The 72,089-nt window shown below is 34.3% G+C and overlaps 2 protein-coding genes and 1 long non-coding RNA gene across 3 annotated transcripts; 2 read left to right on the top strand and 1 right to left on the bottom strand.

The window, feature by feature from the left end:
- The first annotated feature begins 42,504 nt into the window (after nucleotides 1-42,504).
- LOC139860404 (uncharacterized) lies at nucleotides 42,505-43,439 on the top strand. Its single transcript, XR_011763205.1, has 3 exons — nucleotides 42,505-42,749; nucleotides 42,944-42,984; nucleotides 43,089-43,439. It is a non-coding gene; the product is annotated as an uncharacterized lncRNA (long non-coding RNA).
- A 2,681-nt stretch (nucleotides 43,440-46,120) lies between these two features.
- Nucleotides 46,121-52,806, top strand: LOC139860396 (squamosa promoter-binding-like protein 7). The gene is made up of 10 exons (XM_071849161.1): nucleotides 46,121-46,874; nucleotides 47,641-47,795; nucleotides 48,585-48,802; nucleotides 48,906-48,980; nucleotides 49,412-49,519; nucleotides 50,105-50,222; nucleotides 50,680-50,815; nucleotides 51,125-51,281; nucleotides 51,764-52,288; nucleotides 52,443-52,806. The coding sequence occupies exons 1-10, from the start codon at nucleotides 46,324-46,326 to the stop codon at nucleotides 52,704-52,706; spliced, it is 2,307 nt and encodes a 768-aa protein (XP_071705262.1). The 5' UTR covers nucleotides 46,121-46,323; the 3' UTR covers nucleotides 52,707-52,806.
- Nucleotides 52,807-53,828: 1,022 nt separating this feature from the next.
- On the bottom strand, nucleotides 53,829-55,130 carry LOC139873623 (F-box only protein 8-like). The gene has a single exon (XM_071861597.1). It carries the CDS (start codon nucleotides 55,128-55,130, stop codon nucleotides 53,829-53,831), a length of 1,302 nt encoding a protein of 433 aa, XP_071717698.1.
- Nucleotides 55,131-72,089: the final 16,959 nt, after the last annotated feature.

Below are 72,089 nucleotides of genomic sequence, written 5' to 3'. Positions count from 1 at the left end.
GTCCACCCTATAGAAATAAGTATGTCGGTGTATATCGATCCATTTGACCAAGAACCAGAAAAGAGACATATCCATTTACTAAAAGCTACACTTAAAAAAGAATTAAATAGTGACGATCGGGTGGTTCTAAACTTTAAACCCAATGATATATTATACACCACCCGAGATGTAAATAACTGGCTCACTATTCTAATTCGTGGAACTTATTCTACCGATTTTACATGTCGTCAGCTAAGTGTGGGGAAGTCTAACCCCACTTAACGTTAAATTAGGGGTTTGGGTTAGTGCATAACTCGTTAATAAAAATGCATGATTAGGGTAAAAGACGCTTTTTCAAATATTAGTAAACAGTTCAGAAAAGCAGCCGTTTTTGAAAAAAAAGCATGTACGATAAAACAAGAAGGAATGAACGATGAGGCGCGACATCTATCATTCGACGAGCTTTGTAATTACAAACTGGGTATTTTCAATCACTTCTCTACGCTAATCACCCTCATGAATTTATAATTAGAGTCTGATTTCATGCAAATGAGGGCATTGCATGATCTCAAGTGTGGGGAAGAGTTATAAATTCTCTCGGGTTTATACTTGGTTTATTTGCCAAATTTTATGAAAATTTGAAAAAATTTCAACTAAATGAATTTAAAATCATGTTTATATATATTTATGAACGGTGAAAACTAGGTGTTAATACCGAAATTATCGTTACCTCGGAAAGGACATAAATTGAGAAACACCCTAAAATGTTTGAATTCATTTAAAATGGAATAAAGGAGAATAAAAAGGCAAAGAAAGAAACTAAATGTGGGGAGAATGTACCTAGTTATTCAATTAAAAACTATCTAGCACATGTTTCTGTAAAGTTTATTGCAGATGCTTTTGTTTTGGACTAAATTAACTATTTTACCCGATGAAAGAAAAGAAAAGATGGATCTACACGATGAATCAATTCCATCATTAAAAGGAAGTAAAGTCTTCCGAAAAAGACACGCGCTTCTTGATTTAGGTCAAGAAGTTGTCGTCCAGACCAGCTGTAGGTTGACGAAAAATCTAGAAAAGTCATCACTAAAATCAGCAGGAAATCCACGGACCTCAGCATCAAACAGGGTCGCCAAGTGGTCAGATTTATCCTAACCATGAGAAGGATTTATCTCGTACAATGGGGGGGACACCGTGCAAATTAGCTTGATAAGACTAATGAATCAGATCCCCATAAAGGATAATCTCCTTAAAAGATCAAAAATCAGCTTTTAAGACTGATATTACTCAATCCTTGAGATTGACCTTAAAGATTGAGAATTCAAACTCATGGAATTCAATGATATCTAAACTCGAGCTTGAACGAGAAAATATTTTGATCAAAAGTTACAAACCGATTTGTTTTCTGAAAACCTATTTTTAATGCGTTCATTACCATTGAACGTAAAATCCTAGGAATTCACCTGGAATTCATTAGGTCACCTGAACCAAATCGGGTGTCAACCGTAAGAACGGTGGTTGCATAGCATGGTCGAAGACAGGACCTTGTGCCAGACCAAAAAATTATAAGGGTGAGCTTTACTATTTCTCCTACAAAGGATAGTAATTGCGTCTGACACGTTATAGACCATAATTAAAAGCATGTCAGGGGACATTGCCTTAACAGTTGCTTGTTCAACGCTTTCCTTTACAACCGAACAGTAGTTTACCGAAAGGTAATATACGGAGCAAGTATACTGGACGTGTTGCTTTCCTAATACAAGGTTAGCAAGTGGGTGACACAAAACCATAAGTTTTGAGCCAAAATTTTCAAATCTGAAACCCACAAAACCCACAAAAATATTTTGCAACACCGGTGAAGGGTTATTCCGGAAAACTTATCCAGGGTAAAAGCTAGATTGAATTTTCAAAGATCAAATGTTTTCATAAAGATCCAATTTCCTTAAGGATCTACATTTTCATAGTCATGTGGGACTGTAAACCGCCTTTCAAATGTGCACTTTGCTTTGGAAACCGAAAGTAAATCGGCTATTTGATTACAAGTGTCGTTGACCTAAACCCGAGGCAACTGTGGATGACACACCCACCTTTAACCATGGTTCTATCGTTACTATCATTGTTTATACCACCATATCAAAATCACTGATGTACAAAGTGTGATGAATAAAAAAGTGATTCATGTATGTTTTTATTTCAAGTTCTGTATTGCTTGAGGACAAGCAACGCTCAAGTGTGGGGATATTTGATAAGGCTAAAAAGGAACATATATTTCATAGCAATATCCCTCCTAAATAATAGGTTTTCATATGTAATTGTATTATATTTTAATTGTAATTGTTTAAATAAATGAGTGCGAAGACAAAAGGCGAAAACGACGATTTGAAGACACAAACGTCCAAAAAGCTCAAATGTACAAGATACAATTCAAAAGGTTCAATTTATTGATGAAAAACGTCTAAAAATGACAAGAGTACAAGTTACAAAACGCAAAGTACAAGATATTAAATTGTACGCAAGGACGTTCGAAAATCCGGAACCGGGACATGAGTCAACTATCAACGCCCGACGCAACGGACCAAAAATTACAAGTCAACTATGCACAAGAATATAATATAATATATAAATAATTATATTAATTATTTATATTTTATATTTATATATTTATTATGTCGACAAGCTAGAAGCCAAAAGTTTGTGAGCTGGATTTTCAAACTCCACGACTCGCGGAGTTTGAAGGCCAAAAACTCCACGACTCGCGGAGCTGCCAAATTCCAAAATGCCTATAAAAGGTCACGAATTCTGCGAGTAAAAAAAATATAATTAATAATAATAATACTCTGTAATAAATAAATAAATATATATATAATATATATAGTATAGGGTAGTTTTATATTAGATTAGTTCGGGTTATGTAAAGGTTATTTTACGGGTTTTTGAAGTCGAAATTCTGTCCGTGTAACACTACGCGATAAATACTCAATGTAAGTTATGTTCTCCTTTTTAAATTAATGTCTCGTACTTAAGTTATTATTATGCTTATTTGAGCCAAAGTAATCATGATGTTGGACTAAATATTAAAGATAGGGGTAATTGGGCTTTGTACCTTAATTGGGGTTTGGACAAAAGAACGACACTTGTGGAAATTAGACTATGGGCTATTAATGGGCTTTATATTTGTTTAACTAAATGATAGTTTGTTAATTTTAATATAAAGATTTACAATTGGACGTCCCTATAAATAACCATATACACTCGATCGGACACGGTGGGCGGGATATTTATATGTACGAATAATCGTTCATTTAACCAGACACGGGAATGGATTAATAGTCTATGGAATTATTAAAACAGGGGTGAAATTATGTACAAGGACACTTGGCATAATTGATAACAAAGTATTAAAACCTTGGGTTACACGCAGTCGATATCCTGGTGTAATTATTAAACAAAGTATTAAAACCTTGTTACAGTTTAAGTCCTCAATTAGTTGGAATATTTGACTTCGGGTATAAGGATAATTTGACGAGGACACTCGCACTTTAAATTTATGACCGATGGACTGTTATGGACAAAAACCAGATGGACATATTAAATAATCCAGGACAAAGGACAATTAACCCATGGGCATAAAATTAAAATCAACACGTCAACCATCATGGTTACGGAAGTTTAAATAAGAATAATATATTTTATTTCATATTTCATCGTACTTTTATTTACTCGCTATTTTATTTAACGTCATTTATTTATTGTCATTTATTTTTCGCTACTTTAATTATCGTCATTTATATTTTGCATTAGGTTTTAATTGTAACTTAAAATATAAAATCGACAAATCAGTCATTAAACGGTAAACCCCCTTTTATATATTATCAATATAATATATTTTGTACAAATATAATTGTTTAAAAATATAGTGTGCAATAAGCCCGTTCCCTGTGGAATGAACCGGACTTACTAAAAACTATACTACTCTACGATTAGGTACACTGCCTATAGTGTTGTAGCAAGGTTTAGGTATATCCATTTTGTAAATAAATAATTAAAACTTGTGTAATATTTCGTCGTATTTCGTATTTAAATTAATACTATTTCGTACACCCCGCTGCACACATCAATCTGTATGTATATATTATAACTTGAAAACGTTAACAAAGTATTAGGTGTATAATACTTTACATGAACGTATTTGTTTCAATATATGTTTAACGTATTTATCGAAGGAATTAAAAGATAATATCAAATGATTGAATTATCAGATACATTATGATTAATCTTTACGGGTCTCTGTTATGAGGTCCACGTTGATTTAAGAAATCATTTCTTTTTAACTGTATTCGGAATAATTAGTAAAGTAATCTACCATTGAGAACAAAGTGTCAAATAACGAGAATTAGACAAAAGTTAGTGGAAGACTAAATTTCATAATAATTGATTGATTTAGTTTCAAATGAACGGAAACGTTTTTCGATATAACAGAACTTGATTATTTAAAATGTATTTGTTTAAATAACGTGAGTTGGATATATAAATAACTTGCAACGTATATTTAAAACGTGTTTAGACATATTAAATATACATGATTTCAAATTAATTAAGTAAACAATAGTAACACTCACTTAATTCGATTAATATTTAGATATGTTAATTAGTACGTTTAAGAAGTTAAAATAAATGTTAGTACATAAATGAATTATATCTAGTTAAGTTTTAAATGGAAAACGTTATATGATATAATGATTTTTCTATTATGTAAACGATCTAAATTATACTTTGAAATATAGTTAGCATTTGAAAAACTAAATATTATATTATTAAATAAATATTTCTAATATATATAAATTAATAATTCTAAATGAATATGTATATATATATATATATATATATATATATATATATTTACAAAATGATAAAATATAATATTAACCTTAATATATAATCGTTTTGATTTAAAAATACTATTTTATATATGTGTATATATATCGAAACAACGATTTAAAGAAGCAAATGACCAAAACACTCAATGAATAAGTTACACTTTGAGTGGGATTATTTTTCATTGATTTGAGTCTTGTTATGTATAAATGTACATTACGCGAAACATAAAGTACTTGTTTTCTAAGCGTACAAAAATTCATCCGAGAAATCGAAACCAGGACATAAGTCGAGTGAAAACGTACGAGTCATCAGAACAAAAATTATAAGATAGCTATGCATGTAAATATATTATAATATATAATTAATTATATAAATTAAATATATTATATATATAATAATATAAAAACTGTCGGCAGCCCACGCTTTTAATCATGGGTGAACTGGGACAGGAACCTCCGCGATTGTAGAGGTGTATGCTTGAAAAGTACCACGATCGCGGAGCTCCACAGACCAAAAATTCCTTTAAATATCGAACGCGTTTTGGATTCAATTCATATATCGATCAATCTCTCTGATCTTTATATTACTCCATATTTATTTTATTATATATATTAATTATTATTATTAATCTAAATATTATTATTAATAGTATTAATATTATTATTAGTATTATACATAAAATATTACGACGAGGTCATGAGCGAGTTATTTCAAAATGGGTTTTTCGAGCGGGATAGAGCTAAGGAAATTATGGGTTATAGCTATGGAGGTTATGGGTAATATTCATGGGTATGCTCGTGAGGTCAAACTAGTGTTTATCATCTCCGTTACGTCTATGTACTTTTCCTGCAATATTGAATCACAATATTGATACGTGAGCACTCATAACTTAACTTTTATATATTAATAGTGTATCCCTGACTAGTGCTCGAGTATATAGGATTATGCATGCTTGTATGCTTAATATTGTCGTTAGATAGTTTATGATGAATCACAAATTTGATACATATGATACTGAGATAAGGTATATGATATGCATGTCGTTGGAAAGCTGACGAAAAATTAATAACTTTTCATTTAGAAAGCGTATGATTTCGATTAACGGATTAAAAGATATCGTCAATTGAATTATCTATAATTTTAAGTATTATTGTTAAAATGATTATCGTTATCGTTATCGTTATCATTATCGTTATCGTTATTGTCGTTATTATTGTCATTATTATTATTATTATTATTATTATTATTATTATTATTATTATTATTATTATTATTATTATTATTATTATTATTATTATTATTACTATTATTATAATTATTAACATTGATATTATAACTGAAATTTTCGTTATTATTAAAAATTAACATTTTTATAAAAACTATCATTTTATTATTTTTATCATTATTATTATTAAAAGTATCATTGGTATTAAAATTAGCAATAGAAATATCATTTTTATTATAAAATATTATCATTATTATCATATTAGGATTATATTTATTAAAAATTATCATTTTTGATAGAATTATTTTTATAACATATTATTATTATTATGATAATTATTATATATAGTAAATATTATTATTAAGATAAATTATATTTTTACTAATATTAAAGTATCGATACTATCAATTATCATTTTAAATTTATCATTTTTATTAAAACTATCATTCTATTAAAAATTACTATTATTATTAAAAAATATCGTTTTTATTAGAATATATTATCATTAAAAAGTATAGAATTTAAAACTATCATTTTATTTAAAATTATCGTTACTATCAATTTTATTAGTATTATTAATATCATCATTATTATTACCATTACTATTTATATTAAAATACTTTTAATAACATTATCGTTATTATTATTATTATCATTATTATAATTATAAAATAATATAACTTTTACTCATTATTATTATTATCAATATTATCAAATAAATATGTGATAAAAAGATATTTTTACCACACGTAACATAATTACATTAATAATACATACTACTATATTTTATGATATTAAGTGAACTTTATTACTCGAGATATATAAAAGTATATTTTTATCATATATAAATTTTAATATAAATTTTATTTATTAATAAATAACTTGTATTATTTACTCTAATAAAATCTGATAAATATATTTAAATATATAAAACGACTATATTTAAGTTATATAATAAACATGTATAGATTTTGTAAATCATTTTGGGTCAAATCGACTTTGTTGATTTTTACATGATAATCTCGAGCATTAGGATTGTGATACACTACGACTTGACCTAAATTGTTAAACAGATATTGACCAACATATAAATATATACACTTAATATAGGTTCGTGAATCCGAGGCCAACCCTGCACTTGTTCAGTGCCGTCATATGCATTATTGCCACGAAATACAGTATTGTGAGTTTCATTTGCTCCCTTTTTAAATACTTTTGCAATATATATTTTTGGGCTGAGAATACATGCGCTGCTTTTATAAATGTTTTACGAAATAGACACAAGTACTTGAAACTATATTCTATGGTTGAATTATTATACCGGATATCACCCTTTTTAGCTTGGCAGCCTAAGAATTTGGGAACAGACCTCCAAATTGACGCGAATCCTAAAGATAGATCTATCGGGCCTAACAAACCCCATCCAGGTTATAGATGCTTTAGTACTTCGATTTTATATACAGATGAGTGTACCTGTATATTTGGGGATATTGTAGATGCATTTGTTAATGTCGGTTACCAGGTGTTCACCATATGAATGAATTTTAATTCGCAGGTTATGCGTACTATTTTGTACTCGGGTTACGTGTACAATTATATGTCTGAAATCTTGTGGTCTATTAAAATGATGGAAATGAAAGTTTATGATAAACTAATGAACTCACCAACCTTTTGGTTGACACTTGAAAGCATGTTTATTCTCACGTTTGAAAGAAATCTTCCGCTGTTTATTTGCTCATTTAGAGATATTACTCGGAGTCATTCATGCCATATTTCAAAAGACATTGCATTCAAGTCATTGAGTTCAATAAAGATTATTATTAAGAAGATAACAGATTAAGTCATTTATAGATTGGATATATTATGAAAGGGTATGCATGCCTGTCAACTTTCAATGAAATGAAAGTTTGTCTTTTAAAAACGAATGCAATGTTTGTAAAATGTAACATATAGAGGTCAAGTTGTCACATCCCCCAAATAGGGCCTGGGGTATTTGTGACTAATTATATCAAATCATAGTTGTATAAACGAGAACGACTCTATATGATACGTTTTACTGAGTTTTGCAGCGGAAGATAAATAGATTACATTGTATTTAATAAACAACGCATTAAATGTTTTTAATTGATATGATATGTAATGAAGACTCCAAGCATAGCAAGCAATCATCATCAAATTAGCAAATGCAAGTCCTTCAAATTATCCATGAATGACTCGTTGAAATGTTGCTTTCAATTAGCAAATACACAGCGGAAGCATTATGTAAAACCTGAGAATAAACATGCTAAATAGTGTCAACCAAAAGGTTGGTGAGTTCATAGGTTTATCATAAATAATGATTTCAATAATAGTGTTAGACCACAAGATTTAATAAAGTTGATATAGAAATATCAATATAAAGTGTTGATTGATATAGAAATACCAATCTAAAAGTAATGCTGAGTTTGTAATATCGCGACTAAACAAAAGTTACCCCGTGACTCTTGTTATTCGTGTCGTTGAATCATTATTATGTAGTCAAAGACCAACGGTCAACTGACTAGAGACGTCACTCTCAGTAGCGCTACTCACAATAACTAAGCTTGCATCTTATACCTCAGCAATTAACGATATTACGGCAGGGATTTAGCATGACAAAGCATGTATATAGCATAAAAGTTTGAGTACTTGTGTCTAAACGTAAAACAGTTATAAAAGTTGCGCATGTATTCTCAGCCCAAAAATATAGATAAAAAGGGAGCTATGAAAACTCACGATACTGTATTTCGTATTTCGTAGTAATTATGCATATGATGGCACTGAACAAGTGCAGAGTTGTCCTCGGTTTCACGAACCTATATCAAGTATATATATTAACACATATACTTGTAATCGAATAAGTTTATATATATTATTTCAATTGTTATATATTTCTGTATATATATACTTATATATATATATATATTCCATATATAAGTATTTGTTAGATGAAATAGTATTAATAATGATAATAAATAATGAGTTGTATTATTTTGTAATAACAATAATAATACTAGTAGTAAAATGATAATAATCATAATAAGGTGTAAAAATAATAATTATATTATAATTATAATAATAGTAAAAGTGAAAGTTCTTATAATAATTAAAATGTTATATGTTTACAGTAGTAATGATATTAATAATTTTGTAATATCTACAATAATAATCATAGTAATAGTAATAATAAGAATGATATTAGTAATAAAAATAATAATTTTTGTAAAAATGATAGTAATGATAATACTTTTTAATAATAACAATAGTAATAATCATAGTGATAATATTAATAATAGTATTTATGATAAAAATAATCTTAATATTTAGGAAATGATACCAATACTAATATTTATGAAAATATTAGTAAGTTGTTTTGTTTTTATAATAATAATAATAATGACAATAATAATAATAATAATAATAATAATAATAATAATAATAATAATAAAGTGGTAACTAATAATTTTATTAGTATTAATACTAGTAATAACTATAATATAATAACAAAATTTAATTGTAACAATAACAATAATAATAATAATAATAATAATAATAATAATAATAATAATAATAATAATAATAATAATAATAATAATAGTAGCTACCTTCAAAAGAAAAGGCTTTTTAAAAAAATGCTATCGCCAGGACTCGAACCCGTGACCTCTCGCTAACCCGAACACCCCTTAACCATTCTGCTATCTTGTATTATCTGATTAGTTACCCATTTTAATTTGTTTTAACCCTTTAAACTTTTGGTTCATCTTCTTCTTCTTCTTCCACATACTAATCGACCAAACCAGGGATCAACCATCACCACTAATTCAAGATTTGAATAATTACAAAATTGAAACATCACCAATTGATTATGAGTGTTTGTAAAATAAAAATAAAAATAAAAATAAAAAAATATGAAGACAGCTGTTGCTGCTGTACCGTCGCTATATTAAAAAAAAATTGATTTTTACTTTTTAGATTGTTATAGGCAATTGTTATAAAACGAATTGTGTTTCAAATCATTACTAGAAACTTTCCCAATTGTTAATTTAACTTAAATCGTAACGGATAACATGAATTTGATGATGAACAAAAAGTTGACTTTTAAAAACTAAAACTTTGACTTCGAAATTTGAATTCGTTAGAAAGAATTGGGACTTGAAACTTTGCAGTTAGTTTGAGTAATTTATTCCTAACAAAACTACAATTAAGGATTTTGTAATGGATTTCGAAATCAAAGCTAAAAAAAAATGATGCAAATACAGAGGTATCGAAAGAAGAAAGGAAAAGAAGAAAAAATAAATAAATATGAATTTCTGTTATGGATTCGTTTTGTATACTTAATGATAATGAACACCAACTGATTTTATAACAGGAAAATAAAAGGCTCGATCACTACAGACCAAAAGCAAAACCAGTAGGAATAAATAAGAATATAATCAGATGAATAAATAAAAAATAAAGCTGGATCTCTATGGATAAAAAATAAAAAGCAGATCACAATAATTAAAAAAAATAAAGCAGATCGTGAATATATATAAAAAATCACGATTTAATAAAATATATATAAAAAGCAGATTTAATATATAAGATTGGCACATTTCTTTTGACTTTTTAATTTATGTTTAATTGATATTATTATTATTATTAAATATATTAATAATAATAATACTAATAATTATATTAATAATAATACTTTTAGTATTATTAAGAGTAATAAAAATACTAATATATACATAATAATAATATAAATGACAATATTAATAATAAAATGATAATTTTAATTATAATTAGTAATAATGATAATAATCATTATAAAATGTTAATAATACTATTAATAATAATAATAATAATATTTTTAAATGATAAGTTGTATTAATAATAATGATATTTATTTTAATCTTATCACTTTTTAGTAAAAGTGATAACACTAATAATATTAATGATAATAATATTAGTAATATTGAGAATAATAATACTTGTAAATGATGATAAATAATAATAATATTAATATAACAAATTAATATTTATACATAATTATTTACAAATAATAGTTCGTGAGTCATCGGAATTGGTCAAAGTTTAATGAATTCATTAAAATATTTTTGTTTAAATTTTGTCGGAAATTTTCGGGTTGTTATACAAGTACCTCGCGATGTAACCATATGTTATTGTATTCGTCCTTATGGATTAGGACGGGTCGTTATAATCAGCGTCAGGAGCGCCGCTTTTGGCTCAGGAGCGGCGCTTTTGGCTATCTTCAGTAACGTCTCTTTTGCGATTAGGAGTGGCGCTTTTGCTGGCTAGGAGCGGCGCTTTTGGCAATGAGGAACGGCGCTTCTGGATACAGGTGGAAAATGGTGCAAAAACGTGTACAAGAATGTCGCTTTTAGATGAGGTGCGTTTAACACCCCATCCTAATCCATCCGGGCGAAGTCCATATCGATTATAAACGATTCATAATAGTTGATTACATCGCGAGGTACTTGACCTCTAAATGATACATTTTACAAACATTGCATTCGTTTTTAAAAGACAACCTTTCATTACGTCGAAAGTTCACAGGTATGCATACCATTTCATAATATCCAAACTATAAATGACATAGTCTGTCATTTACTTAATAATAATCTCTAATGAACTTCAACGACTCGAATGCAACGTCTTTTGAAATATGTCATGAATGACTCCAATTAATATCCTTAAAATGAGCTAATGCATAGCGGAAGATTTCTTTCAAACCTGAGAATAAACATGCTTTCAAGTGTCAACCAAAAGGTTGGTGAGTTCATTAGTTTATAGTAATCATTTCATTTTTATCATTTTAATAGACCACAAGATTTTAAATATTATAAAACGTGCAGAAGTCCCATTCCAACTGCACAAAAAAAATATCTTTCATATGAAGAACATCTGGTGAGGATTCAAAATATAATAGTAACCATCTGTGCCGGTCTTTCACCCTACGGCTGAATACACGTGCCTTCAAAATATAGAACCTCTGTGCCGGTCTTTACACCCCACAGCTGAACACATGTTTATAAAATATAGGACAACCGGTGCCAAAATGTCATAAATAATAAACCATCCACCCGGCTCGGGAGCTCATACGCTCTAACGGAAACCGGGGGCTAATGCGTGTCATAATAATCAACCCCAATTCCAGATAATTCTTTCATAGAATACAGTTAAGGTACTTGTGTCTATTGCGTCAAACATTTATAAAAGCGCATGTATTCTCAGTCCCAAAAATGTAAAGAGTAAAAAGGGAATCAAATGAAACTCACGTTAATGTATTTTGTAGTAAAAAATACATATAACATCATTGAACAAGTGTAAGGTTGGCCTCGGATTCACGAACCTATATCAATTGCATATATATTAACACACATCCTATTTAATCAATTAAGTTTATTTATATTTTATAATTTATTAAATTTAGTATCTTTAAATATAATTATACTTATAATACATATATGATTTATAATTTAATTAAAGTTTTATCAATATAAATGGCAATATATTAGTTAAAACATATTAGTATGTAATATTAGTTGACTTGTAATATATTTTTATATGGATAACATTTGTTTGTTAAAAATAATAATTATAATAATAAAAATGATAATACTTTTAATAATAATAATAATAATAAGTTTAGTAGTAGTAGTAGTAGTAGTAATAATAATAATAATAATAATAATAATAATAATAATAATAATAATAATAACAATAATAATAATAATAATAATAATAATAATAATAATAATAAAATTATAAAAGGAGACTACCTCAAAGTAAAGTTCCAAAAAAATAAGTGCCCCTGCCCGAGCTCGAACCCAAGACCTCTTACTAAACACTAACACCCCTAAACCGTTACTCCATGTGTGTCTTACTAATCAATACCAAACCTTCATATATTTAACCCGTTATTCGGCCCAACAGAAAAATAAGGATCTCGGCCCAACTCAAGAAATTGGATTCGGCCCAACTAACAAACATATACTATCTCGGCCCAACTAGTATTTTAACACGGCCCAATAGAAGAAACTACTTATTGGTGGCCCATTTATACAACCAAAAACATGGTAGCCTGTAACAATCGATTTCTCTAATTTTTCTTTATCATCATCGTTATAGTAACATCACAATATTATTAACTTAATCATCATCCTTAAATCTTAATATCATCATCTTATTTACTAACCTCCTAATCCTTAATCATCAAAATCTCACGATCATAATAATCTAGTATCATTTTCCTACATCTTTATCAATCATCACTATCGTCTTCGTGATTATCATAATCATACTATCCTAATTATCATGTGTATCACCTTTTATCGCTATATATCACCACTCATCATCATCTAATAACGTTATCATCAATCATCAACTTCCTAATTAAATAAAAGATGAGGCCCGAATTAGAAACCGTCACCTAGTAGCCCAACCCCACTAGAGTACAGCCGAATAATAGTTTCATAATGTTTCGGTATTTCTTTTGCACATGAATAGATATGAAGTGGTATTTGATTGTCCCCACAAAGTTTCCACCGAACCCTCAATTCACCTCAATTATTACTGCAACTTGGTGCATCAAAAATCTTGAGTAAACAAAACAATTACATGCTAATCATAATAATAACTTTCGGTGGATATTAAGTGGACATAGGTCCCTCAATGAATAATGGCACCACTAATGATAAAGTCCATCACTTTGTAATATTATAATTTATGTGGCTGCGTTCCCTTTTTTTTATTGTTCCAATATGTAGGCCTTTTACATAAAGAAGCAAGTTAGTAAACTAGTGGATGTTTGAATGGGTTTGGGCCCTACTACAACTTAATATAACGTAATCCTAACAAAAACAATCAACCATTTAGCAAAAGGGTTTGTGTGTGTGGCGAGTTTTAAAAAAAAATACATGGGCAGCAGTAGCAATCGGAAGGGTGGAATGATGGTGGTGTTTTGGTTGTTTTGATCCGGTCTGAACAGAAAACAGTGACAGGAATGAATTTACAGCACTAGTCGATACAAGTGGTGGTTCGTGACCTTCAAAACAGAAACAGATTACAGCTACAGCAGTAGCAGTGACTTTGTGGTGGTGGTGGTTGATGGTTTACAAAGAAGAAGAAGAAAGAAGAGAGAGAGAGGAGAGAGAGAGAGGAAGAAGAAGGTGGCGAAGATGGTTCCCGTGTTCAAACAGAAAATATAGTTGCAACGTTTGTTCGTGTTTGTTTGTGTCTGTTCAAAATGATTCTCGTATTCGGGTTGCAAAAATGGAAATACCATGTGATGGTAGTTGTGGGTGGTTGTAAAGATGGTGGTTAAAGGTGGTGACTTTGGTGATGGTTTAAGTGTTGGAGATGTAAAGATGATAGAGGTGATTAATAATTTGTAATTGCTTTTTCATTTATGTATGTGTATAAGTCTAAACTCTATATATGAGCTAAAAAGAAAAGGAATCATAATAAGAGAGTGGTACGTTTCGCTGTATCAAAATTGGATTGTTTGTTGTATGGATTGGTTGCAGTCGACAAGGAGAATCAATCAACTTTAATCACTTCAGACAATTTGACGTACAGAGAAGAAAAATATAAAAGATTTTGGAAGCATACAAGAATTCTTTATAGAATTTGTTTGATAGTTGATATGGGATTCGATACGCTTGTACTCAGAATCAGAAGAAAAATTAAAGAATTAAAAAGATGTACGATCCTACTAACTGAATTTGTTATCTTGTGATTGTTTGGAATAATTATGTATTGGTTTAGACAGAAATCAACATAAGCTATAGCATGAAAATGATTGCAATCGAATTCCATTTCATTCTGTATTTGTATACGTATATATCTGTGTATATATTGTATATCGGATTACATACCAGTATATATATATATATATATATATATATATATATATATATATATATATATATATATGTGTGTGTGTGTGTGTGTATATAATATGTATTTGTAAAGATTTCTATCATGTATCTGTCTATGTAAATCATCAGTATATTTATTTATATAACTGTTTTCATATATCTGTGTAAAATTTATAATTTTTGGAAATTAATAATTATAACTATATTATTACTAATAATAATATTACTTAATATTATTAATATTCGTGATAAATGAAATAGTAATAATAAAGGATGAATAATAATATTAATAATTCTAATAATTATATTAATAATAATAGTAATTAATAATAATGCTAATAATTATTAAATTGATTATTTGAATAAGTTTAATGATAATAATCTTAATACAATGATAACAATAATATTAATAATGCTAATAATAACATTACTTATAATAATATCAATATTATTGTTGCTATTACTAATATTAATAATAATAATACTTTTGCATATTAAATTTTCCATTTCATTTTTAAAAATGATAATACATATATTGATATTATCATTATTAATATATATATATATATATATATATATATATATATATATATATATATATATATATATATATATATATACACATATTTATTAACAACAATTGGTTCGTGAATCGTCGGGAGTAGTCAAAGGGTAATTGATTACATGAATATAGTTTCAAACTTTTCGAGACTCAATATTACAGATTTTGCTTATCGTGTCGGAAATATATAAAGATTAAAGTTTAAAATTGGTCGGAAATATCCGGGTCACTACAGTGCGGTGCTTTTGTCCATAAGGAGTGGCGCTTTTGTTGTAGGAGTGGCGCTTCTAGAGCTGATGATATCGGCCAAAAAGTCACATTTTTACCCCCAATATTAAGCCATAGAACAATATAGATTCAAACTTTGTCCGCAAAATTATCACTTTTTCGGTTGATTTTGTAGATTAAGTAATTACGAAGGCGATGCAAAAAGAATCAAGTAAAATGGAGCTAAAACGAAGATTCTAGATCGAAAACGGTGAAAGACAAGAAATCAAGTTACGATCCAGTGAAAACCAGCTGACTAGGTAGACCAAACGGCCTGCCTGGCTCATAAACGGCCTGCCAAATGGCCAGATCAAACGGGAACCTTAAATGGGCAAACCTGACAAACGGCCCCTGCAAACGGCCTGCCAAACTGCCTGCCAGCCGTTTGCAGGCAAATTTCAAGTCTATTTAAAGGGCCTTCTCCATCAATTTCAACACACACTCAATTTGTAATTCAATTTATATTTTCAAGCTTTTAGTTAGTTTTTAGTAGTAGTTAGCTTAGCTTTTATTTTCTGGAGGATATCCCGGCGAGTCCCTGCGATCTCGGGCAGATTTCTTTGGCCTTTTCAGATTTTTATCCGAAATGCTTGTCTTTTGTATTAAACATGTGTTCTTACTTTTTATGTTTAATAATGCGTTTTGATATTACTATGATAGCTTAATTAATCTGTATGGGTTAGCTTAATTATGTTAATTTAGTACGATTACTGTCGTAATACTGAACTAGGAAGTCTGATAGATTTGTATGCTAACATCTTAAGGATTGACCAACCTAGGTTGTGATCAGGACTTGTCCACCTATATGAAATTAGCTACTTCATAGGATTAAGACCCCTGGTTATACTGTATCTGAAGATTCTATGAACTCGGTATGGCCGGAGTTCCCGAGAGGCATTTAATGCGCTTTTAGGACACGGAACATAGGAATTGAGACATAAATGACCTAGTATGCCTATTGACTGTTCCGAAGAGACTTCTTAGGAGCTGTTAAGATCTGGTTAGTACCTTCACTGTGTGACCCAAGCCTATTGCATGTTCTTGTTTTATTGCTGCCTCAGGACTAAGTCCTATCAACTGTTTAGGTATTTATTAGGTTTTACTTTCAGTATATTAACTGTAATACTGTATAATGCTTGAATTGATATGATCTCACTAGTATGATGGAATGGTTGTTAGTTTTCACTTAAGGTTTTGCCAACTTAAACCGACGGACTCCTTCCGTTTGTGATCAGTGTTCAATTAACACGGCACGTTGTTATTCAGTTAACTAAACTGATAACGAGGGTTAGGATTAGAGCTCAACTCACTAATAAACCTAGTACTTTACCGAGGATAACCTCCGAGGTATAGCTACCTTTCAATTATACAACCAAGTGACATACTTCTCACTGCTCAAAGAGAACTCCGAGAGTTCAGAGGCAAGTAGGTCTGTGTAATTGGCTCATCCAACCAGATCTACATCATTCCAAGCATAGTCTTAACATAAGCATAATTACCTTTCCCTAACCCAACACTGATATCTTGGTCAACATTTCCCTGATCTGCATACTCCGGATATCCTTTCACTTATTTACTTTTTCGCACTTAGGACTACTAGCTTAAACCAATTACTATCTTTTATCTAGGTAATTTAACTAAAAGACAATTATCAACTTGATCTTCAATTCGTTAATCCATTAAAAATACGACACTAGGTTAACTTACACCTTCTACACCTTAGGAAGTAAAAAGTAAATTTAGGCCCCCACATAATATAAATAAACAAAATCACTGTGTGCTACCTTGATCAACTGAATCAGACGTCATGCAGTCTAACGACACCGCACGAATAAAACCGTCCGTTTCAACCGTACATTTGTAGTCACATCAGCTGAATCCTGCATTTTTCATTTTTTTTGCCACTTTTGATCAAGACTTGGTCAATTTAACACCAAATCAAGCTTTTAACCCCCAAATTGCCATTTAGCTCATAAGCATATCAGATAGGCTCCATAATCATCAAAAACCGAGTGAAGTGAGGAAGATATTGCGAGATAAACATGTATAATTAGAGCAATATCAGTGAAAGATTACTATCAAAACTATACAAACATTTTTTGGTTACTTCCGTTTACAGAATCATCCCAGCCTGATGGGAATCATTCAAAATGTTTCTACCATCATTCAACCTGTTAGATGATCGAACGACCAGCCATCCTGATTTTTTATCTGGTTGTGCCATCTATGAAACAATATATTTCATTAGCTAACAACAGTAAGAACACATCAAAATGTCAAATAAACACACACAATAAGGGGATCGGTATAGTCGGTATACATGAGAATTAAAAACAGATAAACGGTATATAGATAGAAGCCAATAACTTAAAACATATATATAGAATCAGACTATTTAAACACGGATAGATACTAACCTTAAGAAATTAAAACAATATAAAAACGGATAGATACTAACCTAAACTGATCGATGGAGGATGAAATTAAGCAACACTATAAATGCTGCAAAACTTCTTTGAAGATGACATTTTTTGTTAAATTTCCAAGTTGATCAACTATTATCAACAAAATGGGCCAGATGGGTCAATATTATCAATTAAAGAACATACCTCTGTGAAAGTTTGTTGAACTGCATCAATGGAGGAACAACTTAACTGCATCATTTTGAGAACAATAGATATAAGTATTATGCTGCATTTATGTAAGTAAAATTATTATCAAATCAATTTTACTTAGAGACCTAAATAAATTGGGACTATATAAAGTCTTGTGCAACAAAGACTTACAGCCATATCATGAAATTTTCGACGCGATCAACTTGTAGAAAACCTTTTCTGCAGCGGCAATCAAGATTACTTGCAAAACTCTTCACTCAGGATTACATTATGATCTGATATGAAATAAAAGGCACAAAAATACCATGAGAAGAAAAGTACATTGTGTCATAGAGTTAAATTATTAGATTTGGCAAATTTAAACCAAATTTAAACATTACAAATAATTTGGCATGAAGATAAAATTGAGTCATCAGGGGGTGAAGATAACACTGTCTATTCCTGTGAGTAATTTAATTGAGTACTATTGGTTATATTGACCTTACTGATTTGTACCCGTTTACTCATTTGAGCCTGTTTTACCCATTTAAACAACTTCCTTTTAACCCATTTCAATACCTACCTGTCAGCATTAATTATATACGCTCGTTATATAAGTTGTTAATCATTGCTTCGAGCATTCAACTGCATAAAATGCAACCAACTATAATAAGATTTTACCTCTTAAAGTGATTAATAATTACGCTACAGTCCTTCAAAATTGCCTCCGTCTTATTGATTGTTTTTACTCATGGGTAAACTTTTGCAAGCTTCCCTAGAGAACCCTTCACCATTTTAAATGTAACTATATTAGAAACTCTTATAACTTGCATAATCTTAATTTTCAAGAAAAATAATTAGAAGGATACATAATAAGAGGCAGTTAGTAGGAATTAAAAGGTATGAATCAATATATTCATTGATTGCTAACCTGTTAGTAAAGTCAATTGCTATGTATAAAGAGATAGCTAGATAGTAGCAATTAAGAACAAAAAAATTATTGGTTCACATGCAAAAATGATAACATACAATTTATGATCAAGCCAATGTACCATTCTTACTGCCATTGGTAAAATAGTGACATAAATACAATGAATAAATTAGTTAAAGGGTTTAATAACTAAAAGTAACCGGTTTAATTCAACCCAATACTTCCTCCCTTGGGTTCGTTCCTAAAAAATGTAATTCACACCCTTTACACTAAATTTATAACGAAATTGAATGATGAATATTTTACAATTCGAGAATCACGAAAACAATTTATTCAACTAGCCATAATTGATAGAAATCTGCATATCATAAATTAAATATCATAAAATCATAACTCCTTAAAATGAAGATGTAAGCCGATGAAAGTTCAAATAATCTATCATAAATTATTTTTAATCAATTAACTTTCCAATTAAAACAATTTTAGTCTTCTTAAAACTTGCACCAAGTCGTTCATATTCAGGAGCTTGCTTCTTGCAGTGCTCACACCTGATCCAGTTGACAAATAGATTTAGGATTACATCTTTATCCACATGATAGATAAGTAATCAAAATGAATGTATAAAATCGCATAAAGCATTCTGCTTTTGAACCCTAATATCAAATCAAATAAATGTATAATAATCCTAACATCGTATCAGTACATGTGTGATAAAAGATGTACTTACTTTGAGTGATGAGCTAAAGAACCAAAATTTCCTTTTCGAGTTGTCTATCAAGTTATCCATATCACAATATATAGATAAATGAATTGATACTTCCCCTTATTGAAATTTTCAATCCCATAATGTTTCGTCATCAAAACTTGACACAATTGACTTTGAAATTTCAAAATCATTATAAGTAAACCATAAGACAAACCATAATTATCAATACAAATTGAAATTGAAGAGTAATTAGAAACAAACCTAAAGTTGGTTGGAGAGAAACCACATACAGTGACTACAAATAGGCATGAAGCACCAACTTTTAAACGCAATACACACCATAAAAGAAACAACCACAGCCAATAATATAGAAAAAAAATTGAATTAATCACACACAATTAGAAATCGTACCTGGAAAACGGATAGATTGCAATTGAAGAACACAACGAACACTACAATAACATCCAAACAATCAGGAGAATAATAGCAAAAAACTTGCAACAAAAATTGAAAAATTAAGCCTAAAATAAACTTTTACATGTGAAGAACAAATCACCAGAGCAAAATATGAGCAGAGCTTGTTTGGGTTAAAAAAAAAAAAAAAAAAGAGAATAGAGAGAAGATAAGGAGATGGCTGGGATGAGCGAAGTCAAGATTACGGGACATGCAGGACATCCTTGTATGTCTGTTTCCCTGATTTCCTCCTGCTCTAGGTACGATGGATATGGCTTGTTTTTTCATTGTCGGACGATTCCAATTCCTACGCGCTCAAATTGATTTTTTAATTGTATCATTTGCCCTTCGTATCCAACAAAAATAGTTTTGGCCAGATGGGTTTCAAAAGTAGTGAAAATAAGCCCAAATAAAAAAATGTGAAACCCATCACAAATCAGTAAAAAAAAAAAAAATTCAAGGGGACAAAAAACGTGAATAGTTAGTTTTGGACCAATGGGACACAAGCATATAGGCTCACAATTAGAAGATGTATAATAATAACAAAAGGGATATTCGATATCCGCGGAAAAACCTTTATCTGAAGAGTTAGCAAGTAAATGGGATTCCCGTTTACTCAAGGGAAACCCCGATAACCCAGTGGGTGGTTAGTAAATGGGGACCCGACGGGTATGAGTTCGAGTTTGATATATAATTTTTCAATCGGGTTCGAGTTCAAAATTATCTAGACCCGACCCAAACCGACACGATGTTATCCCTACTTGTAGTTAATTTTTGAGTTTTGAGAGGTGTTTGAGATTTTGAGGAACTTATTTTATTAGTGGTTTTTTTTTACATATGTATATTGTAATATTGTAATTTAATAACAAGGATGTCGTGAACGCGTATCACTGTGCACGGAAAGTTTTTTTTATATATGTTGGAAGCTTCGACGAGCCCAACACACCACTATAGAGGATCTAGACTATACTAGACTCACTACACCAACACTTTGACGTTGGTTAGCCTTTAATTTTATAAATCCTTAGTGCACAATGTACTTAGGCGACAGTGTCGACCATATATCTTTAGGCGGTATAACCGACCATGTATTACTTAGGCGGCAGAGCCGACCATATAATAAGAACAACAAAAGTGCACTAAGAACTTAAACACAAACTAAGGCTTGATCGGGAAACTTAACAAAAACACTTATATTAAATTACAATTACAATATTACTTACAAGCTTTCTCTTCTCTACTTTCGCTAACTCACACTCTTCTTCTCTTCTTCACAACTCACTTCTTATTTCACTCTCACAACTTCACACAACACAAATGAAATCTCCTCCCATATTTATACTACTCCATGGAACATTCTAGAACCTAGATATTTCCATGGATATATAAATATCTAGATATTTCTACAACCTACAAATATCTAGATTTTTCTTTTACATTTCAATTTCTAGATTTTTCTCTCATATTCTAATATCTAGATATTTTCTTATACATATTAATATCTAGATATTTTACCCATATACATTTACTAATTCCATATTATTCTAAATTTGCATTGTATTTTAACACTCCCCCTCAATGCAAATTTTCTTCCAACGATGTCTTGCAGACCATTCCAAGTGCTTCTCTGAATTTTGTAAACTTCGGTTTACTTAGGCTCTTGGTGAATATATCTGCTACCTGTTCATCTGTCTTTGTTGGCACCATCTTGATCTCCCCTTCAAGGACCTTCTCGCGAACATAGTGATAGTGTACTTCTATATGTTTTGTTCTTGCGTGAAAGACTGGATTCTCTGCTAGACGTATAGCTGATAGGTTATCGCAGAAAAGCTCTACTTGATAGTCTGTTGATTGATGAAGATCTTCCATTAGTTGTTTCAACCATGTAATTTCTTGTGTTGCTGACGATGCCGATCGATATTCTGCTTCAGTGCTTGACAAGGATACCTGTAACATCCCGTTTTTCTTCATACATGTCTGAGGTACTTGATTGATCTTTAGAATGTTCATACTTGGTTGTATAATAGTATAAAGATGATTGTACGATGAGTGCATGAAGTGTACCAAGCGTACACGTGTTGCTTGTTCGAATGTCGAAGAAAACTGGACGTTGTTTGAGTTACATGATGTGTACGTACCTTTTCGATCCCAAATAAAGTTTGAGTTGACATTTCAAAACCTTACCATTAGAAAGGAAATCTTATTACGTTTCCAACGATATTTGATTCATCGAAAACGGAGTTACGGTCAAAAAGTTATGGCCAAAACAAGTTTGCTGAAGTTCGGATGAAACAGGCAATTGTCACGGCGCGACAAATTGCTCCGCGGCGCGACAAATGCCTATGTTGAAGGTCAGAAAGCTTGAAAAACATGTTCTAAAATCACCCTTTGGGCCACGGCGCGACAAATTGCTCCGCGGCGCGACAATAGGCACGATCTGGTGCTGTTCAGCCTTTTAATGAGTTAAATGAAGGGCAAAGTTGGTATTTCACATATGGACGGGTTTTTGGCCATAAAACTGATCCCAATCTTATCCAAACCTCATTCTCTTCATTCTCCTTCCCTCCCACTCACACACCAAACCCTAGAGAGAGAGTAAAGGGTTTAGAGAGAGAAAGCTCAAATCGGGGAAGAAGAAGAGTGTTTTGGGTCGGGTCACAAGAGTTAAAGTTGTTCTCCTCATTCACGGCTACGTTGTGGTAGTAATGGTATGTTCTAATTCCGAAATTCATCTTTATGATTTAATATTCAAGTTAGGGTTTTTAGATTTTTAGTTGTAAAACCCATTTAGATGATGAAGTGGGTTTATGGAAACTAGTTATTTTTGATACATGGCGGGTTTTGAGTTGATTGACGTTTTGACCATGATTAGGCTTTGGTTTTGGGTGTAATCACTTAGTTTAGTGATTTTGGAAGCATTGGAACCCTTTTGGGTGTATTCGAGTTGACTAATTTTGAAATGGGTCAAAATTAGGGTTTATGTGTCAAAGTGGGTTTCGAGTGATGAAATTATGAGTTTGGGTCTTGCGTATGCTGGTTAAACCTTAGAACACTTGTATTGACTTGATTTTTGGGTGTAAACCCTAATCTAGGTCAAAATGGGTCGAATGGGTATTTTGGGTCAAGTGAGCTTGATTCGGTGTCAAACTAAGTTATGGGTCAAGATTTGATGAACCAAGTATATAAATATTTGATTCAAGTGTTAAATGGTATTTTTGAAAGTTAGTCACTAGCCGTTAGTGATTAAAGATGTTTTTAGGACTTATGTCAAAATGGGTTGACTTAGATGGGTCAAATTTGGTAATGACTTTAATTTTGGATTAATTGGATGATAAGCAATTTTGGTTAAATTGTATTTGTTGGATGGGTCGGAATTACCACCCGTAGTGGTAATTGGTGAAGTCCACTTTATGTGTCTAAATGGGCGGTTTGTGGTGATAGGTGTAAACCCTTGGTTAAGGGTGTTGAAGTCGAATTCTCTCATAGAGAATGTATGTTGATTGTTTGTATATCTATATGCGTATTATAGGTAAAAGGTTTGCTCGGTTGCTTTTGGAGGCGATTTACGTTTATGACTTGTGCGGGCAATTCGAGGTGAGTGGAATAATTATGCGTGTACGTATATAATGTATTTATTTGTGTGATATGAATGTGGAATTGTCACGGTGTTCAAGACACCACATTCTAAGTAACGAGTAGCATTGTCGCGGTGCTCAAGACACTACTCATTGTTTGATTGACATGTGGTATTGTCGCGGTGTTCAAGACATCACATTGTCATGGGAGTGGAATTGTCGCGGTGTTCAAGACACCACTCATTGTTTTGATTGACATGTGGAATCGTCGCGGTGTTCAAGACGCCACATTGTCATGGGGGTGAGTTAGTCGCGGTGTTCAAGACATCACCCGGGGGATTAGTGATTACGCGGTGTTTAAGTAACACTAATGGATGTTATGAACTCCGATGGTCTTTCAAGTACCGTTCCCTTGTACGATTGGTTAACCATGGTTGAGTGAATTTGTATTTAGCATATTAAATTGTGAACTATATGCTATTTTTGTTGCTAGCTTCTTGTGAATTGTGGATAGTAGTTTATGCATGATGTTTGCATGGCTGTCGAATTGCTAGCTTGTATGCGGTATTGTGTAAGTGTTTGCAAGTAAGTAGATTATATATGTATATGTATAATTATTGCATTCACTAAGTGTTAGCTTACCCCTCTCGTTGTTTACCTTTTTACAGGTATTGTGATTGTGAAGCTAGCTAGTTGATAGACTAGTTGCGTAGTAGCGCTTGGGCTCTATGGGGTAGCTTTCGGATATGGATGTGGATTGGGGATTTTGTAGATCCTCGGGATTATGCTCTTGGTATCGGGTTGGGCTATTGTGTCTTAACCGTGGTGTTGTATAAATGTTTCGAGGTCGCATCGTTTGGTTGTGTCGAGTCAAACCTTGTATGTGAAATACATTCTCGTAAGGATGTATGGTGTCATTGTAAACCAAGAGTCGAGATAAAACGTTTAACGTGTTATTATGATAAATTGTATATGGATAACTATTTCGAAATGGTTTGTATACTTGGGTGATATTGGGACCTAACAAAAAAAAAAAAAAAAGTACTCCGTTTTTGGTTAAACGGTTTGGGGTTGTTTCAATACCGTTGGTTGTCTCTTGCTGCACCATGATATTACTCCTGATCCAAGACTAAACATGTATCCAGTTGTTGACCGTCGTGTATCATAGTCTTCAGCGTAATCGGCGTCACAATATCCAGTCACGTGACATTCTTTTGTTTTGTTGTACAAAATACCAAAGTTGATAGTGCCTTTAACATACCTTAAGATGCGTCGTACAACATCAAGGTGAGGCTTCTTCGGATTGCTCATGTATCGACTAACCACTCCAACTGCATAAGATATGTCTGGCCGGCTTAGTGTGAGATAAATAAGACTTCCGACCATCTTTCGATACATGGTAACATCTTGAAGACTTTTTCCTTCATCTGCTCGTAGTTTTGTATTCGGATCCATCGGAGTTGAGATAGGTTTGCAATTAAGCATTCCGTACTTTTGTAAAAGATCTCGCGCATATTTCTGTTGTCCCAGAAATAATCCTTCACTTTTCTGCTCTATTTCGAGTCCAAGAAAATGTTTGAGTTCTCCAAGCTCCTTCATATGAAATCTGATAGACAGATTCTCTCTTGTTCTTTGGATCTCCTCATAGTGATCTCCAGTGATAATTAATTCATCCACATATACTAGCACTATGGCTAGTTTTTCATGATTTTGTTTCACAAATAAACTATAATCTGAAGGAGCAACTGTAAAACCACTTTGTACCAAGAACTCACTAATTTTCCCATATCAATCTCTTGGAGCCTGCTTCAAGCCATATAGTGCCTTCTTTAACTTGCAGACATGCTCAGGATGGATCTTGTTCTCAAAGCCTCTTGGTTGCTCCATATAGATGTTTTTGTCAAGTTCTCCATGTAAGAAAGCGTTCTTGACATCCATCTGCCACAGCTTCCAAGATATGCTGGCGGCTAAAGCTAGTAGAGCTCGAATTGTTGTGATCTTCGCCACTGGACTAAATGTTTCTTCATAATCCAGCCCATATTGTTGAGAAAAACCTCTAGCAACAAGTCGAGCTTTATACCTTTCAATGGAGCCATCTGATCGAGTCTTCACCTTGTAAACCCATTACAAGATATTGGTTTTACATCTTTTGGCTTTGGAACTAAACTCCATGTCTGGTTTTCTTTTAGTGCATTAATTTCTTCTTCCATCGCTTTCTGTCATTCTTGACTTTGTGCTGCTTCTTCATAAGTGGAAGGCTCAATAGGTATTGATTCATCCACATGAGCAGCATTGGCATACCTCGGATTAGGTTGCCTCGGCCTTGTTGATCTCCGTAATTCTTGCACATGCTCCTCGGCATCCATTTGGCTTGGACGAACCTCTTCGGATGTAGATTGATGTACCCCAGTTTTCCATGGACTCGTTTCCTTAGAGTACGATCCATCTCCTTCTTTAATTGGATCCGTTATGTGCTCTTTATGTTCTTCTTTCTCTTTTGGAACTTCTTCTAATCCATGAGATTCTGGAAGCTCTATCTTTTGAGGTGACCACCATGAAGAAGCTTCATCAAATACCACATTTCTTGAAGTATGACACTTTCCAGTATTTGGATCACAACATCTCCATCCTTTTCTTGATTCATCATAACCGACAAAAATGCATCGAATTGCCTTCTTATCAAATTTGCTTCGTAGATGATCTGGTACGAAGACGTAGCATACACATCCAAAAACCTTGAGATGGTTGACGGTTGGCTTGATCTTCCATAATCTTTCATATGGTGAAATATATCCTAACTTTGTTTGTGGGAGTCTGTTAATCACGTATGAAGCCGTCCTCATACTTTCGGCCCAAAATCTTCCTGGTACATTCTTACCATGAAGCATACTTCGACAGGTTTCAGCAAGATGACGATTCTTACGTTCTGCCACTCCATTCTATTGTGGAGTATTAGGGCAAGTTAATTGCCTTTTGATCTTGTGCTTCTCAAGATAGATATTGAACTCGGTTGATAAATATTCTCCTCCATTATTTGTGCGTAAGCATCGAATCTTAGTATTGAGCTCACTTTCTACCTTGTTCTTGAACTCTTTAAACTTCAGAAAAGTCTCCGACTTCTCCTTCATGAAGTAAACCCACACATATCTTGAGAAGTCATCAATGAATGTCACCATATATTTCATACCTCCAAGTGATGTTTGTTTCACTGGGCTAAAGACGTCTGAGTGTATGAGCTCTAGTGGTGTCTTGGACTGATGTTGTGACTCCTTGAATGGCAATTGGTGAGCTTTTCCAAATTGACATCCATCACATATTGTATCTGTTCGGATATCAATTTGAGGAAGCCCATTTACTATGTGTTTTACCATCATCTCCTTTAACTTGTTGTAGCCCACATGCCCAAGACGTTCATGCCAAAGATCAGCCGTCTCATTCTTTCGAGTCTTATCCACATATGCTGTTTCAGCAGATAGTACATAGACCGACTCTATTCTTCTTCCTTGCATAATTGGATTGCCAACCACCTTCACTTTCTTGAATACGGACACATCTTCTGGTCCAAAGAGCACATAATTCCCTTCTGCTGTCAGTTGTGGTACTGGCAGTAAATTCTTCTTTACGCCAGGGATAAGATACACCTTCTCGAGTTGGAGCTTTTGAGAGTCACCTTCATTTGGAATTATTGTCTTTCCAATGTGAGAAATAGACAACCTTGAATTTTTGGCTGTCAACACGACTCTCTTTCCTTTGTAATCTTCCATTTCTTGCAGCTTTGTCCCATCGTTGGTCATATGATTTGAGCACCCAGAATCGATGATCCAATCATCTTTGTAGTTTATTTTTGACTTTAAAGTTGTTGTAAGAGCTTGATCATCTATGTCAGCTTCAACAGAGAGTCCAGCTTCTGCATCCCATGTTTCTTCATTAATGGTTGCTTCGGATGTGACCTCTTTCTTCTCATCTCTTGCGGTAGTCACATTTCCTTCGAAAGTTCGCCTTCTAGAGAATCTACATTCTCGAGCAAAATGACCCTTCTTGCCACAACTGAAGCATTCACCATTCTTTCTCTTATCATTCTCTCCATATTGTTGGCGATGATCTCTTCTTCCTTGTTGAGCTCCCCCTGAAGCGTTGCCTTTTGATTTTGGGTGACCCTTCCACCCATATGTCTTACTTTCTTTCATCGCCTCTTGTCTTCGAGATGTTGCTTTCTTTTTATTGGTGAAGAGTGCATCTTCTCCGTCTTTTACGGTTACTTCATTCATCTGCTTGGCTAATGCCTCTTGATTTGCCAATAGATTCTCCAGCTCTATTAATGATGGTTGAGTAGGCTATCCTCTCACAGCGGCTATAAATCCATTATACTCGGATCTTAAGCCATGGATGATAATTCTCTTCATCCTTGCATCACTCACTTTCTCTTCAGGAGCAAGTTGAGATATCTCACGGCAAATTGATTTCACCTTGGTGAAATACTGAGAAATAGACAGACTTCCTTGTGAGATACCCGCGAGCTCATTTTCCAAGAGCTGGAGGCGTGCTTCATTCTTCTTTGAAAATAATTTTTCAAAAGTTTCCCAAGCTACCTTTGGTGTTTTCTCGTCACGGATGTGCTCCAATAGATCCTCCTCGATTGTAGTCTTCAATATAAATAAAGCCTTCCCGGCCTTGATGTTCCATTTTCTCAAGGCTTCAGCATTTTCTTTCGGTGGAGGCGTTGTGTCACTGCCAGCAACTATTTCCCATAAATCCTGTCCTTGTAGGTAGGATTCTATGCAAGTCCGCCAATAACCATAGTTGTGGTTATTGAGACTCTTGATTCCACTGCTCGTACTTGCAAGATCTGCCATCATGACGTCCAACGTCCAATAAGCTTGGTCCCTGACCGATGAGCTTTCACAGTTCCTAACTGTGCTCCGACAGAATCTTCCTTAGAGCCTTGGTGAAAACAAGCCGATGTAAACGTCCAACGTTTACCGATTTCCTCCACTAGAAATGGTCCCGAACGACCCGCTCTGATACCATTTGTAAGATCGCATAGTCCAAACACAATGTCCTGCAATATAAGCCCAAGAGTCCATCCTTTTCTAAAACCAATTGGTATTAGAGGGACTTCCCTTTAAACTTATATACATACATTTGTTTTTATCTTCCTCCTATGTGGGATAGGTTTGCACCCCAACAATCCTCCCCTCAAACCGAAGACCACATCACCGAGCCTCCCCTTCAACGATACTCCCGCCATCTTATATCACCGGTCTCCTTTCTTTCACTTTTCTTTCACTACCGAGACACGCCTCTTATACCGCCGATCTCTTTCTTTCACTTTTTCTTTCACCATCGGGACACGCCGCACTTCCACGCCTTAGGATGGAAGACTTTCGATATAAGGCACCATGGCTCCATTATCGTTGGCAAACTGAGGGGTGTGCCATGTCGCACCGTGCACTTAGGGGTGCGCCACCACTGCGTCGTTCACCACATCGGGCTATAGCCTAGCTCTGATACCATTTGTAAGATCGCATAGCCCAAACACAATGTCTTGCAATATAAGCCCAAGAGTCCATCCTTTTCTAAAACCAATTGGTATTAGAGGAACTTTCCCTTAAACTTATATACATACATTTGTTTTTATCTTCCTCCTATGTGGGATAGGTTTGCACCCCAACAATATAACCATATGTTTCAATTTCAAGTAATTTAACACTGATGAGCCTAACGTAATGCAAAAGACAAAAGATCGATTTAATACACCAAACAAACCTAATATAATGTTCAACATTTGAAATAAATTAAAACCCACATAATTAGAATATCTTAATTAATTAATAGTAAATTATAGGGAAACACTACGTTGTAGCGGACACTTGAAAAATTTAGCATGTGTTTTTTTATATATATATATCTATATCTATATCTATCTATCTATATCTATATACTATATAAAAGAGAGATTTAATTAGCTTACATGTCATTAGCTCTTTAAATATTGCATATTAAGCCAAGTGTAATTTTCACATGTCACAATTATTTCATATACCCCCTTATCAACCTTTAAAATCACATATTTACCCAAGTAAATAACATAATACTCATATATACCCAATTTAAATACTAAATCTAACATATGTATCCATTTAATTTAAAAAATTCACTAAAGCCAATTTTACACAATTTAATTCATATTTCATTTCTACTCCTATATACTACTACGATCATCAGAAAAACTATAGATATTTGTTCATACACACATATCTTATTATTATAGTATATTCATCAAGGTTGTAAAAGTCGCGAGTCGGGGACGCATCGGTCGAGACCTAAAAAGGACGCGTCGGCCGAGTCGGGGGATGCGTCGGGGACGCATCGGTCGTTGACCAACGTTGACTTTATTAATAATTTCTTAAATATATATTTATATATGTATAACATAGTTGATTTTATACCATAAATTTCTTAAATAAGAACTTGAATTTAAATACAATCAAACTTCAAACTCAATTAATGTTACCGAGTACATAATTAGTAAGGACACAGAGAAAAGAGCGGCCCTAAAAATGAAAACAAACCCTAATTTTAAAACATATCACATCTTGGCAAAAATTTGATTGCTTTTGACCGTTTTTGACCAAATTTGACCGTCTTTGACCGAACTTTTAGCTTTGACTGTCTTTTGAGTCGTTTTCAGAAAAAACGAGACGGAGAACCCAAAAAAACGACGCATCGGCCGACGTGTCGGCCAAGTCGGCCGACTTTTACAACACTGATATTCATACACACATTTGTTCATATAAAATCATAAGAAAAACTACCAAACAATTTTTAATACTAATTTTGAGGGAATGGTAACGTATTACTCTTATTAGTAAAATTATGTCATCACATGATTAGATTCAACCGATTTCTTAAATCTGATAGAACTCGAACAATTTTCTGTTGTTGCAACTACACGCAATATGAAACATATATGCATTTTATAGTCCCGTTTTACCAACGACACATACTAACATACTAGAAATACGTCATTTTTTAACAACTATGACTTATTGAAAATAGAGTACGGGCTCAAATTAACCACATTTAAGCTATTAGGTCGACATGTCCCCCTTAAATGCAACCACAAATAGTGCTTGAAAATGTAGATCAAACGTCATAAAATTAAAATAAGTGACTTATTTAAAATGGATTTTGAGTAGTCGTGCAACGCACGGGCTCAAAACCTAGTATATATATATATATATATATATATATATATATATATATATATATATATATATATATATATATATATATATATATATAAATATAAACTGATTTGTAGGCAGGGCCGTTTTATGAATTTTGGAAGTTTTATGTTTTATGATATGATGAAAACTGAGTTTTAATTATGTAAGTTTTCAAGAAAATCATGTAATCTCGAAATGGAAATTTGACATTTATAAGGAGGGGTGAAATAGGCAGGGCCGGTCCCGAGAATTTATGTGCCCTGAGCGAGGTGAAAAAATGGGGCCCTAACGAATAATATGAACTATTAAAAAAATGACAACTAACGTCATATCAATAAACATCAGTTTTTTATATTTTCGAGTTTTTTTCGGTGAAAATGAATGGAGTGGAAAGAAAATGAGAATACAAGGATGGAAAGGGAAGTAACATAAAATATTTTATTGTATTCTCGAGTTTAAAGGGAACTAAAGAAAAGGATATGAAAATAATTACTGTTACCATTACCACTACCACCAGTGGCGGAAGCAGAACTTGGAGGTTTTTTGGAGATTTTTGATCAAAATTTGGATGTTTTTAGCAAAACTTGGAGGTTTTTTGGCAAAATTTAGAGGTTTTGGAGTAAAATATGGAGGCTTTTGGGGTAAATTCTGGAGAGTTATGGGCATAATAAAAAATCCACCGGGGCCAAAATTGAAAAATTCAAAATTTTAACACTAAAAATTGCAAATCCACTGGGGGCGGCTGCCCCCCTCTGCCCCTTAATATTACCCCCATGACTACCACTACCATATACATAAATAAAATGAAAAACTGACACAAATATACGTTTTGCAATACGAAATTAAAGTGGCATAGCAATTGAATTTAATGTTTTATTCAATATAATGAAAACTAACGAAAACGCTAAATTAAAATTCAAGTTAACCAGTTTATTATTCATAGTGTTTTGAAGATGGGTGAATGAATAAGAGGTTTTTTACTTTGTACTTGTGACCTGCAAATTTTGAAGGAGAAGTCCACTTTTGCTTTTGACAAAAAATAATAAAATATAATAATAGGAGGTCACGAAATATAATAATATGAACAAGATATCCCACATCGATGTGTTAATAAAAAAAGGATATTGTATAAAGACAAAGGCCACGAAGTATAAAACAACATGATCATAGCCTGTTTTCTTGAACGTTTTTTAGCCATTTTGATTTAATGTAGGGCTTTTAGTATTGTTTGGTCGACAATTAAGGGTTTCAAACGAATTCAAGTTTGCTAGTTGGTTGGTTGTTCGATTACATATAAATTACTACTTTTATTATGGTTCACCAGATTATCTACAAGTGTGTGTTCGTGCCAAATATCACATGTTTATTTGTTTTCATCATTTGTACAATCGTTATTAGCAGGCCCGGCCCAAACGGGGTGCGAACAAGTGCACATGGTCCAATAAAAAAAGATATCATGTGCAATAAAAAAAGATATTGTATAAAGACAAAGGCCACGAAATATAAAACAACATGATCTAAAAGATGGGCCCGTTTTCTTGAACGTTTTTTAGCCATTTTGATTTTAATGTAGGGCTTTTAGTATTGTTTAGTATCATTTGTACAATCGTTATTAGCAGACCCGGCCCAAACGGGGTGCGAACAAGTGCGTAGGGCCCAATATTAACGTTTGTTATCCATTTTGATTTTAATGTAGGGCTTTTAGTATTGTTTAGTATCATTTGTACAATTGTTATTAGCAGGCCCGGCCCAAACGGGGTGCAAACAAGTTCGTAGGGCCCAATATTTTAAGGGGCTCAATATTATTATTCACGTAATCTGCTAGGCCCAATTTTCTATATTCACGAAATCTGATACCCAACAGGCCCAGCTTTATTTGATTTTGCATAATCATTCACGACTTCTGAATTTATAGAATACATTTTCTTGTTCACAAAACGATGTGGGAGAAACACTAGCTTAGATTCCAATAAAGGAGTATTTATTACGTAAATTTCTTTCTTAAGTCTCATATTTTTTTAATTTTCATCATACAAAAAATGGTTGTAATTAGTTTAATATATTCTTCGAGATGTTTTGTGAGTTTATTCTTGCACAAGTTCCTATTATCGAAACTCCAGAGTAAACTCGTTTATAAAATGTCAACACTTTTGTGTATGTATGTACATATTTTGACCTAATATTTTTGTATAAACAGAGAATGTCCATTGTTGCAAGCATAATTTTTGTAGCGCCCAGATGCTTATATTTGCTCGATTTATTAACTGTTAGAAACTAATTTGCTACAAAATATGGGAAGGAGTTTATTGTTGCTGCGTCTGCGTTTTGACCCGATACAAGTGTCAACCGTACAAGAGTATAATTGCGCATGAGTATAATGTCTTAAGGGATTCTTCTAAAACCGAAGCAGAATTCAACATATTGCCAGAGGATCTTTTGGTAATTTTACGAAGAGTTATCTCTATCTCTACCCTTTACAAACCATGTGGCTTAGTGCCACATGGCTAACACCCATTGATTTACCAACACATCAAACATTTGTCACCCTCCTATTGGTCAATCAATTACACATCACCACCCCTACTAACATGCCACGTGGCAATTACCCAACCCCAAATCACCCCCACACTTCCTCATTCGTTAGTTTCTTCACAAAAAAAAAAAAATCCTCGGCGATTATCACCACCGTCCGCCGCCATCCGTCTCCTGCGATTCCACTGTTCATTCAGTCAACCACCTTCATTCAGTCAACCACCTAACCACCAGCCCGCTCATACCACGATTTACCCGTCATTATAGCCGTCGGTTCGATTTAGGGTTTGAAATCATTTTTTTATATCCGTTTTTAATCTATTTCTTCAATCGCAATCGTAATCGACTTCTTCAATCGATACATGATTCGAGTTCTTCAAACGATTTCTTAGTTTATAGATTCAGTCGAGTTGTTATTCCATCCTTCTCATCTGCATCAATTCATCGCGTAGATAATAATTAGGTAAATTCATTATCATTTCAATTTAACAATTTTTCTGCATCGTCAATTTATAAGGTATAATTAGGTTTTTCTATTTTATTTTACATGATTATGTTGACTTTTTAGTTTAGAATTGTAATTTTGTTGTAATTGAAAACTATATTGTTAATCGACTTCTTCTATGTATCACTTTAATCCTTTAATTCTTCCTGCCATGGATCCGGTTACATTCTCACAATGGTTGATCCTTGATTATAAAGGTACATCATTATATTGGATGTGATTGATTAATAATTTTTCATATTTCATGAATATAAACCCTAGCATTCTTCAAAATCAATTGTGAAGATATACGTTTTGTGGTGATCTTACAGAATCGAGGTATTGTGTTCAATTTAATCTCTGATTATGGCTAATAATAGAGATAGATTAATTTTTAAAATATAATAATACTTAATTATTATTTTCTATTACATCCAGTTATACAATATCAGTAACTACATATTGATAACTCCCTACATTAACTGCAATCAGTTAATTATGTACGTTTTGTTCATCAATATAAGTCCTTTGATTGATCACGAGTTTGGTTGTAGGGTGTTTCTATTGGCCCATTTTGAACCGAATTGGGATATGAATGCACATTGATGAATCTATTTCATATCGACCGAAGGAGTTGATTTAAAAAAATGAGACTTGACAATTGGGTTGATTGGGTAACAGACAAAATGAGTAGCTTATATTGTTTCAGTAATATTTCGAGTAATGTAGTCTAGGACAATTTATGCACTTAAATACATCATGTTACTTTCAGTTTTGTTGTCAGCTAGGTAGTGAATGCTTTCTTGAAGTTGGTGATAACAATGACTCCAGAGAGCACGTTTCTGTAGATCTCCAAAGCTTTTTGAAAGAACAGTATGTTAATATCACCACTTGCCTGAAGTGACCGTTGGCCCATTTTGACCCTTTTAGATATTATTTACACTTAGCCCACTTGCCTGAACAGTGTTTCTGCCAAAGCATATGATCTTGGTGAGTCCCATTTTAGGTTTATGTCACAAATTGGTGGGTCAAGTAGTGCTGGCCTTAATGAGTAATATTTGCAACAGTCGGAAGGGCTCAAGTTTAGGTTCGAATTTGGTTTCTACATATTACAAGAATCAGTGTAATTAAGATAATCCAATAAACATAATGATTCGAATTACTATGCTTTAAAAATATACTTATTGTGACTTTTGACCTATGGTGAAACTGTTAGATGCACAACATAACCCAAATGAACCAAAATATAAGTAAATGGGTCGGAAGGGCGATGTTATCACTGCTTATGGAATTATAGAGTATTCTTACAAGTATGATTCGTGAGAAACGTTAGTTCTTTATTAACATTTTAATTAACATAATCAATAATGAATTTATTTTTTTGATCCAACAGGGATATACAGAAAGCAACATACAACTTCACATCATTGATAGGTCAAGGGGCGTTTGGTCCGATTTATAGAGCTCAAATGACTGCCGGTGAAGCAGTTGCTGTTAAAGTTCTTGCAACCGACTCCAAACAGGGTGAAAAAGAGTTCCAAATAGAGGTAGCAATAATATGTCGTTACATAGTTTAATATTTAAAATACAATTGATTTATATCAAGCTTGTGATATAGTTTTTTTCACCTCTGAGTTTTTTATTTGTAAATTATGTTGCATGTTATGTTATTAGGAAGATTACATCACAGGAACTTAGTGAATTTGGTGGGATCTTGTGCAGAAAAGGAACAACATATGCTCATATATGAATACATGAACAAAGGCTGAATAGCTTCTAATTTGTACAGTAAGGGCTCATCCAAAGTTGTCATATATATACAAGGAAAAATAAGTAAGTTCAATTTATGAGAATCTGATTTTTTTTTTATTTTTTTTTTCACTTTTTAATGATAAGAACTATACGTATAAAAGACTACAAATGTCTATTCGAGCTCCTAAATTGAAAATAATTGCAAAAAGAAAAAAAAAAAAAAAAAGAGGAACATGACACTGAGTTGAATGTCACTTTAAGTAGTATTAAAATTAATCTTAGAATCTACCAATTTTTTTTATATAAAAAACTTTTATGATTATTGAATTTGAAATATGGGTAAGTACTTTGTATACATAAATAGGTGTATAGATAGAGATATGTTGAATGCTATCTATGAATATGTTGCTACTGCCATACCTATTAAGATCTTTGTTTATAGAATCTGGGTTAGAATTTAACCTACATACAATACAAAGTTACCATGGACACGTAGCATCATATATGACACATATATTCATGCGTTTGTGAAAACGTAGTATTACGACTTCCGTTTAACGGACGGGTTCATAAAACTATTAACACACATAGACTAACTTTTAATGTAATTTTCAGGGTTATAAGTACTTTTAATGTTGCATTATTTTAATCTTATGTAATGAAAACAGTTATTTAGTAAGGTTACATAACAACCTGCTCTTTCTCAAAGTAATACTATTTTAGCCTATATCTCTGATAATAGGCGTACTAGGTTTTGGAATTGACAACAACCAGTATTATAATGGTGTCCGCGATTGGAATTGATGGACTGCTCTATCATACCTCATGGGTAATCATCTTCTTCAAGTTTTTTTGTTTCTTGATCTGATCTCATGATATAATTGTGTGGATCCACTGACGGGGTTTGGAAACGGGTCAAAACGATTTGGGTTGAAGTGAGTCATGGGTTGAATGCAAAGGTTTCTGAAAATAACTCGAAAGCAGATGTTAATGGTGAAGATGAAAATGAACTTACTTCGGTTGCACGAGAACTGGTTAGATTGATAGAGACAGCTAATGTACCTATAGTTGCGGTTGATGTTGATGGCCGAATAAACAGGTGGAATGCAAAGGTTGTTGAAATGACGGGTTTATCGGTTGAAAATACGATGGGGAAATCATTTGTTTATGATCTTGTGTATAAAGAATCGGAAGAAATTGTTGCTAAACTTTTGCAGCGCGCGTTAAGAGGTAATTTATTTACTGATTTGATTTAATATGATTCAAAAAAGATCATTAATGAAATGAGATGAGTCAACTGAGGGTGAAATTTTGACCCATTAAGTTTTCAGTTGGCTGGGTTAAAGAAAGCAAGATGGACAGTCCAGCTGTGCAGAGTATAGCTGAAAACTATTGTCTTTTTAGTACGATTAAAATACAGGGATACAAACACTTTTTTATGTATTTTCAATATTTCTATATATTATATATTCGTTACGTGTTACCCATATTTAGATGGCTTACAACATCTTTGACCTTTTTCCCTTTTGACTCCATTTTGATGGGTTTGAGATCAAACACAACCATAATTGACCCATTTATAGGTAATTGGTTATGAACGCCACCTATAGGTGGTGGCTTTAACTCAACCGGGTCAATAAGAACACCATTGACTTTTAAAAGGGTAATGGTCAAACGGCTGAATTTCAGTCTCACGAGTCAGAGGTGCTATGATTGTTATGAATGAATATGCTTCATGGATATTTGATATATGAGGTATTTATAATGGTATTATTATTTCTGTTACATTTATAGTTTGATCAGTTAAAAAGTGTTGAAATTGAAGAGAAGTTCAACTGCCCTAATCTGGTAAATTTAGGGATTATTATTATTATTATTATTATTATTATTATTATTATTATTATTATTATTATTATTATTATTATTATTATTATTATTATTATTATTATTATTATTATTATTATTATTATTATTATTATTATTATTATTATTATTATTATTATTATTATTATTATTATTATTATTATTATTATTATTATTATTATTATTATTATTATTATTATTATTATTATTATTATTATTATTATTATTATTATTATTATTATTATTATTATTATTATTATTATTATTAACTTAAAAGTTTTAAAACTTACAAAAAATTAGTGGGAAGCCTAGAGACAATCTGGGCCCCCACACCTCTAGCAATAGCAAAACCTATCCTAGTAAAAATATGAGCAGCAGCACCGGCACCAATATCTTGCGCCATCGAAATCTTCTGAACCCGCTTTAGCAAAGAAACAGCCTCCTTCTCTAATTCCCCAAGCGAAGAAAATGAGAAAGGAATGAAACCATAACCAATCGCCTGACAGCTAGATTCGTACTTGTCCCGCTTCCGACGAGCCGCATCAACCACAGCACGTCCAGGGACGAAGTTAGAAAGCCCAGACTGTGTCAAAGGAGAAGACCCTGTCAGGTCAACACAAACATCACGACCACGATCCCAGGAATAAAGTAACACATCTGCAGGTCTGAGGGCCCTGTCGTTCCCTCCAGACAACCCAATGTCAACCTCCTTTCTCGCTGAAATCCCAGATCGATAACAAACATCAACAAGGGAATCCCGAACAACATTATGTCGATGCTTAATACCCACCATACCAGCACAAGACACCGCGTGATCCCCGAAAATATCCCCATGAAAAACCCGTGAACAGGCAGAGCATGCCGTCGAGACAGAGAACAAAGGAACACCCAACCGGTAACACAACACACATCGGTAAGTCTTTGCGTTCATCGTCTGACCCAACCCCAAAATAGGGACTGCCCTTAGCCAAGCAGAGGTGTGATCCCCCTGTTGTGATTTCCACAATGCCGATTGTCGTGGAGATAAGGAAAAAGTGGATTCTGCAGAAGCGGTAACCTTTGTGAAATAAACATCTGCCAATTTCTTCATGAGTATTGGGGCAGCGACCTCACTCTGATTACCCAAAAAATCAAACCCAACCGTTTGATTAAACAGACCCAAAGCATCTTCGAAAGCACGACCAAGACCAACAATACCAGCATGTCGTAGGAGCTTGGTCTGCAACCCAGCAGACTGTAATCGAGATGCAAGGAAAGCATAATGACGAACATCTCCCGCAGAATAAACACCAAGCCCTCCAAATGCAAATGGCAAGGTGGCAAGCCGCCACTGCCAATCACCAAACCCAGGCCCTGAAGCAGTAACAATACGCTCCAAGGAAGATCGAAGGGCTCCATCGAAAGCGCGTTGAGCCGCCTCAAATATACTAGGAGGACAAGTACGCAAGGAAAAGTAGAGTTTAGAAACTCCAGTACATGCCCTAAGCAACAACAACTCACACTGAGGATCATCAAGCTTAGCAACCTTATCCATAAGCGCAATGGACTTGGTCACCCTTTGCATCACAAGATCACCAATAAACCCAGGATCGGAACAAGCGGGTGCCCCAAGCAACTTAACACCATTTAAAGGTCGAGCAATATTAGGAGGAAAGACACCTACGAGCCTGCTGCGAGGGTCCTCCGTAGGCCAGAAAATTTCAGTTTTTTCAACGTTGAGATGTAGCCCAAAACGAGGCCCGTCCTCCATAATCAAATCCAAAACCTTCCCCACCACCAAAGTGTCCCCAATAATAGTGCCATCATCCAAATACCACGCCTGAAGACATACCTCAAAATTATCTCTGATTTTAGAAACCAAGGGTTGTAAGACCAAAGCAAAAAGTAGCGGACCAAGGGGATCACCCTGTTGCACCCCCTGAGAAGACCATAAGGTGTGGTCCCCATAATACAATCTGGCTGGATTAGAGTAGCAAAATTCAACCCACTGAGAAATGCTCGGACAAAGGCGACGAACTTCACATAACATGACCGTACGATCAACTAGATTGAATGCATTCTGAAAAACAACTAATAACATCGAAAGGCCAACATCAGAACCACGATCCTCAATCAACCGATTCACAGCATGAAGAATGGCCTCACCACCTGAAGAAACACCAACACCAAATTGAAGACCATCGAAGTAACTTCCCAATGACTGGCCAACCATAGCAGCGCCAACCTTCGAAACAAGACGTCGCCAAACAGTACCCACAGCTATAGGACGAATACCACCACCGGGCTTGACAAGTGGTGTGAGGGGAGCACTAGCTATATACTCTCCTAATTCCATAGGGCACCTTCCAGCTAGAAAGAGATTAACCACCCCGGTAATTGAGTCAACCAACTCATCTGAGACTGCCACAGCAGCACCACTCAAGCAATCCATAAGGTGTTGAGCACGCAAACCATCCCTACCACATGATGTGCCACGAGGAAAACTTTTAATCTGACCCAAAACAACAGTAGAAGTCGTAACGAGATGAATGTGATCAACCGGCATATCAGGCAATGATGGAGCTATAGAGGAAGGGTGCTTAGACTGTAAATCCGCAAGTGTGGCATCATTATAAGGAGCAACGCCTGATGAAGAAAGAACACGAGCTGCAGCGGTGTAATGGCCATCACAAATCTTCCTACGACACTGTTTGATATTACGCTGTTCCAAATCAAGGCCCTCATCATCAACCACTGACAAAATAGGAGAATCCTCTGCCAAAGACTCTCTCACAAGCTGTAAACTACCACCCGCTGTCCCCCAAGAGCGAATAGCACTGGAAATATTCTCTTCCTGATGCCGACGCTTTATCGAAGACCGAGACTCACGACTACTCCGTGGCCGAAAGGTTTTAAGGGTACAAAGGGGTAACACCAACAAAGAGACCCAAGTAGAAATGTCATCAGGCTTAGAGATCACCTTATCAAGAGCACCTTTCAAAACCCGAGAAAACCCCAAACGACACTTGGGAGGGATAGACTTAACCGTGCGAAACCCCTAAGAGAACAAACGATCAAGGAGAGCCACGTCAAAACCATCGTTATGATCTCGCACCGAACCATCCACAAGACTAAGTCGAGCAGGAGAAGAGGGAGCTTGTGGCTTGGTGAAATTATGAAGCACAAAACGAACAACACCATTTCCCTCATCGGGGGGCGGCACATCCGGGCCCCTACCATGACGGCACTTAGCACGTACCGTGTGTGTTTTGTAGCAAACACCACATAACCAAATCCCCATACGTCTAAAAGTAACATCAGCCTCAGTATAAACAGCCAAATTAGAAGTAAGAGAATGTCGAGTGATATCTCGCGCATCGATACAACAATGACGATCAAGAAGATGCTTGATAAGAGAACTTCTTACAAGCCCATTTCCACTCCCATTTTGACAGCCACTAAGACCCACAAAGGGACAATGAAACTTCACAGCGGCATGCGACATAGCTACACGCAACTTTCAATAAATTTCACTGGAGCAATTCATCGAACCCCAAAAAAGGATGAGCCATCCCATACTTGATAGACAAGCCGAGAATGTACAACAACTCAGTACTAGGCAATTCTAGCGACAAAGAATCATTGAACAAAACTCATTTAGAGATGGACACAAATTTTAGGAACCGAAATGAATATATTAATGATGAGCCATCATTATTATTATTATTATTATTATTATTATTATTATTATTATTATTATTATTATTATTATTATATATATAATATTATATATATATAATATTATATAATTATATTGTCGTGCTTTACCATTTGTAATTTGTCAAAAGAAGCTTGATCAATTAATAGTTCAGTAGATTATTATAATTAGAGGTGCAATTGCCATAGAGGTTGATATATATATTTGTTTGTAGCGTTTTTGAAACTGTAATAAGATAAACTGTTGGACTATGGGACAAGTTGTGCAACATGATGCAACGTTGTAGCTCTTGACCATTGATAGGATGTTACAAGCGACTACAATTACTAATAGATACTACATGATACATACATATTCTACTAGATTCATGTCTTTTCATTTATTCATTAGTTTTATACAAATTGACAAACTCAATTGCTTCTGTTTGGGTCATTTTTACCACCAGGCTAATGTTAAATAGGTATGGTTGATGTTAAGTAGGTATGGGTGGTACGGTCATACATATAGTTACTACTTATTCTGTTACTATCAATCTTATACTTAGTTTTTATAGGGCCCTCCGTGCAACGCACGGGCTCTTAAAGGCTAGTATATCTATCTATAAATTCTATTAAATTGTTATTTTGATGATGTCATAAAAAGGCTATTTTTCTTCATTAAAAAAAATGAAAAAAAAAAAGAAAAAATTATAGAGTACTTGGGTGATGTCATAATTTAAATTAATTAAGAATTAAAAAAAAAAAAAAATTGATTACAGCCCATTTAAAAACACGAATGCTCTTTAGAAAGTCTGCTTTTTATGTTACCACGCCTTCTTCCTTCGTTCTGCAGATACTCTCAACCATTGTGCAGATCAAAACCCTAGAAGATCTAAACTACAATCTATTTTCAAAAACGTATCTAGGAAGCTTCAACACCCCATGCCCTAAGATAAGATAAACCTCTTTTCCTAACACCGCTCTTTTCAATTTTCAATTTCAACTTAAACCAACCCCTAAAACCAAAATCAAAACTCACTCATGTGATTCAATTTGTAATCCAACTCATCTTCTCAATTAAATCTACATATCTTTCAAATAGTGATCATCATCGATGTTTGTATATGAAGGATCAAATGAGGTTCATGATTTAATATCTCTTCCTACATGTTTGAATTAATATTTAACCTTGGATGTTCAGCTGTAACCTTTCAGTTTTCCCTTCCTATCATTTTTGCTATGTTTAATATTCATAGTGGAACATGATTACGCTATTGTTGTGGATTTTAGATCATTTTCATTGAAATTATTGATTAATGTTGTTGTATTTTGCAGGATTGTTCATACCGTGAAGAAATTGCTTCCTTATTGCTTATGTACGAGTCTTTTTCTTATTTTGTCCTTTTTCTCTTTTCCAAACTAACATAATTTATGATACAATTCATTCTTATGTTATCAATAATATGAAAATGTATTGTAGGCACACAACATGTTCATGAAATGCATAAGAAGAATTTAATGTTTGGTATTGATTTACTTCCGGGTATGTTTAATCAATTTCTAAAAGTGTAAAAGTATATTTTGAATTTTCTTATCGCTAAGAATTGTAAAAGTACACACAATGACAAGATGACAATGAAAGGATGAGAATACTAAAGCTTTGTACCAGGCACAAGTTTATATATATTGTAGTTTTCTTTGATTCTTCAGATGTTGACGAGGCTTAAAGCTTTCTTCTTTGTTAAGAATACATATGCGTAGGTTGTTGAGTTTTTGCTTTCTTATCTATGGGTTTTTGATTTTTTGATTTTTTTTTTTTTTTTCATTCTTTGATCATGACATTTTTAGGATGGAGTATATTTGTCACGTCTCCATTTCATATGTTTAGTTTCTGCCTGATTAATTGTCGAATAGTCAGTTTTTTACATAGTTTGCTCTTCTTCACGTTTTATTTTGTGTTTCTAATTTGTCCACTTTGACTACAAATACATATGACCTTGACCATGTTGAAAATTAACGCTACTGATATTGTTGTGAATATTGGGTCTTCATGTCAAGGTGTATTCTCTTCACTTTTATTTTATCATAATCTCTGGATAAATAGACATGTATTTATTTTATGTATCTAACACCATCACTCCATCATGTTTTCCTTTCTTCACACTAATAAGACATTAATTTCTAATTGATGAAGTTCTATTGGGTTGAGAACAGCTTCAGTGGTGGAACACAACCTCCAGCTCATGTAGTGGTCAATCTCATTATCATATTTTGCTGATTTTGGAATAGTGTCAATTCAAATTGTAGCAGTATTATAAGGTATGTAAAGTTAATGTGTTATGTTGCTGCTATATTGTCATGGGGAATTTTTTTTTTTTTTTTTTTTTTTTTTTTTTTTTTTTTTTTTTTTTTGTGGGTTCTTGATCATAGTATGGTCTTGATATTGCATCGTAAGAAACTTTTGACCCGTTTAAGCTATTCAACCCATTTTTTTTTTGTTTAAACATTTAAGTTGATGGTTGTGTACAGTCTTACTGTGTATCTTCTATTTGATAGGTGCTTTCATCATCACAAGTCATTTTGGTCATTAACTATATATGGTTTTTTAGGAGTGATTGGTGACAAGAGGTCTTAGTTAAGCTTTGTGTTTGGTCATTAACTATATATGGTTTTTTGGATTGTAGTGTAACCTATATATACTTAATTTGATATTAGGTCAGTATCTTATACATTAATAAGTGTGATTGTGTATATTGACTCATAACTTTGAGAAAATTTAGGGTTTTGTGTAATTAAATGATGTATATTAAAAGTTTAATTGATGCATGTTTCAGTTGTTTCAGCAGCTTCAGGTGGTCGGAATAGCTAATGAGATGAGACCCTAAGATTTATTTATGAAGCTGATGGGATACCAATGAGTTCCTTCTAAGAGCAAGATTTGTGTGTTCCATTCAGAGTTATTTTGTTTTTTTTTTTTTTTTTTTTTCATTGATTTGCTTTGGTTTAAATATTAAATATTAAATTATAGTTGTTATTGATGAAATTAGGTACTTTTTGAGGAAGTTGAAGAAGGTTAAAAAAAGCATGTTCAGTTAGTTGTCATCAACGAGGTAATACTTCTCATTTTATTTGATGTTGTTGCCTATTTTCTAATTTAATGCATTAGGTTAGTTGTTGGAATTTTTCATGGTTAATTGTTATACATTTAGAGGCTTTTAATTAACTTTCTATGGAACTGTTGCAGTTTTCTCATGATTGAGGGAACACAAAATTTTGGTTAATGTTTCACGGAATTAATCTCTTGGAGTTATAATTGGGATCTTTTGTTTAATGTTTATTTAAGAAGACAACACAAACACAATAAAGAACCATAATTAAGTCAAATAACCAAAAAATGTATATTGTATTATGCCACTGACCATGAATGAAGGATCTATAAGAATTTGCAAAGAGCAGTTTGTGCTTCACATTTTGGATGGCAATTTCAATATATTTGCTCGACAATGGGGTTTAAAGATCGAGTAGGTCTATATGTTTAATGGAGTAATGGGTTGAAACTTGCCTAAAGTGTTATTGAAATGATTATCTTAATATCTTATACAAGTACTAATGACTTTAAAGATTCACTAAACCTTGCGTCCCGCTATTGGATCTCAGGTGTTAAATGAAATAACTCTTGCGTCCTGCAATGTATTGGTGTAGCACATTTGGAGATGGAGAAACAAGCTTATCCATGAAGCTCCTGAAAAAAGGAATTCCATCATTAATGAAGAGCATAAGTTAAATTGCTTACCCACTTCTGGATTTCAAATAGGTGTTCCAAGCTGCTACCAGAATTTGAGGTGTGGAAGGTTAATCTAAGAGGTATATGTGCAGAGGGATTTTTATGGAGTGGATTTTTGTCTTTCCTTTTGTATGTAAATTCATGTAGGTGATCAGGAGTACGTAACTTGGCCCCCTCCATGTATGTTTTTTTGTATCTTGGTGATAGATTTATAATTGTCTATTTATATAAATGTCGATTTAATACCGTTTATCAATTATAAGATGTTATTCATCAAATTTTTTTTAACAACCCCGTGATTTCACGGGTCTTTTAACTAGTTTACTATAAATGGCAAACGGGATGTATGTAATTCTAATGCTATATTTCTTATGTTTATTGGTAAGACGTTAATTGTAGTTTTTTTTTTAAATAATTATATTATATTATTCGTTAGGGTCCTTTTTTTCGTCTCGTACATGACACTCAAATTTTCGGGACCGACACTGTTTATTAGGGTCCATTCAAACTTCAATGGTAGTTGTTTTGAATCACATTGATCATTGGATTTTGAAACTCAAACTGCTCAAAGTCTGAATCAATTTGTAGCTCATATACGGAGTATATTACTGCGTATAAATTTAATTTTAATTTTAATTTAACTTGTGTTTTTCTAGAAGAAAAATCAGTAGGAATATAATAATAACAAAAAACCTAAAGCGTGAGGACATGATGAATTTACTATTACGGTTCCATTATTCTGGCAATGGCCCACCATCATCACCAACCAGTTGAGCTGACTCTTACCTTCCTTCAATAGTCGTAGTAGTTGTTTAACCATTCCTTTCATCATCTTCTCCGAAATCAACTTCCGCCACCAACCGTCACTAACTTCTAGGGTTTCCATTTCTTCCCTCAATTTCAATAACAAAAATCACAATTCAAAACAAAAATGAACAATTCTCCTCCACCACCACCATCATCACCTCCGCAATCCTCGTTCCCCATGGACGATCCATCAATTTCAATTTGGGATTGGAGTCAATTTCTCGATTTCAATATCGACGATCACTTGCCGTTACCGTCCGATCATCCTCCTATCGTTCCAATACCTCAGGAGCTTGATAATTCAATCGATGATGATTTACACTTACAAAATCAACAACAGGTGGTGATTGATTCGAGTAATAATAATACTAATGGTAGGGTTAGGAAACGGGATCCGAGAATGGCGTGTTCTAATTTTTTAGCGGGTCGGATCCCTTGTGCTTGTCCGGAGCTTGATGCGCAGCTGGCGGCGGAAGAGGCGGAACAAGCGGCACCTGGAAAGAAGAAGACGAGAACGGTTACGGCGAGTTCTCGATGTCAGGTTCCGGGCTGCGAGGTTGATATTAGTGAGCTTAAAGGTTATCATAAAAGACATAGGGTTTGTATTAGGTGTGCTACTGCTACTACTGTTGTTCTTGATGGTACTAATAAGAGATATTGCCAACAATGTGGCAAGTAAGTAATTTTTAATCAACTCTTATTTGTAGGTTTTAAATTGTGTGTAGTTAAGTTATTCAATACTGATTTATAATGTGTAACAATGGTAAGGTCAACATAAAGAATATAATGGATTTGCTAGTGTGTGAATATGGGTAGGTTTTCTTGTGTAATTGATTATTGCAATGGCTTGGATTGATATTTGAAAACTCAACTGCCACGAGGCTTACTGATCTTCAAGAAAATGAAAGAATCCTCTATAGTTGAGCGATTTTATGGATTATGTTGTTCCTCTTATACTTTGAGGAAGAAAAAGTCGAAGCATGAAAATAAGAACAAACCCTCCTTGAATGCTTTATAATCACAATGTACATGTCACAATCCTTCCACTTTCTGATAAATTGATGTCACAAACAAGCACAAGAGAAGCTTAAGATACATTATGGTAACCTTTACTTGAAAATGGATCATCTATCCAATTCTCAGTACATGCCTATGTGTTATGTGGCTGGTCAGAATATGGTGATTATTTTATAATACAACAACTATGTCAATTAAATCGATTGGTGATTATATTAAAGTACAACAACATGAGTGGTAAATTTTATACTACCAGTGAACCACAAAGCAAGGATGGGAGAAATCTATATCAACTCAACTTGCATTTAATTGTTTATATGAATATACACTGAGATTGAGATAGAGGGGAGGAACCTATTTTGACTGAACTTGCAATGCTTAGTTAATTTTTTTAGTAGAAGCTGACAAACTCACCTTGTTATAGGTTTCATGTGCTGTCAGATTTTGATGAAGGTAAACGTAGTTGTAGAAGAAAATTAGAACGTCATAATAACCGGCGACGAAGAAAGCCCTCAAACACCAAAGTATCCGGACTTCAATTAGCAGATTATGATGATGGTTATGATGAAACCGGAAAAGGTGAAATTAACATTCATGGGGTTTTTATTGTTTATTTTTATTTTTATTTCTACGTGCTTCAAGATGGCACTCCTTCTAAGGGAGATAGAAACAAGAAAAACACGTGAAATAGAAAAGGAAATAGCATTCTTTGTGATCAGAGGAAGTAAATAGTACATTCTTTTAGGTCTTTAGATTTGGGTATCGGAATTGATTATCTGATGCGGTTTCAAGCAACGATAACTGGTTTTTAATTTATTCATAAACAGATTCTTCTTTTATTTGCCTTTTATTATTTTTTTTTTTATTTTTTTTTTATTTTTATTTTTTTGTGTCAAATGATAAGTATTAAATAATAGTTGTATACCAGCTGCAACAGAACTGATTGTCTATGGGTAAACTATCACTTTTTTCAAACCCCATCTGAGAGGTCATTTACGTTAATATAACAGAAAAAGAATTTCCTCACAAAAATGTTAATTTTGGTCATTATATCTATTGATTTCTTAGATAAATAAGAAATTTTCGAACAATCAAACGTTTCATTATTTATCATCACAAAAGGTACATCCGACTCCTATTCTTTACAAACTATCTTTGTTATGGCTGATTATGTAATTCTGATTGTTCAATATCACATTAGCTCTTGCAAATCACATATCCAAACGCCCCCAGTTTTCAGAGAGAAGTCGTGCAACTCACTTAGCAACTTTTTTACTGAAATCTTTTCTATATTCATTGTCTATACAATCTTGTGTGAACTATATATGCATTGTTGTTTTTAATCCTTGAAGTAATCGCATGTTATAGGTGTCAAACCCACTAGTAGTGAATTAGCAGGGGAGAAACTATTTGTAGCAACTGATGGGCATAATAATACCCTGCCAAGCTCCACTCATGTCCAAAATATTCAGAGTGACGGCGTACCGTCTTTGGCCGTATCCGGTGAAACTCAAACAGATGAAGAGAAAGAAAAGGGAACTCAGTCTCCATCTTATTGTGACGACAAGAGTGCTTATTCTTCTATGGTATGTGTTTTATAAGTTCTAATCTTATTATTATTGTCTTTCTTACTTATTTGAATCATTCTAATTACATATACCATGACTGATTATATACATTTTATTGTAGTGCGTGACTGACCGGATCTCATTCAAACTATATGATTGGAATCCAGCAGAGTTTCCTCGTAGACTCCGACATCAAGTACTAAAATTACTATTTACCTACATTTAAAGTAGAGGTGGCTTAATGGGTGGGATGTGTGGGTTCGGTAACTGCTCTGGGTAAAAATGGTTACTTTTTGTAGGGTTTGGGACTTTCTTGACCATAAATGCTTCTTTTCCGAACTTTTAAACCTTACATAATTAGTTTGTGTTTTAATTCTGATCAAATTATTATTATTTATCAATAAAGAGTGCTGAAAGGTCTAATAGGTTTTATGCTTAAAAAATATGCGGGAGTGACTTTTGAGTTTCAACTTATGCGGCTCATTGCCTTTTAAGACATTTTATATAATTTTACCCATTAAAGATACCCAATCAACCCACTCATAAGTGGAGGGGTGAATGAAATTATGGGGCGTTTTAATATTATTTATTTACCAGGTGAGTCACGTTAAGTATATTGTTCTACAGATATTTCAGTGGTTAGCCAGCATGCCTGTAGAGTTGGAAGGATACATCCGTCCTGGATGCACAATCTTGACTATTTTTATTGCAATGCCAAGGTTTATGTGGGTGAAGGTGATGCCTTTTAGATTTGTTTTGGATTTGATTATGCAAATCAATGCTATATATCCAGTGTTGTAAAAAACGGCTGAGACGGTCGTCACAATGGATTTACTTGTGTACCATTGCAACAGATCTAAAAACGGGTAATAAAAAGGGTCAACGATTAAACAACGGTAAAAACCTTAAAAAACAGTCGAGGCGGGGTTGAGACAGGTCGAGACGGATTTTGACCAACGTTGACTTTTAATATATATTTTAAACATAAACGTTATTTCAAATTAAAGGAAAATATTTCAAATTAAACATAGATATTTACCTTTAATTTTACATATATATGTTTGAAATGTTTATGTTTGAAATATATATAAAAAGGCAACGCTAGTCAACATCCGTCTCGGCCCCGTCTTAACCGTTGCGACGCTCCAAGGTCCCGACCATCTCGACCCCGTCTTGACCGTTGCGACGCTCCAAGGTCTCGACCGTCTCGACCCCGTCTCGTATCTTTTTCAACCTTATATCTGCTCGATATTTAAGTATATACTCATGTTTTATATAATCTGCATCTTCCTTTTTAAAATTAAGGTTAATATTGAACAGTTAAGTGATGATCCGGTTGTATCTATACATGACTTCCTTGCTTCACCAAGAAATTTGCTTTCTGGACGAGACACATTTTTTGTTAATTTAAATAGCACGATCTTCAGTGTCATGAAAGGTTTGCTCAGCTCAATGTCTTGTATTTACATCACAAGTTCTATTCATTACCCGTTTGACTAAATGGTTAATTGTTTCATTATTTTTAAAGCTAAATTGCAAAGATAAACAACTGTGTAAGTTAACTACTGGTTTTCTCCTAGTCAATCACTAACACTGCTAAATATAAAACACTAGGACTATATTGTCAGGATGTATAACAATTTTGTTATCATTTTAGGCATGAAAAGTTAGGTTCTTTGATTCTGTAAGTTTGTCTTGTTTAGATTGCACGAGAGGGCCTTTTTGACTTTATATCAAAAATATAGATTTACAATAATAGGTAACCTTCATCAATAAACCAATTTGTTTTTTTATCATTCAAAGATATTCTTAAGTATTTCATTCATCGCCAAGAGAAGTGCATGCATAGTTGCAGTATTGCTTGTTGATTTGCATTAAATTGTTGATGGGTGCAGGTGGAAGTTCAGTTATAAAAATTAAAGCCACTGAAAAATCTCCAAAGCTTCATTATGTTCAGCCTACGTGCTTTGAAGCAGGCAAACCCATAGAGTTTTTGGCATGTGGAAGTAATTTGCTTCAGCCTAGACTTAGGTACATTTTGTTCAAATTTTTACTGAAATATGAGAACAGAATGTCCCATTTTTCATCTAAAATTACATATCACACCACATAATTAATTTATTCGATTTTTTTATTGAATTTTATTAATATAAAGCACGTGCCATCTTTCATATTGACACTGGGATATGCAGAACGTAGAATCTAAGGGTCATTAATGTTCAGTCTCTTTTAATAAGTTATTATTTTTATTTTTATTTATTTACTGATGGGAACTTTGAATTCATTACACCTTTCTACCATCGATATGGAATGATGATTTACTGTGTATAACGAGTGCAGGTTTTTAGTATCCTTTGCTGGAAAGTACATGACAAACGATGTGCGTGTTTCACCATTGTGCAAAAATGCGACCTCAACTACAAACTCCAATCATCAGTTTCTGAATATATGTGTCCCTCGTACCGAATTGGATGTGTTTGGCCCTGGATTTATTGAGGTTTGGTTCAAAATATTATAATATCTAAGTGTATAATATTGCAAGTTCTTGCTATTGGTTAGTTCATATAATTTGTCCTTTTTGACATATTCAAATGTTTTATTTCTCTTAAAAGTACCTTGAGCTAGCAATAGTTCCATTAAGATTGGGTTACTTCTCAAATGGGTCATTTTGGCTGTAAGTTGCCCAAGTTTTTATCTATATATCATTGTAAACCATGTTCTAGGGGCTCTCTTTTTTAAGGTTTAAATTCTTATTGTAATATAAATATAAATATAAACTATTGTTTTGGTAGTCAAAATATCTGAATCATGCATTATATTGCAAAAGGATTAAAATCAAATGTTGTTTGTGGGCCCATTCAAACAAGTAAAAAAATGAATTACCCATTTCAACCCAAACCCTTGTTGTTAAATTTATCACCTCTAGTTTGGTGATTATTACATCTCGTATCGATTATGGTTGTGCTTTACTTTTTGAAGGTTGAAAATGAATCTGGTCTGTCCAATTTCATTCCTATTCTCGTTGCCGATGAAGAAGTATGCTCTGAGATCAAAACAATGCAAATGAAATATTATTTGACTCTCCATTCACAAGATTCAGAGTCTACATCTCCAACTAGTTCTTGTGAGGTTGCTGTTACTAAGTTCTCCGAGTTACTCGTGGATATAGCATGGTTACTTAAACAGCCGATTGTAGAAGACATGGAATGCGATATGATGTCATCGGAACTACAAAGATTTGTTATTCTAATTAATTTTCTAATTGAGTATGAGTCAACCACAGTTTTGAAGAGAGTATTACACTGTCGGAAGATGAGAATTATGAAAAGTGGCCGAATTGACGGGACACTGCTTCAGGGGATTGTGAATCATGCCACGGAAGTTCTTAATCAGCGTATGTCGAAAAAAGTTAACTTCGGGTTGCATTCTAGAAATAGTTTGAAAGAAGAAGATGGGGAAAACCATAGAGATCTGCTGCTTCCTTTCATTTCAACCGTTAATCAGGTACGTATATAATTTGTTTTAAAGAAGTTTTAATTGTTTATTTCTGAAAGTTATAATGATAGAAAAGGGGCATTCGGATTTGCATTTTTTTTAAAGGCAAGTTGTTGGCATCGAATACTCTCATATGTTTTGAATTATTTCGTTCATGTTGCAGGATATGCACAAAAGTGAGACAATTGGGCTCTTAAATGCTGATTGTGTAATGAGTGTGACGCCTTACAAGGAACAACCAGAGAAACCTTTAAACCGCATGTTTACTTATAATTATAACACTAATAGGTTTTTTACTCCCCGTCCTCTCATTCTAGCCGTTGCTGTGGTTACTGTATGTTTTGGTATCTGTGCAGTTGTTTTCCACCCTCAGAAGGCTACCACAATTGCCATAACTATCCGCAGATGCTTATTTGATGATAAGTAGTCTTTTATCTATAAGTTTTGGACCTCTTCAAGGGCTAGTTTGTAAATTGACTTGTAATTTAGATTAACCATAGAGTCTGAGTTATTGAGTTGGTGTAAAATATTCTGCTTGCCATTTTTGGGTGAAGTTGATTCTTCAAGGGAAAATGAAAAATAAATAAACTTGTTAATATATTGTATTTCTATCACAAATTTAACAATGGTAAATATATGGTATTTTACATTTGGTCAAACTGAAATAAAGAAGGAAAGCGAAAACTCGGATGGAGAAATGAGACTAAACCTTAGTCTTTTAAGCCATGTGTTGTCATGCTCACAAGTCACACCACTTACCATTTTATTTAGTTTCCACAATAACCTTACTTTAGGATCACAAACTTATATACTTCATGATTCATATCATAATTAATATGATATGATAAAAGAAAACATGTCTGGTGTCTTTTGATGCAGTTATGCTTGTAAATAGTTGTTTTAGTTATCAAGAGGTCAAGCTAGTGTTTGGTAAACTGTCATCATATGATTTCAGTTATCAAAAAATTTAAAGCATCCATCAAATAGTGACATTTTTGCTTCATGATCTTGCAACTTTAAAGTATACAAGATTCTTACAAGCACGAAAAAGAAAATCATTATACTCGATCATACTGGAAAGATCATCGTAAATCTTAAGAAAGCTAAGAGATTAATTAAGAGTTGTTAGCTTAACAGTGACAAATTAGTTAATTAACTTTGCCTAAAATAAGAAGTATGACATAGAATACAGTCTTAATTTTTTTAGTGAAACTAAAACCAAACCCATCTTTTATGGTTAAGGTGGCAGGGTTCAGACCAAATAATGTTTATTTTTAATTGAACCCATATCAAAATTTATTGCTTAAGTTGATGTTCAACCCAATATAGAGTGTACGTGCTAATTAAGTTGAACTTGTGTCAGGCTTGCTTGCTTGATCTCAAGCGCACCTGAGCGCGCGCACACACACACAACAACAACTGTCAACAAGCTAGGGTTAAGCTTAATTGTAGTATTTCATTAACTTTAGTTTTTAAAGAGGATTATTTAATAAATAAGATCATGAGAGTCACAAACACAATAATCTAGCTAGGACTAAAATACACATAACTACTTAATAAAAGTCTGCAAACAAGAAAAAGCATCTAGTAGTCGTTGATATATAGATTTCTTTTTAGCTAATTTGTAACGAAATTTTGGCTGGTTCATATATTGATTGGGTGACACCAACGTCTCGATGTATCTTACTGCTGCTATCTCGGATTTGACCCCCGTGTTCACGAGCCTATACGAACATCTGCTTCTATTATTAGTTTTCTCATCATCAAATTTTAATACATGAAGATAATAATCCCGAGAATATCCTCCATAGTTGTTATAGTTATAACCCATCATAAGCCAATTTTTATTCCTCATCAAGTGCACCGGCTTCAAATTGGAAAAAAGACAAGACATCATCGGCCTATAAGTTTCTACAGTGGTCCATCTTTCTTCGTTCAAACTCCACACCTTAATACATGGTATCCAACCAATATTATATTCATACTTGTCTGACTTGACAGTCAAATGAAGTTTGTTTCTTCGCACTGTGAGAAGGCAACTAGCCCTAATTAGGGGACTTTTCTTATAACAAGAAGGAATTGATATCTCTGTGAACTTTTCAGTCTTAGTGTCGAACTTTATAATTGAATATCCCATTGAATATGACGGCCCATTCATAGTACAACCTGTTTCCTTTGGGTACCCCTTTTTTAGAAAAAACAGATTATTATCATTCAACCAATGTAATTGGCTCCAACTATCTAATCTTGACAGTGTTTTCTTTAGGCTGTTTGTTGCATCGGCCATGTTTCGCCATGAGTCGTTTTTCAACGAGTAACTGTATACTCTATCATCAATAGGATTCACACATAGAAGCTTATAGTCATTATCAGATGAACTATAATACAACCCACATCGTGGATTTAGGTCAGTGTAACTGTGGTAATGAGTTTTTGGCAACCTCTTGAACTCATCCGTCAATGGATTCCATAAATATAAATCTGAATAAAGGTAATGGCGAGGATCCAATAAAACCCCTGCACATACCAGTCCATGAAAAGATGCTAAAATCACAACACTCTTGTCATATTTTGATATAAACGGTAATGGACGGGTATGTGTTATGAGACCGCTGGCATCATCTTCGTGTACTTGGCAGTCACGTCCAGATATTTGAAGAAACATATTAGGGTTTTGCTGAACGTCGACGGTTATACGATCCAAGTGTTTGTTTTTGAACGACTGTGATGATAACAAGGAATACCATTGTTTAGAAACACACCTGAAACGGAGTACGGATTTTACCGGAAGCCGCGATAGTATCTCGGAAAAGAGAACCTCAATTGGGATCTCGGAAGTCGTCGTCGTCATTGTTATTTTATTTTAGGTTAATTACTTTGATTGATTGATTGAGTGAACGATGAATATATGTTATATGTTATATTATTATCTATATATGAGACTATATAAGATATTATATTGGAATTCATATACATTCCATATTAAGATTAATCTCTTTACTTGACGGTTAAGTTTACAAACATTCCTTATATTTTCGATGAAATTACACCGTTAGTTCCTAAACTTTGTAAGAAACACGTAGCTAATCTTTATGATTATATTTCACTTAGTTGACCTTGAATCATCAAATTGATACACGGGTGACCCTGGTGTTGTTTAATAGATTTAACAAGCTGCAATGAGAATCGTATTGATCGATTTTTGTTTAAACTTGAATTGATACATATAAAATTTGTAACAACCCCAATCCGTTTAACCAAAAACGGAGTACATTTTTTTTTTTTTTTATAAGATAGGTCCCATTAAATATCCACTTTACATAAACCATTTCAAATAATTTAACCGAATACAATTTATCATAATAGCACGTTAACGTTTTATCTCGACTCTTGGTTTACAAATGACATCATACATCCTTACGAGAATGTATTTCACATACAAGGTTTGACTCAACACAACCAAACAATACGACCTCGAAACATTTACACAACACCACGGTTAAGACACAATAGCCCAACCCGATACCAGGAGCATAATCCCGAGGATCTACCAAATCCCCGATCCGTGTCCAATGTCCAATAGCTACCCCATCGAGACCAAGTGCTCCTACGCAACTAGTCTAACAACTAGCTAACTTCATAACACAGTACCTGTAAAAAGGTAAACAACGAGAGGGGTAAGCTTAACGCTTAGTGAATGCAATAATTATACATATACATATATAATCTACTTACTTGCAAACACTTACACAAATACCGCATACGAGCTAGCAACTCAACAAACATGCAATCACAATGCATACTAAATATCCGCAATTCACAATAAGCTAGCATCGCCAAAAGCATATAGTTCACAATTTAATATGCTAAAACTACAACACATAACCATGGTTACCCGATCATACAAGGGAACGGTACTCGAAAGACCGCCGGAGTTCATAACATCCATTAGTGTTACTTAAACACCGCGTAATCACTAATTCCCCCGGGTGATGTCTTAAACACCGCGACTAATTCACCCTCATGACAACGTGGCATCTTAAACACCGCGACGAATCCACACGTCAATCAAAACAATGAGTGGTGTCTTAAACACCGCGACAATTCCACTCCCATGACAATGTGGCGTCTTAAACACCGCGACTAATTCACCCTCATGACAACGTGGCATCTTAAACACCGCGACGAATCCACACGTCAATCAAAACAATGAGTGGTGTCTTAAACACCGCGACAATTCCACTCCCATGACAATGTGGCGTCTTAAACACCGCGACGAATCCACACGTCAATCAAAACAATGAGTGGTGTCTTAAACACCGTGACAATTCCACTCCCATGACAATGTGGCGTCTTAAACACCGCGACACTACCACATGTCAATCAACCATGAGTAGTGTCTTAAACACCGCGACAATACTACTCGTTACTTAGAATGTGGTGTCTTAAACACCGCGACAATGCCACATTCATACTACACAAATAAATACATTATATACGTACACGCATAATTATTCCACTCACCTCGTGAACTCGAGCATTACAAACCATGCACGAAATCTTCACCACACGCAACCGAGCAAGATTTTACCTATAATACGCATATAGGCATACACATAATCAACATACAACCCCATTTGGACTCTCGACCCGCCCAAATGAATAACAAGTGCAAAATATACCCTTTTGCACTTTTAACGCTACCCGAAGGTCCAAAACTAGCGAGACTAGTTCCCGCGTTCTCGAAATACCCAATTATGTCAACTTTAACCTTCAAACGCATACTAGCTCGTATTTTACACAAAACCCATTCCATGGTTGACCAAGTTTGACCTTATTGCTAAAACACCAAATTTTAACCTAAAATCACTTCTCGCGAGTAATTACATGAAAAGCATCATTTAACACTCAACAAAAGTGTTTAACATCCAATTAATCCAAATTAGTGTCATCCTCAATTTCGACCCAATTCAAATTGCTCATTTTGACCAAAGTCATAAAACGCCCCAAAATCACTAATGACTAGTGATTATATTTCCAAGACGACCACTAACACTTAAATCAAGTATTTACCTACTTGATTTACCAAAACTTGATTTAAAACTTAATTTGACAACGAATCGAGCTTACTTGTCCCGAAATGCCCATTTGACCCGTTTTGACCTAAATTAGGGTTTACACCCAAAAACCAAGTCAACATAAATGTTCTAACGTTTAACCAACATACGCAAGACCCAAACTCATAATTTCATCACTCGAAACCCACTTTGACACATAAACCCTAATTTTGACCCATTTCAAAATTAGTCAACTCGAATACACCCAAAAGGGTTCCAACGCTTCCAAAATCACTAAACTAAGTGATTACACCCAAAACCAAAGCCTAATCATGGTCAAAACGTCAATCAACCCAAAACCCGCCATGTATCAAAAATAACTAGTTTCCATAAACCCACTTCATCATCTAAATGGGTTTTACAACTAAAAAGCTAAAAACCCTAACTTGAATACCAAATCATAAAGATGAATTTCGGAGTTAGAACTTACCATCACTATCACAACGTAGCCGTGAACGAGGAGAACAACTTTAACTCTTGAGACCCGACCCGAATCACTCTTCTTCATCCCCGATTCGAGCTTTCTCTCTCTAAACCCTTTACTCTCTCTCTAGGGTTTGGGGTGTGAGTGGGAGGGAAGAAATGAGAAGGAAATGAGGTTTAGATAAGATTAGTATCAGTTTTATGGCCAAAGACCCGTCCATATGTGAAATACCAACATTGCCCCTCATTTAACTCATTAAAAGGCTGAAAAGTACCAGAACGTGCCTATTGTCGCGCCGCGGAGCAGGTTTGTCGTGCCGTGGCCCAAAGGGTGGTTTTAGATCACTTTTTTTAAGCTTTCTGACCCTCAAAATAGGCATTTGTCGCGCCGTGGCCATTCTGGTCGCGCCGCGGCATTTGCCTGATTCATCTGAACTTCAGCAAACTTGTTTTGGCCATAACTTTTTGACCGTAACTCCGTTTTCGATGAATCAAATATCGTTGGAAACGTAATAAGATTTTCTTTCCAATGGTAAGGCTTTGAAACATCAACACAAACTTTATTTGGGGTCGAAAAGGTACGTACACACCTTGTGACTCCAAACAACGTCCAGTTTTCTTCGACGTTCGAGCAAGCAACACGTACATGTCTCGTACACTTCATACACGCATCGTACACCATAAATACATTATGTACAATAAATATTTGGGTCTTACAACTCTACCCTACTTAAACTCGATCACGTCCTCGTGATCTTCGTCACTTAACCCATCCGGACCTACATCCTATGGTCCTTCGACGTACTTTCGAACTCGAAGTCTACGAAATTTCCCGCAACACGAAGATCTTACACCGCACTTAAGCGACCCTTCCGATGAATCACCCCCTTTCAACTTAAACTCCATCCACGATTTACCAAATCCACGAATCCGAGCACTAGAAACTTGCTCAATCCCTCACATCGGGAAGAACTCAACCAATCTCGTACCGAGATATCACCCCTTTGGTATACCCTTAACAAGTACAATGCCAATAGTAGCCACGTCCTACAATAAGGTCAACATCCAAAACGACGAAGACCGAGTAAAAGTAAATCCTTACGAATAACACTTACCACTTAACATCCCTTCAAGTTCTCTCGGCTATAACTCGCAACAAGCTACATCCTTAACTATATCACCCAACGCGATCTACTAGGTCCACTACGCTGTGACCCAAGTCTTGCATTAATCCAAATCGAGAAGGATTCATGCCGCGTTAAAACTCCGTGCTTCACCGGTTCATAAATTTACACTCAACCGTTCAATCATGAATGTTCTCCGATTCAAGAACCAACTCCCCTCGTCTCCACAACCGGGTCATTCCTTCAACGAAGAAATTTCGGTATCACCAACCATTCACACTAGGGATATAAACTTTCCCATGAATGGATCCGCACACGACCTTCCGTCTCTGAATTAATCCAGGACGACAATAATACACCACAAGTTAGACAAAACATCAACACTCGACACAGGGTTTCTCCCCTAAACCCAACAACACATCCATACAATACGGCTTCCTATCACTAGCATGGAAACTATTTGTGTACTAGAATCCTGTCAATAGCGAATTATCATCCCAACAATTCGCAATTCGTCACGCGACCTCCAAAAGTATTCACCAATGTCAGGTGAATCCTTCAACCTAGGCCGTCCGTTAAGGATGGTTTCGACATTTCAATGCGGCTAACGGGTCGCATCACTAGGGAATGCACCCTCGCAAACAAACAAAACCCGCGTGTCTCTATGTGAGACAATCAAAAATAGAACTCCCCGCCCCACAATCATCCATAAAGTGGAATAATCCACCGATAATATCCACAATCACGTTTCTCGAAAGGGAAAATACAGTATCCATACCGAAATCGAACTCGTACCTACTCAAAAGCACTATCCGGGTTTCGCACCAACCCAATTTTACATCACGAGAGCACCCGCAATGACAGTTACATCCTCTCACGTCCGTGATCTCTAACTTCACACTTGGTCCCATACCGCACTTGGTACTGCACGACCACCTTATACAAGAAGACTTAGGCTTCACTTGATCTAACACCACCGGAGATTCCTCGGCAGTAAAAACTCCCCCACTTAGGATTCATCTTCACATTCTCACCGCCAAGATGATAACACACCGCGGAATTACCATTTCGCAACACACGTGATCATTCTCATCATTGATCGTAAACACCGAATCACTGCAAATTCACTTTAGGCTCTCAGAGCCGTCATTCAAAATTACCAGAGATGTCGTACACGCGACGACTTCGCACCTTCATACCACAAATCATAATCGACTGCCTTAACCGTTCGCAAATCGAACTCTACCAAAGTCCCACATACGTCTCTATGCCTAAGCATACGTCACTCCGATAAATCATTCGTGTATCTCAGTCGAGATCACCCGACCTTCTATGCAACGAACCATTATCAACAATTACTCACTCTCATGGGGAAGAGTGACCAATCCGACACAATAATTGCATCGACCACAATATCAACGCTTCATCATAACCTTCGACCTAATCGACCATTAAGCCCATCACCGGCTCACCGGTCATCCTTACTCGTCCATCACATAAGAGCAACCAGATTCGCTCATCTGCCACTTCATAAGAAGTATTTACTGCATTGCTCCTAAACTTGAACCTTCGCAACCGTCGATTTACTATCACCTGTCGATCACTATTTAAAATCTTCGATGTTTCCAAAGGGTATCTCACAGGCACCCTAAGCACAAAGTGATCACACCATCACCAGAGTTGAACATTACACTAGCAGGTATAAGAAGGCACCTGACGCCGTGTCATGCAGACTCCCACCACAATCAACCGAATTTTTAGAAACCCGATCTTTAGGTTCCATACACCCGATGTCACCCATCTCTCAATAATAATGACCCGCAGTCATACCTACCCGGCAAACCTTACGGTTTATCGTCTTATCGAAAATTCCTAGCGATCACATGCTACCCGCAATAGTCCACAAGGCCAAACGATATAGCCTCACGAAACCCTTCATCTAACACTAAAGAGATGCTCGGGAACACCAAGTCTTACACCCTTCTACATCTCGATAACACCACCACTACAAGGGATATTCCGTTAGGAATGTTACCCTATAATCCATAACACACTAACGCAACCATTGTCATATGGGTCCCACTCACATGAGTTTAATGACCTAAAGACTCCCCGATTCTCCAATTCCAAGGCGACTCACAACTAGAATCCTTACACGATTCTCTAACTACACACTCTACCGAGTGTAACCCAAAACTACAATCATTAGACTTGTCGCATTCCATTACGGAATTCAAGTCCTCGTCGCACACACGCAAGCGTAATTCCGTCATCCCAGTTACGATGGGTAACTACAACCAGTCACAATCTCAATAATGCACCCACTACTTAGGGTGACTAAGCACGCACCAAACTCGTGAGTTGGCTCACTCACTTAGCTAAACGAATCCACCGTAACACTTCTCGACTCGCAAGGAACTCGATGTGACAACAAGCACATCACCCGAGACAACTATAACCTAGGAACCATAAAAAGATTCCTCACTCATCCCGATTCTACCCCAACCATGCCACGTTTCCTCCGTTCGGTACTTGTCATGTCATGCTTAGTGTCAAGATACACTTTCGTAATAATGGTGATCGGTCATTATTACAAATGCGTACCTTACCATTTCCACATGGTCACGCAAGGTACTTTACCCGGACTGACGCAACATTCACACAAAATAACACGCGATAACTCCTAGTACCCGAATGACCAAAGTCCTTACCATGAACTTGATCACTCAAAACCGCCAAACATACAAATCTCTCCAATAGATTCATCCCTAGGATACCACACAAAAGATACCTGTATATATACACCTATATACAATATAATAATAAATGCACACAAGTACACCGCACCCACAAGTCAACCTACATCCTAGGTGACTATTACTAAAACAACGTCCAAGTTCGCCTACTTACATTAGGCACTAGTAATCTAAGGCACTAATTTACACACGAAATAAGGCTCCACATAATCACACTTTGGACAAAAACAAGTCCTAGTTAGTCACCTACTCTAAGGCACTAACAAATCTCAATCCAACCCGTACTCCTACAAGTCTCGCAAATAACGCACCACTGTCAATAAGTCTAAGACTAGGCACCTATTCCAAGGTCACCTAATTCCCTTAGACTATGCTCTGATACCACTTGTAACAACCCCAATCCGTTTAACCAAAAACGGAGTACATTTTTTTTTTTTTTTTATAAGATAGGTCCCATTAAATATCCACTTTACATAAACCATTTCAAATAATTTAACCGAATACAATTTATCATAATAGCACGTTAACGTTTTATCTCGACTCTTGGTTTACAAATGACATCATACATCCTTACGAGAATGTATTTCACATACAAGGTTTGACTCAACACAACCAAACAATACGACCTCGAAACATTTACACAACACCACGGTTAAGACACAATAGCCCAACCCGATACCAGGAGCATAATCCCGAGGATCTACCAAATCCCCGATCCGTGTCCAATGTCCAATAGCTACCCCATCGAGACCAAGTGCTCCTACGCAACTAGTCTAACAACTAGCTAACTTCATAACACAGTACCTGTAAAAAGGTAAACAACGAGAGGGGTAAGCTTAACGCTTAGTGAATGCAATAATTATACATATACATATATAATCTACTTACTTGCAAACACTTACACAAATACCGCATACGAGCTAGCAACTCAACAAACATGCAATCACAATGCATACTAAATATCCGCAATTCACAATAAGCTAGCATCGCCAAAAGCATATAGTTCACAATTTAATATGCTAAAACTACAACACATAACCATGGTTACCCGATCATACAAGGGAACGGTACTCGAAAGACCGCCGGAGTTCATAACATCCATTAGTGTTACTTAAACACCGCGTAATCACTAATTCCCCCGGGTGATGTCTTAAACACCGCGACTAATTCACCCTCATGACAACGTGGCATCTTAAACACCGCGACGAATCCACACGTCAATCAAAACAATGAGTGGTGTCTTAAACACCGCGACAATTCCACTCCCATGACAATGTGGCGTCTTAAACACCGCGACTAATTCACCCTCATGACAACGTGGCATCTTAAACACCGCGACGAATCCACACGTCAATCAAAACAATGAGTGGTGTCTTAAACACCGCGACAATTCCACTCCCATGACAATGTGGCGTCTTAAACACCGCGACGAATCCACACGTCAATCAAAACAATGAGTGGTGTCTTAAACACCGTGACAATTCCACTCCCATGACAATGTGGCGTCTTAAACACCGCGACACTACCACATGTCAATCAACCATGAGTAGTGTCTTAAACACCGCGACAATACTACTCGTTACTTAGAATGTGGTGTCTTAAACACCGCGACAATGCCACATTCATACTACACAAATAAATACATTATATACGTACACGCATAATTATTCCACTCACCTCGTGAACTCGAGCATTACAAACCATGCACGAAATCTTCACCACACGCAACCGAGCAAGATTTTACCTATAATACGCATATAGGCATACACATAATCAACATACAACCCCATTTGGACTCTCGACCCGCCCAAATGAATAACAAGTGCAAAATATACCCTTTTGCACTTTTAACGCTACCCGAAGGTCCAAAACTAGCGAGACTAGTTCCCGCGTTCTCAAAATACCCAATTATGTCAACTTTAACCTTCAAACGCATACTAGCTTGTATTTTACACAAAACCCATTCCATGGTTGACCAAGTTTGACCTTATTGCTAAAACACCAAATTTTAACCTAAAATCACTTCTCGCGAGTAATTACATGAAAAGCATCATTTAACACTCAACAAAAGTGTTTAACATCCAATTAATCCAAATTAGTGTCATCCTCAATTTCGACCCAATTCAAATTGCTCATTTTGACCAAAGTCATAAAACGCCCCAAAATCACTAACGACTAGTGATTATATTTCCAAGACGACCACTAACACTTAAATCAAGTATTTACCTACTTGATTTACCAAAACTTGATTTAAAACTTAATTTGACAACGAATCGAGCTTACTTGTCCCGAAATGCCCATTTGACCCGTTTTGACCTAAATTAGGGTTTACACCCAAAAACCAAGTCAACATAAATGTTCTAACGTTTAACCAACATACGCAAGACCCAAACTCATAATTTCATCACTCGAAACCCACTTTGACACATAAACCCTAATTTTGACCCATTTCAAAATTAGTCAACTCGAATACACCCAAAAGGGTTCCAACGCTTCCAAAATCACTAAACTAAGTGATTACACCCAAAACCAAAGCCTAATCATGGTCAAAACGTCAATCAACCCAAAACCCGCCATGTATCAAAAATAACTAGTTTCCATAAACCCACTTCATCATCTAAATGGGTTTTACAACTAAAAAGCTAAAAACCCTAACTTGAATACCAAATCATAAAGATGAATTTCGGAGTTAGAACTTACCATCACTATCACAACGTAGCCGTGAACGAGGAGAACAACTTTAACTCTTGAGACCCGACCCGAATCACTCTTCTTCATCCCCGATTCGAGCTTTCTCTCTCTAAACCCTTTACTCTCTCTCTAGGGTTTGGGGTGTGAGTGGGAGGGAAGAAATGAGAAGGAAATGAGGTTTAGATAAGATTAGTATCAGTTTTATGGCCAAAGACCCGTCCATATGTGAAATACCAACATTGCCCCTCATTTAACTCATTAAAAGGCTGAAAAGTACCAGAACGTGCCTATTGTCGCGCCGCGGAGCAGGTTTGTCGTGCCGTGGCCCAAAGGGTGGTTTTAGATCACTTTTTTTAAGCTTTCTGACCCTCAAAATAGGCATTTGTCGCGCCGTGGCCATTCTGGTCGCGCCGCGGCATTTGCCTGATTCATCTGAACTTCAGCAAACTTGTTTTGGCCATAACTTTTTGACCGTAACTCCGTTTTCGATGAATCAAATATCGTTGGAAACGTAATAAGATTTTCTTTCCAATGGTAAGGCTTTGAAACATCAACACAAACTTTATTTGGGGTCGAAAAGGTACGTACACACCTTGTGACTCCAAACAACGTCCAGTTTTCTTCGACGTTCGAGCAAGCAACACGTACATGTCTCGTACACTTCATACACGCATCGTACACCATAAATACATTATGTACAATAAATATTTGGGTCTTACAAAATTATTACAAGCTGCTATGGTTTATATAACCTAAGAACTATAACAGCTAATTCTAATTTTAGGATGGATTCAATTATACTTTTGGAACCCCTTTTACAAAAGAAGAAATAGCTGTTGAAATTAGCCGTTTGTGTCTTCTGTTGTTACTTTGCCCTGTGACTTGCTAAAACTGAAAATGATGAAGGTCAACCCTTCTGATCCAAGTCAACCTTTACTATAATAGGAAACGTTGGTTATGTATTCTAACACTCCCCCTCAAGTTGAATAGTGGAGTTTCCGATATTCAATTTGCTAAGAACTTCACTGAAGAGTCTTCCGTTGACTGATTTGGTGAGGATGTCGGCTAGCTGATCTTCTGATCTGATTGATGGAAGTGAAATAATTTCGCCATCTAACTTCTCTCGGATGAAATGTCTATCAATCTCAAATGCTTAGTGCGGTCATGTTGAACGGGGTTTTCTGAAATAGCGATTGCTGCTTCATTGTCACACAGGATTTGAATAGCTTCTTGTGGTGGAAAACCAATTTTCGTTAGTAACTACTTGATCCATAAGGCCTCGACTACTCCTTTGGCTATTCCTCTAAATTCTGATTCGGCACTTGAAAGTGAGACAACCTTTTGTTTCTTACTTCTCCATGCAACTAAATTACCCCCGACAAGTGTGAAGAATCCGGATGTAGATTTTTCGTCCCCTTTTTCTCCAGCCCAACTTGCATCTGTATATATCTGAGTCTTTCGATGCAAGATTCTTTTAAAAACAACTCCATGATCTATTGTTTTCTTTAAGTATCTGATGATTCTCATTCCAGCTTCCATATGGTGAACCTGTGATTGATGCATGAATTGACTCACAACTCCAACTGCATGTGCTATATCAGGTCGAGTGTGAGCAAGATAGATGGGTTTTCCCACCATCCTTTGGTATTTCCCTTTATCAGCAAGATCAACTTCATCTTCCATATATAGCTTCTGGTTTGGAATCATTGGAGTATCAGCTGGTTTGCAATCAATCATACATGTTTCTGCAAGAAAATCAAGAACATTCTTTTTTGACAGATAAATATTCCCTGTTGGGATCGTAATACCTCAATCCTCAAAAAATATTTAAGTCTGCCCAAGTCTTTCATTTCAAATTCTTTAAATAAGTTCATTTTAAAGTTAGAAATTTTCTCTTTATCATTTCCTGTTATTATCATGTCATCAACATAAATGATTAAGCATGTAATTAAATTTCCTTTTCGTTTAAAAAAGAGAGTATGATCCGAGTTACTTTGTTTGAAATCATATTTTTTCATGAATAAAGTAAATCTCCCAAACCAAGTCCGTAGGGATTGTTTTAACCTATATAAAGATTTCTTAAGTCGACAAGTTTCCTCATTTTTGAAGTTTCCGGAGAATCCTGGGGGAGCTTCCATATAGACTTCTTCTTTTAATTCAACATGTAGGAAGACATTCTTCACATCAAACTGGTGAAGAGGCCATTCTTCATTTGCAGCAACTGAGAAAAGAACCTTGATGGTATCAATATTCGCAACTGGTGAGAAAGTCTTGGAATAATCTATTTCATATGTTTGAGTATATCCCTTGGCAACAAGACGAGCTTTATATCTTTCAACGGTTCCATCTGGTTTCGTTTTATTGTAAACACCCATCGAGATCCTATGGGTTTCTTTTCTTAAGGAATAACACATTTTTTCCATGTATCATTTTTCTTAAGTGCTTCTATTTCTTCCTCCATTGCTTTTTTCCATTTTTCAAATTTCATGGCTTGGTCAATAGTTGATGGGATTTCTTCATACTATAATGCCGAATTGAACTTTTGAGCCTCACTTGATAGGTTTCCTTGTGCAATATTAGCCATATGATATCTTGACCTTTTAGCTTCTTGTTGTGGAGAGTATCTTTTTGGCGGTTGATAATGCTAAAAACGAACATATATTTCATAGCATTATCCCTCAAGAAAGACAAGCTTTTAGTTGCAATTGTTCTATTTACAAGTGATATTCGTTTAAATAATAAAAGGTGAAGACAAAAGACAGATTCGACGAATTGAAGACGCAAACGACCAAAAAGCTCAAAAGTACAAAATACAATCAAAGATGTTCCAATTATTGATGAGAAACGTCTCAAAATTACAAAAGTACAAGATTTAAAATGCAAAGTACACGATATAAAATAGTACGCAAGGACGTTCGAAAATACGGAACCGGGACCAGAGTCAACTCTCAACGCTCGACGCAACGGACTAAAAATTACAAGTTAACTATGTATATAAATATAATATAATATATAATTAATTATATAAATTATATATATATATATATTATATTTATATATTAAAACCGTCGGCAGACTAGGATCCAAACTTGTGTGAGCTGTATTTACAAACTCCGCGACTTGCGAAGTTTGTAGTGCAAAAATGCCGCAACTCGCGGAGCTGTCCTGGACAAAAATGCCTATAAAAGCTCGCGCATTCTGAACGTTTTATATATCCTTTTATCAATCTCTCTATCAACGTATATATATATATATATATATATATATATATATATATATATATTATATTTTAATTTTAATTTTAATTTCTAATAATAAGGGTATGTTAGCGAATGTTGTAAGGGTGTAAGTCGAAATTCTGTCCGTGTAACGCTACGCTATTTTTAATCATTGTAAGTTATGTTCAACCTTTTTACATTAATGTCTCGTAGCTAAATTATTATTATGCTTATTTAATCCGAAGTAATCATGATGTTGGGCTAAAAATATTAAAATTGGGTAATTGGACTTTGTACCATAATTGAGGTTTGGACAAAAAAACGACACTTGTGAAAATTAGACTATGGGCTATTAATGGGCTTTATATTTGTTTAATTAAATGATAGTTTGTTAATTTTAATATAAATATTTACAATTGGACGTCCCTATAAATAACCATATACACTCGATCGGACACGATGGGCGGGGTATTTATATGTACGAATAATCGTTCATTTAACCGGACACGGGAATGGATTAATAGTCTATGGAATTATTAAAACAGGGGTGAAATTATGTACAAGGACACTTGGCATAATTGATAACAAAATATTAAAACCTTGGGTTACACGCAGTCGATAACCTGGTGTAATTATTAAACAAAGTATTAAAACCTTGTTACAGTTTAAGTCCCCAATTAGTTGGAATATTTGACTTCGGGTATAAGGATAATTTGACGAGGATACTCGCACTTTATATTTATGACTGATGGACTGTTATGGACAAAAACCAGACGGACATATTAAATAATCCAGGACAAAGGACAATTAACCCATGGGGATAAACTAAAAATCAACACGTCAAACATCATGATTACGGAAGTTTAAATAAGCATAATTATTTTATTTCATATTTAATTTCCTTTATTTTATATTTAATTGCACTTCTAATTATCGCACTTTTATTTATTGTTATTGTATTTAGTTGCACTTTTAATTATCGTACTTTTTAATTATCGCAATTTTATTTTATCGCACTTTTATTTATCGCAATTTCATTATCGTTATTTACTTTACGCTTTAAATTAAGTCTTGTATTTATTTTTAATATTTTACATTAGGTTTTAACTGCGACTAAAGTTTTAAAAATCGATAAACCGGTCATTAAACGGTAAAAACCCCCCTTTATAATAATAATATTACTTATTTATATATTTGTATTTTTATAAATTAAAACTAATATAGCGTTAAGCTTTGTTTAAAAGATTCCCTGTGGACGAACCGGACTTACTAAAAACTACACTACTGTACGATTAGGTACACTGCCTATAAGTGTTGTAGCAAGGTTTAAGTATATCCACTCGATAAATAAATAAATAACTTGTGTAAAATTGTAGCATATTTAATAGTATTTCGTTGTAAAATTTAATAGTATTTTATACCCCTTAACTGTAACTATCAAGTATTTTTGGCGCCGCTGCCGGGGAACGCCGAAGCGAAACGCCACATAAAAAAAAATTTCTTGTTAAGTTTTAATTAGTTTTTGTAAAATATATACTTTTTAAATATAAAAAAATATATATAAAAAATCAAAAACCGAAAAAAAAAATATTTATAAATTTATTTTTAAGATTTTTATTTATAAAATTATAAGTATCTTTATTTTTATTTTAGTTTTTAAAATATAAGTTTTATTAAATTTATATAAATATATTAATTAAATTAAAAACAGAAAAATAAAAAAAATAAAAAAAATAATTACGTTGAACCTGTCGAAACTTGACCTGTCTCTTTTGAACCTGCAATCTCCGCGACTTGCGGAGATATTGAACCGGGCCAACCGCGACTCGCGGAGCCGCCGTGTCAGGCCACCGACAGAAACCCTAAAACACATTTATTACGGAGTATTTATTATTATTATTATTAATTACTTAGTATTTAGGTTTTAATTAAAATAGTATTTAGTTTAAGTTTTAATTAATTGTAATATTAAAAGTTTTAATTAGTTTTAAATATATAAAAATTAATACTTTTATAAAATAATAAATATAACAATCATATTTTTATAAAAATAAATAAATTTATCACTTTTTATATATATTCATATTTCTTAACTTTTTAATCGTTTAATCGTAATATTGTATATTTATCGTTCGTAGCTAGTGTTAAGTTTAGTTTTGCCGTAGCTTATTATTTTTATTTATAGATTTTTAGGCTTTGCCGTAAAATCCCTTAAGTGCTTTCTCTTTAGACTAAGATTTAGGTGCTTTAGAATTTTGCGACGCCTATCTAAGTTTTAGTATTTTTTTTAAAGATATTGCCATTTGGGATATAGTTTTACTTGTAAGCTTTAATATTTTTAGACGCAACTTTTAATTTTTAGTTTTTAGTTCTTTTTTAAGTTTCGACGCACTACTTTCTTATTTTTATTTTTCGACGCCTTTTACCTATGTATTAATTATCACTCCAATTAGTAATCTCAATTTACAATTTTAATTTTAAGTTAGTGATAGTAATAAGGTTGGGTTAGTCGAGTGTTTTAAAGTTTTATAGTCATTTTTTTTTCGACGCCTTTTATTTTTCAACCCTTTTCTTTTTCGACCTTTTTCGACGCGCTTTTTTTCTTTCTTATTTCTCGCCATTCTAGTTTTTAGGACATAGATTTTTATTCTATTTCTTATCTAAATTTCTTTAAATTACGAAAATTTATTTTAAGTGGTTAAATTGATAGACATCAAAATTTTCTGGTTCGTAGTAATAGTTGGATTTGTACGTGGACCGGGTTATTGGAGCCAAACAGTACTCAATTATATTGAGACCAAACGAATCCTGCCCCTCTGCTGCATCTTTTGGCTATTCGAAACGTGGGCAAAATTAGAAAAGTCTATTAATTGGATAACTTATATAATTTTTCTTTCTTTTTAAAAAACTAATAGGATATTCAGTGAATGCACCGAGCAAGACGTTCACCACCTTTTGTACGTTCACCACCTATAACTCGATCAAGACATCTAGCTAATATTGTCACCGTTGATTTTTCTTTAGAATCGTCATCCAGTCGACCAAGTACTCCAATTCAAATTTCCGATAATCCATTTTTTGAACCCGATCTCACAATTGAGAATCCGGAGAATATTCAGGGACGATTCATAGATCCTGAACCATTAATTTTTCCTTCGGAACCACCAATCATTCAAACAGATATTGTTGAGGAACGAACCATTAAATCAGAATCCTCTAGTGATTCAGATTCAACAAATTCAATTATGGAAAATCTGGAACCTTTAAGTATGGAAGACCGAATGAGAGCTAAACGCACTGGCCAAGGTCACGCAATTACTCATCCAGACATTAATGCGCCAGATTATGAATTCAAAGGACAAATTCTACACATGGTAACTAATCAATGCCAATTTAGTGGTGCGCCGAAGGAAGATCCAAACGAACATCTTTGTACCTTTAATAGGAACTGCACACTATTTAAAATTCGAGAAGTGGAGGATGAACAGATATATCTCATGTTATTTCCCTGGACTTTAAAGGGAGAAGCCAAAGATTGGTTGGAATCGTTACCTGAAGGGGCGATTGATACATGGGACGTTTTAGTTGAAAATTTTCTTAAACAATTCTTTCCGGCATCTAAAGCCGTAAGACTTCAAGGAGAAATTGTTACGTTCACACAGAAACCGAATGAAACTCTATATGAGGCGTGGACAAGATTTGGAAAGTTATTAAGAGGATGTCCGCAACATGGTTTAGACACCTGTCAAATAGTACAAATATTCTACCAAGGATGCGACATCACTACAAGGAAAGACATCGATATAGCAGCTGGTGGTTCTATTATGAAGAAAACCGAAACTGATGCTTATAAAATTATTGATGTAACGACCCGTCAAAATCGCTATTGACGCGGCACGTTAATCATTGATTCCACAGTGAGGTTTTGACCTCTATATGATACGTTTTGATAAAATATTGCATTCATTAAAATAAGTGACTTTCTAAACATAGAAAGTTATAAACATGTGGGCGAGTGCTTAGGTATAAGCAAAACCCCGAAATACATAAGTCTTTAATTTACAGGTTGACATCACAGTCCAATTATTTATTACACAACGCAGTTTTATTTTGAATGCAATAAACTTTGTACAAAGCATGAGAGACTCCATGCAGGCAACAAGCACATCACAGCGGAAGCATTCTAAGGACCTGAGAATAAAACATGCTAAAAAGTCAACACGGATGTTGGTGAGTTATAAACATATATAAAGATAGACCACAAGATTTCATCAAAAGTTTATCAATAGATTCTACGTAACAGAGCACCCTGGTAACTAAACTTAACGCTATAGTGATAATTACCCCATTCATTTTAATACACGTAAACCAACGTGTCTTAAACTCAAATAACATACGTCCGTTAAAAGGCTAGCGCTCTAGCTCGGACGGGGATGTCAAGCCCTATGGATCCATATACAATTATTCGCGCCCACCAGTCC

This window comes from Rutidosis leptorrhynchoides, chromosome 1 (genome assembly GCF_046630445.1).
Source record: "Rutidosis leptorrhynchoides isolate AG116_Rl617_1_P2 chromosome 1, CSIRO_AGI_Rlap_v1, whole genome shotgun sequence".
Lineage (NCBI taxonomy): Eukaryota > Viridiplantae > Streptophyta > Magnoliopsida > Asterales > Asteraceae > Rutidosis > Rutidosis leptorrhynchoides.
The sequence above is the reverse complement of the archived record's forward strand: the minus strand, read 5'-3'. Positions and strand labels throughout refer to the sequence as shown.

What these genes read in the sequence shown, in the direction of transcription:
- LOC139860396 (XM_071849161.1), top strand. Translation starts at nt 46,324, where the DNA reads ATGAACAATTCTCCTCCACCACCACCATCATCACCTCCGCAATCCTCG. An exon ending in CTCGTAGACTCCGACATCAA is followed by an intron (nt 48,981 to 49,411) that starts GTACTAAAATTA and finishes ATTGTTCTACAG; the next exon opens with ATATTTCAGTGGTTAGCCAG. An exon ending in GATCTTCAGTGTCATGAAAG is followed by an intron (nt 50,223 to 50,679) that starts GTTTGCTCAGCT and finishes TGATGGGTGCAG; the next exon opens with GTGGAAGTTCAGTTATAAAA.
- LOC139873623 (XM_071861597.1), bottom strand. Translation starts at nt 55,130, where the DNA reads ATGACGACGACGACTTCCGAGATCCCAATTGAGGTTCTCTTTTCCGAG.